The sequence below is a fragment of the Marmota monax genome, unplaced genomic scaffold, assembly GCF_021218885.2.
Source record: "Marmota monax isolate L192 unplaced genomic scaffold, Marmota_monax_Labrador192_F-V1.1 WCK01_AAM20220418_F8-fsc00045, whole genome shotgun sequence".
Lineage (NCBI taxonomy): Eukaryota > Metazoa > Chordata > Mammalia > Rodentia > Sciuridae > Marmota > Marmota monax.
Genome location: NW_026692132.1, coordinates 24,897 through 96,985, shown reverse-complemented (window position 1 = coordinate 96,985; position 72,089 = coordinate 24,897). Strand labels below are relative to the sequence as shown.

Here is a 72,089-nt window from a genome sequence, read left to right as displayed (position 1 = left end):
GAACAACCAACAATAAAAAATTAAAAAAAAAATAAATAAAATGGTAGTTCTCTAATTCTGTCATTTCTTCTGCATAAATTCCTATAATTTTTCTGCAAAGAGGAAGTTTCCTTCAGTTATGGCTACTGGCTGCCTTTTTAACAGGAAAGAGCATAGTGTTCATTTATTTCCCTTTCATTGCTAATTTTCAGAGTAAGCTGTTTGCTGTATTCACTAATGATTCATGAGCACTTTTTGCTTTTCTATAGCTCCCTTCTTCAGTATTCTTATGAACTCAAGAGATTTTGTTTATTGAGCATTTTATTCATTTTATTTTTTATTTTTATTTTTTAAATATTTATTTTTTAGGTGTAGTTGGATACTTTTATTTTATTTATTTATATGTGGTGCTGAGGATTGAACCTAGGTCCTTGCATGTGCAAGGCAAGTGCTCTACCACTGAGCCACAACCCAGCCCCTGTATTGTGCATTTTAAACAACTGCAGTTATTATTCTTTTTGTTGCTGAGATTGTCCCATCTTTGGCCAATGAAGAGAGTCCTTTGGGTTACTTCCTGTGTGCCATGATATGACTCCCTGTGTCTTGGATATTTTGCTATCTGGTGTAAATACATGTATGTCCTGCCTCTGTCATGGATCAGCCTTTCCTCCAATGATGCCCGATCTCTTAGTAAGGAAAAGGTCTTAGAAACCATCTTTGAAACCATAGTGTTATGATTGCTTCTAGGCCTTCTTAATAAACAGAGCTAGGAAATATCTACATTTGCACATAGAACATGGATCTGTTCAGATATTTAAAAAAACCTATATTTTAACATACTTTCCTTTTTTAAACTAAACATTTAATTTCAAATGTCATTAGTATAATATCAAATAAAACAATAATGCTTTCAAAATGTTAATGCCAATATTCTAATAAAAGTTGCATGAAATGTTTTTTTTTGTTTATTCTTAGTCTATATTTCACAAGGGAAGTATAGTCAAAATATTGTTCTTAAATTTGTTAAACCTAGAGAGGGAAATAATTTACTTTTATCACTATCTTGATTTACAGTTAGCTTTGCTTTCATGTGCAACACAATGACATTTCAGTCAATGACTAATGGCATATACATGGTGGTCCCATCCAAGGATGATGAAGCTGAACAATTCCTGTTGCCTAGTGATGTGTTATAACAGTGTAGTACAAGACATTACTTATGTTTGTGGTGATGCTATTGTAGGCAAACCTGCTATTGTGCTGCTCATATAAGAGTGTGCCACATACAATTATGTCTGTTAAACCTATTTAATAAAAAAACAACTATGTTACTGGTTTGTATTTACTAAACATTTATTATGTGATAGCATTCTCCTTGTGCTTATGAAAATATAAAGTTTACTGTAAAACAACATGTTGCATTATGCCAGCAGCAGCCTCATACATCTCATTTTGATCAGGTCTCTTGATTACACCATGAGGTCACGTGAGTGAGTGACTGTACCTGTTTTCTATCAGTGCACTCTGATGATGGCACATGATGAGACCATCTAATGGGACACTTCTTAGAACATATTCCTGTTGATAACCCACAAATGTATTTGTTTTGAATTTTCAAAAATTACTTTTTGTTTTCATTTTTTGAATACATAAGCTTCCTAAGTGGTGCCTAAATGAAAACTATGTAACAAAGCATATTAAAAGAAGTCTCATTTCTACCCATGAATTCTCTATGCTTTTATGAATAACTTTAATGCATTTTTGACTCATCTTCCATTTTTTTTATTGTTTCTAGTATAAGCACAATTTTCCCTATCTCTGTATGTAAAGTATGTTCACACCAATTCATGTCTTCATGCGTGTACTTTGGATGATGATGTCTATCACATTCCACCATCATTGCTAACCCCCTGCATCCTCCATTCCCCTCCAACCCCTCTGCCCTATCTAGAGTTTGTCTATTCCTCCCATGTTCCCCTTCCCTACCCCACTATGAATCAGCCTCATTATATCAGAGAAAACATTTGGCATTTGTTTTTTTGGGATTGGCTAACTTCATTAGCATTATCTTTTCCAACTGCATCCATTTACCTGCAAATGCCATGATTTTATTCTCTTTTATTGCTGAGTAATATTCCATTGTGTATATATGCCACATTTTTAAAATCCATTTATCTACTGAGGGGCCTCTAGTTTGGCTCCACAATTTAGCTACTGTGAATTGTGCTGCTATAAACATTGATATGGCTGTGTCCCTGTACTATACTCTGTTTTTAAGTCTTTTGGATGTAAACCAAGGTGAAGGCTAGCTGGGTCAAAGGTGGTTCCAGTTTTCCAAGGAATCTCCATACTGCTTTCCATATTGGCTGCACCAATTTGCACTCCCACCAGCAATGTATGAGTGTGCCTTTTCCCCCACATCCTTGCCAACAGTTATTGTTTTGTCTTCAGAATAGCTGCCATTCTGACAGGAGTGAGATGAAATCTGAGAGGAGATTTAATTTGCAGTTATCTAATTGCTAGAGATGATGAAAATTTTTTCATATATTTGTTAATTGATTGTATATCCTCTTCTGAGAAGTGACTGTTCATGTTCTTGGCCCATTTATTGATTGGTTTATTTGTATTTTTGGTCCTTAGCTTTTTGAGTTCTTTATATACCTCAAAGATTAGTGATATATCTGATGTGTGAGGGGTAAAAAATTGCTCCCAAGATGTAGGCTCTCTATCCACCTCACAGACTGTTTCTTTTGCTGAGAAGAAACTTTTTAGTTTGAGGCCATCTTATTTATTGATTCTTGGTTTTAATTCTTGTGCTATAGGAGTCGTATTAAAGAAGTTGAGGCCTAATCCCACATGATGAAGATTGGGGCCTACTATTTCCTCTATTAGACACAGAGTCTCTGGTTTAATTCCTAGGTCCTTGATCCATTTTGAGTTGAGTTTTGTGCATGGCGAGAGATAGGGGTTTAATTTCATTTTGTTGCATATGGATTTCCAGTTTTCACAGCACCATTTGTTGAAGAGGCTATCTTTTCTCCAATGCATGTTTTTGGCACCTTTGTCTAATATAATATAATTGTAATTTTGTGGGTTAGTTCCTGTGTCCTCTATTCTGTACCATTGGTCTACCAGTCTGTTTTGGAGCCAATACCATGCTGTTTTTGTTACTTTTGCTCTGTAGAATAGTTGAAGGTCTGGTATAGTGATGTCACCTGCTTCATTCTCCCTGCTAAGGAATGCTTTAGCTATTCTGGATCTCTTATTTTTCCAGATGAATTTCGTGATTGTTTTTCTATTTCTATGGGGAATATCATTGGAAGTTTGATTGGAATTGCATTAAATCTGTATAGTGCTTTTGGAAGTATGGTCATTTTGATAATATTAATTCTGCCTATCTAAGAGCAAGGTGGATCTTCCCATCTTCTAAGGTCTTCTTTGACTTCTTTCTTTATGGTTCTGTAGTTTTATTGTATAGATCTTTCACCTCTCTTGTTAAGTTGGCTCCAAGTATTTTATTTTACTTTTTTTTAGGCTATTGTAAATGAGGTAATTTTCCTCATATCCGTCTCAGAGGATTTGTCACTGATACACAGAAATGCCTTTGATTTATGGGTGTTGATTTTATATCCTGCTACTTTGCTGAATTTATTTACTAGTTCTAGGAGTTTTCTGGTGGAACTTTTAGATATAGAATTATATCATCAGCAAATAGTGCCAATTTGAGTTTTTCTTTTTCTATGTGTATCCCTTTCATTTCATTCATCTGTCTGATTGCTCTGGCTAGTGTTTCAAGAACTATGTTAAATAGAAGTAGTGAAAAAGGGCATCCCTGTCTTGTTCCAGTTTTCAGAGGGAATGCCTTCAATTTTTCTCCATTTAGAATGATGCTGGTCTGGGGATTAGCATAGATAGCCTTTATGATATTGAGATACGTTCCTGTTATCTCTAGTTTTTCTAGTGTTTAGAACATGAAGAGGTGCTGTATTTTGTCACATGCTTTTTCTGCATCTCTTGTGATTATCATATGATTCTTATCTTTGAGTCTATTGATGTGATGAATTACATTTATTGAATTCCATATGTTGGACCAAGATTGCATCCCTGGGATGAATCCCAATTGATCATGGTTCACAATCTTTTTGTTATGTTTTTGTATTCAATGTGCCAGAATCTTATTGAGAATATCTTCAATAAAATATTCTGTATGGATCCCTTGAGAAGTATGTAATATCCATCTTTATCCCCTTTGATTAATTTTATCTTGAAGTCTACTTTATATAATATGAGGATGGAAACCCCTGCTTGCTTCCACAGTCCATGTGAGTGTATAATTTTTTGCAACCTTTCACCTTGAGTCTGTGTATTTTTTTCCTATCAGATGAGTCTCCTGTAGGCAGCATATTGTTGAGTCTTTTTTTTTAAATCCAGTCTGCTAGCCTATGTCTTTTGATTGGTGAGTTTAAGCCAATAACATTCAGGGTTATTATTGAGACATGGTTTGTATTCCCAGCCATAATTGTTTATTTTTGTTATTTAACTTGACTTGGTTTTTTTTGTTCAATTAGTTTTTCTTTTGGGGTACTATCTTCCTCTGCTGGTTTTCATTATTGCTTTTTGTTTCCTCTTCATGAAATATTTTTCCAAGGATGTTTTGTAGTGCTGGTTTTCTAGCTATAAATTCTTGTAACTTTTGTTTTTCATGGAAGTTTTTATTTTCACCTTCAAATCTAAAGCTTAATTTTGCTGGATACAAGATTCTTGGTTGGCACTCATTTTCTTTCAGAGCTTGATGTATGTTGTTCCAGGATCTTCTAACTTTCAGGGTCTGTGTTGAAAAGTCTGCCATTATTTTAATTGGTTTTCCCCTATATGTAATCTGATTCCTTTCTCATGTGGCTTTTAAAATTCTCTCCTTATTCTGTATGTTGGACATTTTCATTATAATATGCCTTGGTATGGATCTGTTGTGATTTTGTACATTCGGCGTTGTGTAGGCTTTTTGAATTTGGATTTCCAATTCTTTCTTCATGTTTGGAAAGTTTTCTGATATTATTTCATTGAATAGATTGTTCATTCCTTTGGATTGGGCCTCTATGCCTTCTTCTTAACAAACTCTTAAATTTATTTTTTAATGCTATCCCATATTTCTTGAATATTCTGTGTGGTCTATGTTCTTTTCAAGATTATATATTTTGTCTTCATTGTCTGATGTCCTATCTTCCAAGTGGTCTACTCTGTTGGTGATGCTTTCATTTGAGCTTTTAATTTGGTTTATTAGTTCTTTATTTCAAGAATTTCTGTTTGGTTTTTTTTTAAGAACCTCTATTTCCCTGTTGAGGTGATTTTTCGCTTCCTGTATTTGTTTATGTAGCTCTTTGTCGAATCGATCTTTCACTGCCTGTATTTGCTCTCTTATATCTTCCTTGAGTTCACAGAACATTTTAACTATGTACATTCTGAACTCCTTCTCTGTCATTTTTTCTGCTCTGGCTGCCAATGATTCTAATGATGTGTTGTCTTCATTTGTTTGGGGCACTTTCTTCCCTTGTCTTTTCACGTTGCTCATGTGTCTTCTTTCCCAGCTCTGTGGGTCTGGAGTGTTATTGTTTTTTCCTTATAAGTTTGTAGTTCTCTTGTAGGGTTCCAAGACCTCTCCTTTGTGGGGAAGGACAATGTTAACAGATCCCAATATGAACAATATACCACCTATGAACAATCTGTTATTATTAAGATGTTTATAATTTAGTCTCAATGTACAGAAATGTTGGATTGAATTATTCTCTTAAATATAATCAGTAGTTTTGTAAAAAGGTTTACAGTTTCTGATGGTGGACAATGAACTGGGCGTGGGGCATAGGACGATAGGCTGAGGAGGAAGGATGTGAGAATATAGAGTTAATATATCTTAGGAAGTGTGAAAGAAAAATCTAATGAAGAGGATTAGTAGTAAGAGAATAGACAGAAAGTAATTTAGAGTAGGGAAGTACGTGGGACGACAGTAGATTACATAAAACAAACACCCATATGTATTTAGAAAAATACAGATGTTAAAATAGTAAAATTTGGAGGGGAAAGATGAGAGAAGAAAAAGGAAATGGAAAAAAAGGCATATACAACACCTCAATATTATATTATTCAGATGACTCATCCTCAAAATCCTATTTTATGTAAAGTTCTGGTTTCACATCTATTGGGTATGTGAGGGCTGGAGGAAGAGGAGTAGGAGAGAAAACAAAACAAAACAAAACAACGAAAGGAAGAAACTAGGGTTCTAGCTAGCTTTATAGATCTGTATCTTTCCTGCTTCTCTTTTTATCCTATAGGTGGGTTTATCTGTTGTAAGCTGGTATCTCTGCCCTCAGGATGGTGGAGGTAACCAGGGTGGGAAGTCTGGTCCTGGTGTCTTCACCTGGAAGCGAGGAGTGACACCCACCAGTCCCTGAAGGAAGACTGCTCCTCACGGGCCTCTTTTTGGGACCAATTGTATGATTTGAGCGCCTTGTACTTGTTGGGAAAAGTATAAACGGCAGCCACACCCCAGAGAAAAACCCCAATATGGTGCCTAAGGACCTCTTCTTCCTACCTTCCCCTTTTCTGCAGTGGCGCGAAAAGTTCCCACCCGTGTGAACTCTCCCGCCAGCGCCAATTTCAAATCTCGCTGGTGGGGAACCTTAGCCCCAATAAGAACTAATTCCTGGGCTCCGGAGCTGATATCTGGAAGAACTTGCCAATAAATGGGTGGCCTGCCATTTATCTAAGCCCTAGCATCTCCCCTTAGTTCTGTATAAGCACACAGCCTTTTGCAATAAAATTGGAATTCTCCTGGCGAAGTGTCTTTGCTTGGGGAATTCTTTCATTCTGGTGCCGTGGCTCGGATATGGGTGAGCTCTTTCTAACAAGAGCCCCGTCCCTGGCTCCGCCGAGACACTCCGCCCTGGTCCGCTCTTTTCAGATGCCGGCTCCCTGCACTCACCACTGATCTGACCTAGGTAAGTTTCCCCTTTCCCGGCTCACCAACTCCCTTCGGGCTTACACTGGTACTGTGACCGTGATCATCCAGCACACTCCTGACGCCCTGTAGGGAGGAAGGAACCCATCCCACTAAGACCTCTCCCAGTCGCAGTGGACCCTCTGGTGATCCGTTTCCCTTTGGGGCGTGAGACTTCTGAGTTTACACGAGCTAGAGCTGCTGTGTCCTGCAGGGCTGCTGTGTCCTGCCGAAGCTGCTTTTCTGCTCGGGGAGCTGAACTCCTGGCCTGGAGCTGCGTTCTGCCAGAGCTGGAGCTCTGTTTTCATTGCTGACTTTTTTCTTGCAGTCAAAAACTCTCCTGACTTCAGGTCCCCTGTGGCTCCGACCCTATTGGGTCTCACAGATCGTACTTCACTGGTGACGACCGGGTAGTGCCCTCTGTATTTCCTTGCTACGGCTGGTCATTTTGGGGACGCCCACTTGACCCCCGTTCGCCCTGAGCTTCCAAAAAGCTATTCCGGCCCGGGTTTTCTCTTTGTCTCTCTCGCTTACTCTCTCCCTCTCTCCCTCCCTCCCTCCCTCCCTCCCATCTCTCCCTGTGACTATGGGCACCTCACCTCTTCGTCTGTACCTGAAGCCTCACCTCTCAAATGTTTAATAAAAAATCTGGCCACACACTCCCTCACACCAGACATCAAGCCCAAACTTCTAATCAAATTCTGTACCCAAGATTGGCCTACATATCCACTGGATAATGGCAATCATTGGCCTCCAGAAGGCTCCTTAGATTCAAACCTCCTCTGGGACCTTTTTAACTATTGCCGGTGCCTGAAAAAGTGGAGGGAAATTCCCTGCGTTGAAGGTTTTAGCCTTCTCGCACAGCACCCTGCTCTCTGCTCCTCCTGTTCTCCCTCTCAAGTCCTCCTTGCTTGCAAACCCCTCTCTTCCCCTACTTCTACTCCTGACTTCGCAGATTCTTTCTCATTCGACCCGGCAGATGAACCCCCACCTTATCCCCCAGCCCCATCTGCCCCTTCTCTCCCACTATTCCCTCCTCTTCTTCTGCCTGATTCCACGGATCCTCAGCCTTCCGTTTCATCCCCCTCCCCTCCGCCCTCTTCCGCCCGCTCCACCTCCTCCTCCGCAGAGACATCCCCTTCCCTTCCCTCTTCTTTCTGTCTGCTGCCTGCCTCTTTCAGTCCTCCTGTTACCGGGTCTAAGGGGCTCCTTCCCACCCCCAAGACAATCGCACCCCTTCGTGAGGTAGCTGGTCCCGAGGGTGTCATCAGAGTACATGTGCCCTTCTCCATGTCAGACATTACTCAACTAGAGAGGAAGTTAGGCTCATTCACCACTGACCCCACCACTTACATTCGGGAGTTTCAATGGGTCCTGCAAGCATATAGCCTCACTCATCATGACATCTACATGCTCTTGGCCAATACACTTCTCCCCGAGGAAAGGCGATGGGTCTGGGAGCTAGCCCAAGCCCATGCTGATGAAAATCATAGGACCAATCCCAACCACCCCACGGGCCTTCATGCTGTCCCAGAGCAGGATCCCCTATGGGATTACAGCACCCCTGGAGACTTACAGTCTCGTGACCTTTTTACATCCTGCCTCTTGGCGGGCCTGAAGAAGGCCACCTGCAAGGCCGTTAATTTTCAAAAGGTGGATGTGGAAGATGGCCGCTGCGTACGGGGGTTGCTGAAGTGCTGAGCATGGTGCTCAAAGCAGCGGCTTTAATAGAGATTTCGCACAGTCTGTTAAAGCTCCTTTCACCGTTAATCTGTAGTGGACCACTTTGCCAAGGAGCAGGAAGAACAAAGAAATCGAAAAAGAGACGCTTGGCTGCTCAGAGCCGCGGGCGCTTTGCTCCCATCTGCTTCCTCTTTCGCTTCGCTCCGGGCGGAGAAGCTGAATGTGTAATCAGCAGTGGATTGTAAGTACCCGAGGCAAAGAAAGCTCAGTGCGCCCCGCCTTTTTTTTTCTTTTTTTTTTTGAATATTTTTTATACAGGGAGAGTTTGTGGATTGGGATTGTTGGCGGGGCTGTGGTTTCTGTGCCGAAAATCCACTCCGCGGGAGCCGCCATTTGCTTTCTGCTTGCTGTCTTGATGGCTCTGTATACACTGTCCGGCAGCCGCACCTAGAGGTTGGAGCTGGGCTGCGTGCCGAGCCCTGTTCTCCGAAGGCTGGACTGCAGCCTCGAGCGTCTCTGTGGCCTGTTCGCCGCTGCACCTTCGGGCAGAGCCTGCTCTGGGGTCGTTCTGCACCCCCTGCCAGGGGACCCGTGCTCCGGAGGAGGGGGACGGAGAGCCGCGGCAGCAGCCGCTTGGGTCCCTGGGGCCTGGCACCGGGCTGAAGAGCTGCGGAGGCCAGGGCGGCTCTGCTACGGTCGCAGACAAGCGCGACGCTCGTCAGCGCGGCCCAGAGACGGAGGCGACGGCGGCAGGGTTTCATTTCTAGAAATCTGGACTGGAAACAGAAGCAGCAGTTTGTATAATCCCAAGAACTTGCTTATACCAGGAAGCTGTAAGGGCAACATGAATATTACTGAGGAGATGTAACATGGTGGCAGGCGCAGAGAGATCAAGTCTCTGACATCTTCAACTGCGCGGGCATAGGGAGCCGTAAACTGTCTAAATGCTGTTTGCTCAGGATCACTAGGCAATGCTGAGCTGACGTGGATCTGGGGTGTACAGGCTGGGCCCCTCAGAACACACACACAGAGCCCGAATCGGAGGCAATTAAGCTCCGGTTCGCCTGCTTCGTGTGACTCAGCACTAACGATCCCGCTGAAATAATTGGCCGGCCCTTAGGAACTTACAGAGGTAAAAGCCAACCGAGCCTTCATAGGCAGTGGCCACAGGACTGAAACGGGGATTGGGAGAGACAGTCAGGACCCACCCGTTGCATTGGTCATCCGGCAAAGGGAACAAACGGTCACCATTTGCATGGGATATCACCATGGCAGAGAAATGGCGTCACGTGTGGAGGAGATAACTGCATTGAAACCAGCGCGACAGGTGTGTAATCCCCTAGCCATCTCTCTCCACACAGCGGGGAAACCTTAAGGGCCACTCCCAGCTCTCCTGTGAACGCAATAACCAGACCGAGGGAATCAGGAGTGGCGCGGGACTCGCGGCGCGGAACTCCCGGCTACCGCTCCCACCAGTGCTGACAACTGAGGTCTCTTGCACCAGCTACCGGGGGTGTGGCTACAGGAGGGCAAGCAAATTCACTGGGGGATCTCAGCCCCAAGATCTACAAACTTAGGGTCTGAGGGAGGCAAACAGGGAGAGTGAGCCCAGGTGTTCATGAAAACAGGGCTCCCAGGAGCAGCAGACCTGGAGTGTAGCCAGTATTGTGGTGAGCGCCACAGGTGAGCACGGCCTGGCTTGAGGAAACACAAGACAAGGCCCTAGACACTCGGGATTGGAGACCCGCCCAGTCTAGGAGAAAGAGCTGCTGCACAGTGAATGGTTCCCACCTATTGAGAGGAGAAGCTTGGCCCAGTGGGCACAGCTCCACCTACTGGAAGAGAAGTTAATAGAACTCTAGGACTGCATTTATTATTATTATTATTATCATTTTTTTTTCTTTTCTTTTTCTTTTTTATTCTTCTTTTTCTTTCATTTTCAATTTTTATTTGTTGTTGTTCTTTAATTTTTTTTTCAATGTTTCTATTTTTTTAATTTATTTTATTTTATTATTATTACTTTTTTTAATTTCAATTTTCATTTTTTATTATCACTATTATTTTTGTTAAAATTTTTTTTTCGTCTTTTCTTTCTTTCTTTATTATCTAATCTTTGTTATTCTTGTTTCTTTTGTCTTTTCATTTCTTTTCAATCTTCTTATTCCCCCTTCCTTGAATTCTACCTGCCTACTCTCATTCTCTTTAGTGACTTCTTCCCTTCCCTTCTAATATCTTTCCTCTCAAGCATCAAATAAATCTATAAGAGTAAACGGTAACTCAGCAGTCAAACAGAACAAGAAGTAACATGAGCAGCATAGAAAAGCAAGGAAGAAAAGGAGTACAAACAATGAAGGACAGCCTAAATATTCAGGAGGACCTAGAGTCAGCAGAAAAATGGTCATATAAAGAACTCAAGGAATACCTTAGACAGATGGAATGGAACCTTAAAGAAGATACGAGACAGCAAATCCAAACAGTGAAAGAACACTTTGAAAATGAATTACATAGACAGATAAAAGAAGAAGTTAAGCATCTTTATCAGGAGATTGAGATTATAAAAAAAAACCAAACAATAATTCTAGAAATGAAGGAAACGATAAACCAAATTAAAAACTCAATTGAGAGTATCACTAACAGAGTGGAGCAAGTAGAAGCCAGAACATCAGATAATGAAGACAAAATATATCATCTTGAAAAGAGCCTAGCCAACTCAGAAAGGCTGGTTAAAAACCACGAGAAAAACATCCAAGAGATATGGGATAACATAAAGAAACCAAACCTACGAGTCATCGGGATAGAAGAAGGTACAGAGATTCAAACCAAGGGAATGAGTAACCTGCTGAAAGAAATAATTACAGAAAACTTTCCAGAAATAAAAAAGGAAACGGATATACAAATTGTAGATGCATACAGGACACCGAGCACACAAAATCACAGTAGACCAACGCCAAGACACATTGTTATGAAGATATCCAATATACAGAACAAAGAGAAAATACTAAAAGCTACAAGAGAAAGGAGGCAAATTACATTCAGGGGTAAACCAATAAGGTTAACAACGGATTTTTCATCACAGACGCTGAAAGCGAGAAGATCCTGGAACAACGTATTTCAAACACTGAAAGACAATGGATGCCAACCAAGAATTCTGTATCCAGCAAAATTAAGCTTCAGGTACGATAACGAAATAAAAATCTTTCATGATAAACAAAAGCTAAAAGAATTTGCAGCCAGAAAACCAGCATTGCAAAGCATCTTGAGCAAAACACTACACGAGGAAGAAATGAAAAACAATAACCAAAACCATCAGTGGGAAGTGCCTCTATAAAGACAGAGGGCGGGGGGAAAGCTAACCATGGAGAAACAAACTAAATTAAAAAAAAAAAAGAAGAAGATAAATAATCAAACATGGCTGGAAGTACAAACCATATATCAATAGTAACTCTAAACATTAATGGCTTAAACTCTCCAATAAAGCGACATAGGCTGGTAACATGGATTAAAAAAACAAATCCAACAATATGCTGCCTCCAGGAGACACATCTGATTGGAAAAGACATACACAGGCTGAAGGTGAAAGGTTGGGAAAAAATATACTATGCACACGGTCCTCGTAAGCAAGCAGGGGTGGCCATCCTCATATGGAATAAAATTGACTTCAAGACTAAATTAATCAAAAGGGATAAGGAAGGACATTATATACTGTTAAAAGGAACCATTCACCAACAAGACATAACAATTATCAATATTTATGCACCAAATAATGGTGCTGCGACGTTCATAAAACAAATTCTCCTCAAGTTCAAGAATCAAATAGACCACAACACAATAATTATGGGTGACTTCAACACACCTCTCTCACAATTGGACAGATCCTCCAAACAAAAGCTGAATAAAGAAACTATAGAACTCAATATCACAATCAACAACCTAGACTTAACTGACATATATAGAATATATCAACCATCATCAAGTGGATATACTTTTTTCTCAGCAGCACATGGATCCTCCTCAAAAATAGACCATATATTATGCCATAGGGCAACCCTCAGTAAATATACAGGGGTGGAGATAATACCATGCATTTTATCTGATCATAATGGAATGAAACTGGAAATCAATGATAAAAGACGGAAGGAAAAATCCTACATCACATGGAAAATGAACAATATGTTACTGAATGATCAATGGGTTACAGAAGACATAAAGGAAGAAATCAAAAAATTCTTAGAGATAAATGAAAATACAGACACAACATATCGGAATCTATGGGACACAATGAAAGCAGTTTTAAGAGGGAAATTCATCGCTTGGAGGTCATTCCTCAAAAAAAGGAAAAACCAACAAATAAATGAGCTCACACTTCATCTCAAAGCCCTAGAAAAGGAAGAGCAAAACAACAGCAAATGTAGCAGAAGGCAAGAAATAATTAAAATCAGAGCGGAAATCAATGAAATTGAAACAAAAGAAACTATTGAAAAAATTAACAAAACTAAAAGTTGGTTCTTTGAAAAAATAAATAAGATCGACAGACCCTTAGCCATGCTAACGAAGAGAAGAAGAGAGAGAACTCAAATCACTAACATACGGGATGAAAAAGGCAATATCACAACAGACACTACAGAAATACAGAAGACAATTAGAAATTATTTTGAAAACCTATATTCCAATAAAATAGAAGATAGTGAAGACATTGATAAATTCCTTAAGTCATACGATTTGCCCAGACTGAGTCAGGAGGATACTCACAACTTAAACAGACCAATAACAATAGATGAAATAGAAGAAGCAATCAAAAGACTTCCAACCAAGAAAAGCCCAGGACCGGATGGGTATACAGCGGAGCTTTACAAAACCTTTAAGGAAGAATTAATACCAATACTTTTCAAGTTATTTCAGGAAATAGAAAAAGAAGGAGCTCTGCCAAATTCATTCTATGAGGCCAACATCACCCTGATTCCGAAACCAGACAAAGACACCTCAAAGAAAGAAAACTACAGACCAATATCTCTGATGAACATAGATGCAAAAATCCTCAATAAAATTCTGGCGAATCGGATACAAAGGCACATCAAAAAAATTGTGCACCATGATCAAGTAGGATTCATCCCTGGGATGAAAGGATGGTTCAATATACGGAAATCAATAAATGTTATTCACCACATCAATAGACTTAAAAATAAGAACCATATGATCATCTCAATAGACGCAGAAAAAGCATTCGACAAAGTACAGCATCCCTTTATGTTCAAAACATTAGAAAAACTAGGGATAACAGGAATTTACCTCGACATTGTAAAAGCTATCTATGCTAAGCCTCAGGCTAGCATCATTCTCAATGGAGAAAAATTGAAGGCATTCCCCCTAAAATCTGGAACAAGACAGGGATGCCCTCTATCACCACTTCTATTCAATATAGTTCTCGAAACACTGGCCAGAGCAATTAGACAGACGAAAGAAATTAAAGGCATAAAAATAGGAAAGGAAGAACTTAAATTATCACTATTTGCAGATGACATGATTCTATACCTAGAAGACCCAAAAGGGTCTACAAAAAAAACTACTAGAACTAATAAATGAATTCAGCAAAGTGGCAGGATATAAAATCAACACGCATAAATCAAAGGCATTTCTGTATATCAGCGACAAAACTTCTGAAACGGAAATGAGGAAAAACACTCCATTCACAATATCCTCAAAAAAAATAAAATACTTGGGAATCAACCTAACAAAAGAGGTGAAAGATTTATATAATGAAAACTACAAAACCCTAAAAAGAGAAGTAGAAGAAGATCTTAGAAGATGGAAAAATATACCCTGTTCATGGATAGGCAGAACTAACATCATCAAAATGGCGATATTACCAAAAGTTCTCTATAGGTTTAATGCAATGCCAATCAAAATCCCAATGGCATTTCTTGTAGAAATAGAGAAAGCAATCATGAAATTCATATGGAAAAATAAAAGACCCAGAATAGCAAAAGCAATTCTAAGCAGGAAGTGCGAATCAGGCGGTATAGCAATACCAGACTTAAAACTATATTACAGAGCAATAGTAACAAAAACAGCATGGTACTGGTACCAAAACAGGAGGGTGGACCAATGGTACAGAATAGAGGACACAGAGACTAATCCACAAAGCTACAACTATATTATATTTGATAAAGGAGCTAAAAGCATGCAATGGAGGGAGGATAGCATCTTCAACAAATGGTGCTGGGAAAACTGGAAATCCATATGCAACAAAATGAAACTGAATCCCCTCCTCTCGCCATGCACAAAAGTTAACTCAAAGTGGATCAAGGAGCTAGATATCAAATCAGAGACTCTGCATCTGATAGAAGAAAAAGTTGGCTCTGATCTACATATTGTAGGGTCGGGCTCCAAATTCCTTAATAGGACACCCATAGCACAAAAGTTGATAACAAAAATCAACAAATGGGACTTACTTAAACTGAAAAGTTTTCTCTCAGCAAGAGAAACAATAAAAGAGGTAAATAGGGAGTCTACATCATGGGAACAAATTTTTACTCCTCACACTTCAGATAGAGCCCTAATATCCAGAGTATACAAAGAACTCAAAAAATTAAACAATAAGAAAACAAATAACCCAATCAACAAATGGGCCAAAGACCTGAACAGACACTTCTCAGAGGAGGACATACAATCAATCAACAAGTACATGAAAAAATGCTCACCATCTCTAGCAGTCAGAGAAATGCAAATCAAAACCACCCTAAGATACCATCTCACTCCAGTAAGATTGGCAGCCATTATGAAGTCAAACAACAACAAGTGCTGGAGAGGATGTGGGGAAAAGGGTACACTTGTACATTGCTGGTGGGACTGCAAACTGGTGCGGCCAATCTGGAAAACAGTATGGAGACTCCTGGGAAAGCTGGGAATGGAACCACCATTTGACCCAGCTATTGCCCTTCTTGGACTTTTCCCTGAAGACCTTAAAAGAGCGTACTACAGGGATACTGCTACATCAATGTTCATAGCAGCACAATTCACAATTGCTAGACTGTGGAACCAACCCAGATGCCCTTCAATAGATGAATGGATAAAAAAAATGTGGCATTTATACACCATGGAGTATTACGCAGCACTAAAAAATGACAAAATCATAGAATTTGCAGGGAAATGGATGGCACTAGAGCAGATTATGCTTAGTGAAGCTAGCCAATCCCTAAAAAACAAATACCAAATGTCTTCTTTGATATAATGAGAGCAACTAAGAACAGAGCAGGGAGGAAGAGCAGGAAGAAAAGATTAACATTAAACAGATACATGAGGTGGGATGGAAAGGGAGAGAAAAGGGAAATTGCATGGTAATGGAGGGAGACCCTCATTGTTATACAAAATTACATATAAGAGGTTGTGAGGGGAATGGGAAAATAAACAAGGAGAGATATGAATTACAGTGGATGGGGTAGAGAGAGAAGATGGGAGGGGAGGGAGAGGGGATGGTAGAGGATAGGAAAGGTAGCAGAATACAACAGTTACTAATAGGGCATTATGTAAAAATGTGGATGTGTAACCGATGTGATTCTGCAATCTGTATTTGGGGTAAAATTGGGAGTTCATAACCAACTTGAATCTAATGTATGAAATATGATATGTCAAGAGCTTTATAATGTTTTGAACAACCAATTAAAAAAAATTTTTTTCAAAAGGTGCAGGAGGTCATTCAAAAGAAGGAAGAAACACCTTCAGAATTCCTGGATAGACTAACCAAGGCCCTTCAACAGTACACAAAACTCGACCCAGAAACCCCTGATGGCCGTCATGTCTTAATGACATATTTCCTGGCCCAAAGCTACCCTGACATTAAAGCAAGCTTAAGAAGCTTGAACAGGGCCCTGCTACTCCTCAGACTGAAATCCTCGCGGTCGCTTTCAAGGTTTTCCATGGTAGAGAGGACGAAAACGAACGCCGTAGGCAGAGGGCTGAAAATGCCAAATTCCAAATGTTGGCCCAGGTCATTCAGAGAAGGTCATCACCACACTGTCCCAATAACGCACCCCCTGGAGCTTGCTTCAAATGTGGCAAGGAGGGACATTGGGCCAGGGCTTGTTCTTCGCCGAGGACACCCTCCACCCCTGCCCAAAATGCCATCAAAGGGGGCACTGGGGGGCAGACTGCCCAACAACCCAGAGGGGAGGTTGGTCAGCTGCCCCGCAACCCCAGCCTCTCCTGGGCTTGGCAGAGGAGGATTGACGGAGCCCTGGGCCTTCCCTCCCGACTATTACCATCAAGAAGCAAGAGCCTAGGGTCACCTTCCTGGTGGATGGACGCTTTATTACCTTCCTCTTGGACACTGGTGCCACTTTTTCAGTCTTGAGGGAGTATTGGGGTCCTACCACACCCTCAAAAACTCCTATTGTCAGGGTAGGAGGTAAACAGATTTTCCCTTGAACCCCCCCCCCCTTATCATGTTATATGCAGGGATCCCTTTTGTCCTTAACACATTCCTTTCTCGTTATGAGCCATTGCCCCATTCCCCTTCTGGGAAGGGACATACTCTCACTATTGAAAGTCACCATTCACATATCACCCCACAACTCTCCTACCTCTCATTTCCTCATTATGTTCCTAGGGGAAGATACACCTCCTTCATGCACTCTTCCACAACTATCTAAACCAGTTAACCCTGGGGTTTGGGACACAACTACACCCTCTATGGCTAAATGCAGTCCTATTCATATTGTCTTATGGGACCCTTCAAGATATATTAGTCAACCACAATATCCACTCACAACCAAAGCCCTCCTCGGATTAGAACCCATCATCCAGGATTTATTATGAAAGGGGTATCTTAGGCCTACACACTCTCCTTTCAACACCCCCATTCTGGCAGTTAAGAAACCTAACGGGTCCTACAGGCTGGTTCAAGACCTTCGCCTTGTCAACTCCTCTGTGGTCCCCATCCACCCACTAGTGCCCAACCCTTACACCCTCCTCTCTCAGATCCCTGCCACTACTACCCACTTCTTAGTCCTAGATTTAAAAGATGCCTTCTTTTCTATTCCCTTGTCCTCAGAATCTCAGGATATCTTTGCTTTTACGTGGACTGATCCTCGCACTCGCCATTCTCGTCAGCTTACCTGGACTGTCCTCCCGCAGGGATTCAGGGATAGCCCCCATCTCTTTGGCCAAGTTCTTGCCCAGGACCTCACATCCTTTCACCCCACCTGTCCCGACTCTATTCTCCTTCAATATGTCGATGACCTTCTTCTATATAGCCCTTCTTGGGAACACTCTCAACCCCACACTGCCCAGCTTCTTAATTTCCTAGCGGACAAGGGATATAGGGTGTCTCAACACGAGGCCCAGGTTTCCCAGTCTTCTGTCACCTACCTTGGTTTTCACCTTGCACCCAGGAAAAAGGAAATAACACTGGATAGGAAGCAACTCCTCTCTAATCTTCTGGTGCCTCATACGAAAGCCAAAATACTATCATTCCTGGGACTAGCAGGTTATTTTAGGGCCTGGATCCCAAATTACTCTCTTCTAGCCAAACCCCTGTATGACCTAGCAAAGGGACCCCCTGATGAATCTCTTGCCTCCTCCCCCGCTACCACTTCCACAGGCTTCAGCAACTCCTCTTAAAGGCACCTGCCCTTCACCTTCCTGATCTTTCAAGACCATTTCATCTATATGTCCATGAAAAGGGGGGCAAGCACTTGGGGTCTTAGGTCAAAATTATGGGCCTACATTTGCACCTGTGGCATATTTGTCCAAGCAACTAGACCCTACCATCCGTGGGTGGGCCCCTTGCTTAAGAGCTCTGGCTGCTGGACAAATTTTACACAAAGAAGCCTCTAAGCTGACTTTTGGGGCCCCTTTAACTATCCACTCCCCACATCATTTGAAGGTTCTTTTAGCTTATAAGGGCCTTCAAACCCTCCCTCCATCCAGAGTTCTGTCACTCCTCACTTCCTTTCTGGAAAACCCTAATATTACGTTCCTCCCCTGCTCTGCACTGAACCCTGCCTCACTGCTCCCAACGACCCCCACGTCTGACACACCAGCTCATAATTGCTTGGAAACCTTGGATGATTTCCTCCCCTGTCATTCTTCCATTTCTGAGGGACCACTCACCAAGCCTGACCTTATCTGGTTCACTGACGGCAGTTCCTTTAGACAGAACAGCACTCATTACTCTGGATACACTGTGGTTTCGGCCACTGAGATTATAGAGGCCAAAGCTCTGCCTTCAGGAACTACCAACCAGCAGGCCAAACTTGTAGCGGCCACTTGTGCCTGCCTTCTAGCACAAGGCAAATCCCTCACCCTTTATACTGACTCAAAATATGTCTTCCATATTCTGTTATCCCATGCTGCAATATGGAAGGAGTGAGGCCTACTTACCACCAAAGGTAATGTGATCACTAATTTGGCTCTTATAACCAATCTGATAGAGGCCTCCCACTTACTCACCCAGTTGGGAGTTGTCCATTGTAGGTCCCATCAGAAGGATGACTCTCTTATCACTGAGGGCAACACCAAAACTGACCAGGTGGCACTGATGGCTGCTACCACTTCCAATTATGACCCCCATGGGGGACATATAATGACCACTTTAGACAGCTCATCTGAAGCCCCTACTTCTTCCAGTAAGAACAAGGATCTTTTCGAGTTCCTTCATACTCTATTCCATTCCAATTCTCAGTCTTTGACCCTCTTTTTACAGAGCTTCTTCTCCCTCACCCCCTCTGACAAAGCCATGCTACAGAATATAGCCTCTAATTGTCAGATCTGTCAGCGGACCAACCCTCATACTCCTTTAAGGCCCAAACCATTCCCCTCCCACCAAGCCCGGGGACATATTCCTGCTGCTGACTGGCAGGTAGATTTCGCCAACATGCCTGCAGTACGGCACATTAAATACCTCCTTGTCTTTGTGGACACTTTCTCAGGTTGGGTTGAGGCATTTCCCACTTCCAATAAAAAGGCTTCCACTGTAGCTTCAATCTTACTGACAGACATCATCCCCAGGTTTGGTATGCCCACTTCCCTACAATCCGACAATGGCCCTGAGTTTATTTCGAGGATCACACAAAAGGTCTCTCAAGCCCTCTCCTTCAAGTGGTATTTCCACTGTCCATATCGCCCCCAGGCTTCAGGGAAAGTGGAAAGGGTTAATTGGACTCTAAAGGAAGTCCTTACCAAATTGACATAGGAATTAAACTTAGACTGGGTCAAACTCCTTCCCTTGGCTTTGCTTCGAATCAGAGCTCTCCCTAAAAAACCATCTTTACTGTCTCCCTTTGAGATAATGTATGGAAGACCTCTTATACCACCTGGGTTGGTCGTTTCACAAGGACCTCTCACACGAGATTTGTCTTTGCCTCTCTTGTTTCATCTCCACTTGGAACTCTGGAAATATCAGGACTGGCTTCTTCTGGACCCAGTCTCCTCTCCAAACACTCCTCCCTTAACACCTGGGAGTTTAGTCTATTATAATACCCCAGAGGAGAAAGGGCCTCTTGCCCCAAAATGGGAAGGCCCCTATCCTGTCATTCTCTGTACCCCCACCACCTTCAAACTCTCCTTACCAGACAACCGTCTCACTCCCTGGATTCACATTTCTAGGTTGAAGCCATATCATCAGGAGGCCCCACCTGCTGACGACAGGACCACCCCAGAGGAACTCCAAGAGTCACCTCCTGAACCTCCCCTTTACTCCTGCTCTCCACACCCATCTCACCCCTTTAAGTTGCGGCTCACACGGTGTTCCCCGCAGCCCAATTCCTTTTAAAGAAGGCACAATGAGCTTTCCCAACACCCTAGTCTTCTCTCTCTCTGCCTGTTTTTTGTGCTCTGCTTGTTTTCTGTGCTCTGTTGGAACTGGTCTTTACCCTCCTCTCCTACCATGTACCAATTCACTCTTCGGGAACAATACTCAGAATATGGCATGCAGAACGTCCGCATAGTGGATGTAACTACTTGCTTCATCCACAACTGCACCTCTGTCTCCCTAAAATTGTCACCTTCCAGGACCTTCATTCCTGGTAGCTGGAACTGGCCTTTCATTTGCTTCCTTTTTGATCAAACCAAAGACTATTGCCATTGGTGGCCTGAGATATATAATGGGTGCCCCTATTGGTCATGCAGGCTCCATGATGAATGCGGTAGCTATTTTTACCATTCATTTGGCTACCCTGAAGGGTGGACTTCTAGTTGCCTAAAATGGCATAAAGGCTCTTCATCCGATAACAATGGATGGTATACTTTAGATATACCTGACCCCAAGGCCAAACATTGGGACTATGTTGAGTTTGCTGTCTATGCTCGGACAACCTCAGCCAGACTCACAGGGTGGATGACTGTTGGCCGCTCCCTGATAACGCCACCTAAGGCAACCATCCAGGTAAATGAACACATCAAGGAGTCAGAATCAAAACTTCGAGATCTTATCCATAGCCCATCTAAAGAGGATTCAGAGCCTTCAACCCCCTCAGGCCCCCCTCCCACATGGCTCAATTTGCTACACCAAACTCTTCAATTATTAAACTCCACCCCTCTTTCTGTGCCTACTTCTCAGTGCTTCCTCTGTGCTTCACTTAGTCGTCCACTTCTAGCAGCAGTCCCATTAGTGGCAGGAAATATTTCAGCAAAAACCTACAATTTCTCTAACAAAGGACAACCCCTACATGTGACACATATCCCACTATGGGAAAGTTATTCCACCAATACTTCATTTCCTTTCATCTGTTTCCACCTGCCAATAATGAATCCTCTACCCATTTGTTCCTTGAGCTATAGCACCCCATCGAGCCCTGCGTTTATGCAACCTGGACATTTCCTCTGGTGTAACAGGTCTTTAAGTACCTCAATGATCAATGTCTCTAGCACCTGTTTCTTGGTTACTGTAGTTCCTCAGCTGTCTTTGTATACTTCCACTGAATTCCGACAGTTGGCCCTACCTTCCCGCACCCATAGGGCAGTCTTTCTGCCAGTTCTGGTAGGCCTCACTTTAACAACCTCAGTGGCGAGTGTCGGACTCTCTGGTGGAGCTATAGGTCATGCTCGATGGGCATTCAATGACCTTCAACAAAAACTGCAGGAAGCACTCGATACCACTGCTGAGTCTCTGGGGTCCTTGCAGTGGCAGGTTACTTCATTGGCACAAGTGGCTTTACAGAACCGAATGGCGATTGATCTTCTCACTGCAGAAAAAGAGGGTACATGCGTGTTCCTCAGAGAGGAATGTTGTTACTATGTTAATGAGTCTGGGCTAATAGAAAAGAATGTTGTTAAATTGCAGGAATTATCGACCCAATTGCTCAAACCCACCTCCTCTAATCCCATAACGGGGTTCTTCCAATCCTCTCTCGCCACGTACTTGCTACCTCTCTTGGGGCCCCTTATTGGGATGCTCCTTTTTTGCGCTCTCTTACCCTGCATAATGAAGTTCCTTCAAACCCAATTGCAGAAAATGTCTAATCAAACTTTCAACTAGCTTCTGCTTAGGCACTACCAGCCTCTGATGACTGATGAACCCCCAACATCTTCAAGAGAATAGCTCACTCAGTGCTGAAGCTCACTACCAGGCACGATGGAATGTAACGGACATCAGACAGCGGGAGACAACGAGTTTGGAGAACCTCTTAATCTGCCACCCTGGATTCATGAGTTTTTATGTCCTTTTAAGCCTCCTCATGGCCCTTGGCCTCTTCTCTGTCAGTCCCCCAACATGGAACTTCTGCCAAAAATTGACCTTTGCTTTAATTTTTATCTTCATCCTGTTTTTATTCGCTCTGATCTTCTTCAGGTTCTGGTGACGCCATGTCAAGGCAACGCTTCCAGTATTTCCTAGAGTCTCTGTTACAGGACCAGTTGCTGATACCAACAATCTCCTCCATCCAGGACTGGTTTGATGCCATCGACGACTTGTGGCTTCAAGGAACTTTCATAGACTTCACCCCTACAGAGGTAGCTGTCTATAGCCACTGGGTTTTATTTCTGGCTGCCATGATATCCCCAGACCTGCCCCCCAAACATTCCTCCACTTCCCTTTCTAGGCCCCACGCCACCCCCACACAGCAGGAAGCAGCCAGATCTGACCAACGATGCCCCAATTCCTAAGAAAACAAAAAGGGAAGAATGTTGGGAAAAGTATAAATGGCAGCCGCACCCCAGAGAAAAACCCCAACATGGTGCCTGAGGACCTCTTCTTCCTACCTTCCCCTTTTCTGCAGTGGCGTGAAAAATTCCCACCCATGTGAACTCTCCCACCAGCGCCAATTTCAAATCTCGCTGGCGGGGAACCTTAGCCCCAATAAGAACTAATTCCTGGGCTCCGGAGCTGATATCTGGAAGAACTTGCCAATAAACGGGTGGCCTGCCATTTATCTAAGCCCTAGCATCTCCCCTTAGTTCTATATAAGCACACAGCCTTTTGCAATAAAATTGGAATTCTCCTGGCGAAGTGTCTTTGTGTGGGGAATTCTTTCAGTATTATCTCCCTGTCTTGCCTGGAGATTTCCCAGTTTTTGGTTTCTCTTTTAGGCTCCAAACTTTAGCCCCATCTCCCTCTCCCTTAGCAATTCCCAATTGAGAAACTTCTTACACCAGGGCTCCCATGGGTGACTCCCTGGTTGCATTGCACACCTGTGTTGTGCAGCTACTGTGTTGGATTACCACCACTGCGGAGAGGGGGAGGTTGGAAAGCTGTTACCTGGCTGCTGGAAATTCGATCTTAGATCTGGCTCACCTAATATGGTGAGAATGTTGAGGTAAAATGGAGGCGGTCTACTTTCAGCACTGGGGTGTCTTGTGAGGCGGGGGTAGCTGGGCAATGGTGTTGTGCTGTGGGTAGGTAGCATCTGAGTGACCTGCGTGGGAGCAGAACGAAATCTTGGTGATCAGCAGATGTGTTGATAGGTGATTCTGCCAATGGGCCTGCAAGCCTTGTGTGGGCTAGAGCTTCGAGCTTTGGGTCCTGCTCGAAAGCCAGGTGTCCTGCTCGAATGCTGAGGCCCAGAGCCCTGCGTGCAGTCACAGTTCTCATGATTTCTGCAGAGAGCAGCTGTATAGGGGTCCTCTAACACTCTCAGAAATGCAGTGGTCTGACTAGGTGAGATCTGGATTATGGAGCGACACAGAATGCTGCCTCCCTCTGGCCCGCCATCTTGAAACTCCAGCACCAGAGTTTATAGAGACACTCCTATTCTTTTATAGCAGCATTGTAATTTTTTGAAAAAATGTATTATAATTTGTTTCATCAGTCTTCTGTTGATCTTATTTGGTTTATGTCCAGGATTTTGTGATTACAAAACATGCTTCAATCAATAATCTTTTCATGGTCATTTCATGTTTTTCATGTTTTTCTTTGGGAGTACTGGTTCAAAAGGTAAATAAAAATATAGGTCATTTTCTGAGATTGCTTCTATAGGCACTGCAGCCTGTTGAATTCCTACAGAGTCCTTGATTGAGAATGTGTTTTTCCACAGCCCCATTGACAAGTTTTTGATATCTTGGATTTTTACCAATATAACAGATGATAAATGATTTCTCAGTGCTATTTTAATATGTATATCTTTTACTATGCTTAATGGCCATTTTAATTTCTTTTACTGAAATTACTAAGATTTTTGTATTTGGATCTTTTTCTTTTTTAATTCTTAAGAACTTTCTATATAATAAGCATATTAGTTTATTGTAGAATATAAGTTCGAAGTAATTTCCCCTATTTGTTACTTATCTTTGACTTTGTTTATGCTTTTTGGGGGTGATACAAAAATTTTTTTTGTATGTATAGTCTATTAATCTGGATTTCATATTATCAGTCTGTTAACAGAGAAAATAGAGTCCTTTATTCTATGTATTACAAATATCTTTTCATTATTGAGGGTTTTTTTCCTTACACTTATAATGGTATGTTTTGATAAGCAATTCCTAATGTTAATGTACTAAGACTAACCAGTATTTTCCTTTTTGAGTAATGCCTTTAGAACTTGGCCTACGAAAGCATAGTCTACCTTGAAGTCATGAAGATATTTTCCTATATTGTCTTCAGAAGCCAAAGAATTACTTCTTTTTTTTTTTTTGAGAGAGAGAGAGAGAGAGAGAGAGAGAGAATTTTTTAAATATTTATTTACTTTTTAGTTCTCGGCGGACACAACATCTTTGTTTGTATGTGGTGCTGAGGATTGAACCCGGGCCGCACACATGCCAGGTGAGTGCGCTATCGCTTGAGCCACATCCCCAGCCCCAAGAATTACTTCTTATTGTGTTACTTAAAATGTGGTTCTTCCGAGGACCTGAAAGAGCTCATAAATTTCTTTTTACTGGTTCATAAAGATATAAGTATAAAAATTTTTCTTAAAGATATAAGTATAGAAATTTAGAATTAATGTTTAGAAACATTTATAGGAGTGTGGCCTTACCATAGCATGCAAGAGAATAAGTGGTGAATTAGGCTCACTGGTAGATGAGGTGCTATCAAACTCAAGTGGAGAGTTGAAGGTACTAGTCATATGCAATAGGACCAGGCATGGATCCTAGAAAGTTTAGGTATTTTAAAGAAAGTGACTTTACTACAGATAGTGTGAGATGCACACTTTAAAAAGCTTTTAATATTTTGCTTTTCACATTAGATCTGTGATCTCCCTGGTCTTTATTTTTCATGAATAGTGTAATGTAGGGGTCCAATTTTATTTTATTTTCACATGATTGTACTGTTTCCCCATAACATTTATTCAAAATGTTGTGTTTTCCTCATTGCTCCATGTATTATGAAGCAGATGTTGGTATTTGCAGGGCCTTTTTTGTTCCAATTCTGTTTTACTGGTCTTTGGCTTTTCTCTGCATCAATGTCACACTGTCATAATCCTGTAGTTTTAAGATAACTCTTGATGTTTGGGAAAGTAATTCTTTAATCTTTTTTTTAGCAGTATGTTGATTATTTTTAGCAGTCTACATTTTCTTACAAATTTTAGAGTCATGTTAGCAAATTATATAAAATCTTATATATATGTATACACAGTTTGTTAAAAACTTTAATTGGAATTGTATTTAATCTGTAGAAGTATTTAATCCTTAAACTTGGTGTGTATAGTATAGAGATCTTATACATCTTCTGTTGCATTTAATTCTAACCACTGGGTTACTCAGGTATCTCTTTTTGATAATTCACTGAGCTGCACTTTCAAGTTTTGTGCACTTTGTACAAATAACATGTTTTATAATAGTAGCGATATAAAAGATACATATGCAATAGGTTAAAAAATACCAATATCTAGTATTATATATAATGAAATGTGCAACATTTCTATGCAGAGATATCAATTTTAATTATGTCATCTAATATCTATTTCTACAGTTAGAGAAGCTATTAGGTTTTATATGTTAGGCTTGTATTAGGCCACTTTTAATTTTTTTAGTATTTATTTTCATAGTTAAAAGTACATATATTTATAAATTTATATATTTAATTTTAACTCAGCATTCAGATTTATATACATATATATTGATATCTATATATCTATATCTATATATACATTTATTTATGTATATATAAATTTATATACATAAATTCTGAAGTTAACCCTCTCCATAAACCTAGTCCATAACTCAGAACTCAACCTAATACTACCCATATGCAGGTTCTTTTATACAGAAAATATAATAATCACATTGAATAACCATGTATGTTTTTACATATCTATTCCTATATATGTTTATACATATCCATATATATGTGTGTGTGTGTATCTATCCTATTAGTAACCAAAGTACTACACATAAATTTTCATACATATTCAGTTACATATTTATAACCTATATCTAAATCAAATTGTAAACATCCATCTCAATACAAAACTAACTATATTGAAATCCAGATACATATAAATATTTTATTGTATATTTTACATATAGATCCATATTTCTATTTATATATATGGATATAAATGTTCAAATCCTAGCACTAATTTTAGCCCTTTTTAACAAAATAGTCTTGTCTCTACAACTACAGCTCCACAGAAACCTTTATACATATGGACCAGATCACTTTAATTGAATGTACCTATATACTAGGGGATATAAATTTTTAAGTTCCCATAAAAATCTATAGGTATTTTATATATATTGCCATAGGCAAACCCCAGATTTAATACATGACATAAAAATACTGTGTAACTTTAAAGTAACCATAGATAAAACTATATATATTTATAAACTTTCATATATAATTTTAATTCTATATTCATATATATTTCCAATGGAAACCCTCACCCTCAACCTAGTCCTTAACTCAGAGCTTAACCTAACTCTACCCATAACCATCTTATATGCAAAAATTATAATTATTACTTTGAATACCCATATATGTTTTTACATTTATATTTCTTTATATGTTTATAAACATATATATGTATATATCCTAATGTTAAACAAAATCCTACCCATAAGTTTTTATATATATTCAGTTACATATTCATAAAATATATATGAACAACAATGTAAATATCCATTTCAAAAAAGTTAACTATAGAGAAATTCTTATACATTTAAATATTTTCATATATATTTATATTCATATATTTGGATAATAATGTTCAAAACCTAAAGTAATGCTAACTATTTTTTACACTTATTTCTGTACCTACCAATATGTCTCATAGAAACCTCCATTCATATAAACCATAAAAATTTACATGAATATACATATGTATTATGTAATATAGATTCATAAGTATTGTTACATGTAAACAAAAACACTTTTTATGAACATTTATATTGTGAGATATATATTTATAAATTTACATACAAATCCATATGTACATTCATATATGTTCATTTCTGCAGGCTTACCCTATATTTAACATAAAACCTAAGAATTCTCCTTACTATAAACCTAACTAGAGATAAAAGCACATATAATTATATATTTTATATATAATTTTACTTATATATTTATATTTATATTCATAGGTATTTTTAATTTATAACCCTAACCACAATGCTAGTTTGCAACTCTGAATTAACCCTAAACAAAAGCTTTCATATATAAACTATAAATATTACTTTGAATATCCATATGTTTTTATATATATATTTATATATATAATTATATACATTTGTATGTATATGTATGTGTCTATAATGTTAACCATAATTGTATTGCTACAAGAAACCCAAATCTTACTTCTAAACCAAACTGTAACACAAATGAAAACACTAAATATTTTCCTCTATATTTATAAATTTTTTATTTTTTCTATAAATATTTATATACAAATATATACCTATATTTATAAATATTCATATTTATTTGTATAATAATTACTACCATAACTCTAACTGTATTCCTAATATTAATCAACAATTCTTAATCCCTGTGACTGCAGCCCAAATTCACAATTATAATTCTAGGTGCTTAAGTTAAAAGATCATACAGACTTAAAAGCTTGTTTTAATTCTACCCAATCCCTAAATCTAATTGTACATTTATATATATGTATATATAAAATACTTATGCCTATATGTTCTTTACATATTTATAACCTTTATCTAAATCAAATTGTAAACATCCATCTCAATACAAAACTAACTATATTCAAATCCAGATACATATAAATGTATGTATAAATCATATATATATATATATATATATATATATATATATATTCAAACATATCTATCTATTGTTGAAATATGGTTTGTATTCCCTGTTATTTTAGTTCATTTTTGGTTTTTAACTTGAGTTGGTTTCTCCTTTTCCTTTAGTGTAGTTCCTCTCTTTGCTGATTTTCATTGTTGTTTTTCATTTCTTCCTCACAGAATATTTTGCCAAGAATGTTCAGTAGTGGAGGCTTTCTCATTGTACATTCTTTTAACTTTTGTTCATCATGGAAGGTTTTTATTTTGTCATCAAATCTGAAGCTTAATTTGCTGGTATATGAGTTTTGGTTGGCATTCATTTTCTTTTGGAGCTTGGTATATGTTGTTCCAGGATTTCCTGACTTTAATGGTCTGGGTTGAAAAATCTGCTGAGATCTGGACTGGTTTCCACCTATATATAATCTGAAACCTGTTTCTTGTGGCTTTTAAAATTCTATCCTTATTCTGTATGCTAGGCATTGTCCTTATAATGTACCTTGGTGTGGATCTGTTATAATTTTGTACATTTGGGGTCCTGTAAGCCTCTTGTATTTGATTTTCCAATTCATTCTTTATGTTTGGGAAATTTTCTGATATGATTTCATTGAAGAAATATTGAATTCCTTTGATTTGTATCTTGGTGTCTTCCTTTATTCCAATAATTCTTATATTTGGTCTTTTCACATTATCCCATATTTCTTGGAGATTCTGTTTGTGGTTTCTTACCATCGTCACTGTGTGGTCAACTTTGTTTTCAAGATTATATATTTTGTTTTCATTGTCTGAGGTTCCCTCTTCCAAGTGATCTATTCTATTGGTGATGCTTTCTATTGAATTTTTATATGATTTATTGTTTCCTTCATTTCAAGGATTTCTGTTTGGTTCTTTTTCAGAATCTGCCTCTCTTTCTTGATGTTATCTTTTTCTATGTTTTTGCTCTCTTATCTCTTTGTTGGAGTGATCAATTTTTGTCTATATTTGCTCTCTGAATCATTCTTTTCTCCACATATCATTTTAATTTCTTACATTCTGATCTCATACTCTGACATTTCATGTACTGTGCTGTCAATGGATTCTATTATTATAGCATTTTGGGTTTTTTTGGGACACTTTATTCCCTAGTTTTTTCATGTTGCCTATGTGTCTTTTTCTCTAGCAGTGCAGATCTGAGGTATTGCAGTTTCTACCCTGTAATCTTGTAATGTCCCTGCAGATTACCAATACCTTGCCTTTAGGGGGGAGATCAATATTTACAGCACCCAATGCAAATAATATGCAGCCTTAAACCATATAGCTCCTATTTAGACAATTACAGTTTTGTTAAAATAAACAGAAATGTTGCATTTGATTAATATCTACAGTATAAATAGTAAGTTTGCATAAGGGTCTACAGTTTCTAATGATGGACAAAGACCCTGGGGTTGGGGTGGGGTAAAGGATGTGGGGTTTATGAAGTGGGAGGTGAGAATATAGAGGTATTAGTTAGATTAGGAATCAAGAGAAGTAGACTAGCATGGATACCTCTGCTGTAACCAAGCCTGAAGGGACCTTCATAATGGTCTTCCAGGTCCTGGATATTGTCTTTACATGGAAATAGGCATGTCCCTATTTGGTAGCAGTGGCTGCGCCAAACCTGTAGGTACCTTGATGTTAGGCTTCCAAGCCCTAGCCTGCATCCTAAGATGGAAGCTGCCCCATATAAAGATGGTGCAGTGGCAGTGGAGATAAACCAAAATGGTGGTAGAGGTCTCCCAAGATGGAGGTAACCACTTTCAGAGATGGGGTTGAGAGGGTAGGCCATGCAGTGGTGTTGGGCAACTTGTTTAGATATGCAGAGCTGTGGCGTGCAGTGCTGAGGCAGGCTGCTGCCTCTAGGCCCTTTCCGTTGTCCCAAAGTAGAGACTAACACGTGAGGGGATCGGCTATGGAGGTGGCTGGAGTATCTCAAGATCAGGCCACCTTTTAAATTCTTCTATTTATGCTCTTTGTTTTATCCTAAGGAATTTGTCAAATAACTAGGAGTAGTTACTCTGTTTCTTTATGACATGTACTACAATTGATGGGTAGATAGAGCCAGTGAGAGACACTCATGTCTGTATCTGCCTTAGTAAGAAATGTTTCTTGTGTTTCACTAAGGAAGTGATGTTGCTGGTGATTTCTGGTAGATTAATTTTCTTAAGTTATGGGAATTATTTTCTCTTTCTGGTTATTAGTTTTCCCTCAATATCTGAGGAATTTTTGTTCAGTTCTTCCAAAATTTTTGTTTTAAATTCAACAAAGTATGGTGTAGAGGCCAAATATATCCATTACATTTTTTTTGGAGCCTGTGATATAAGAATGATTTTTCTGTTTTTTTTAAATTGGGGAAAAACCAAAAGAAAAATAATATTTCTTGATGTGTATAAATTACATAAAATCCAATATTCACTGTTCACTAATAAAGTTTTATTGAAACATAACACACTCATTTATTTACATGTTGTCTGTGGCTGCTTTTGCATTGTAGTGCATAGTAGAGCAGTTGTGACAGAGGCAGGATAGCCTGCAGATTCCAAAATATTTACAATCTATATAGAAAAATTTAGGTGACTATTTTAGAATGTATGACAAGCATATGTTTACTTTTTAAAAATCCTTTCTGTTAATTCAGCCAGGAGTAAAAAAAATCATGACCCAAACTTGCCTAAAGTGTAAAAATATTTATTATTACATGCAGAAAATCTCAAGGCCTGTCATAATCATTATTTATGTCTGATTTTCTTGGCTTAGCATCCTATCTCCCTTGTCATTGTCCTTAAGTATCTTTCTTGCCCAAATGATTTTTTAAAATTTGAGTTTCTTAGTCCCTAAAATGAATAAAACTTAGTTGACAATACACATGGCATTATTTGTGGAAGTTGGTTCCTAGTGAATTTGTATATTTATGCTTTAGCAAATGTAGCTTAAGAACATGTTAATCTGACTTCCAATCACAACATCAGGTGGGTGGAGATTATTGGAGGCGTATGCAATGGTCATGTCCCAGGCATCAATGACACCTACATTGAGATCTTTGAAAATGTCATTCAGGGTAAGATATTGAATGTAACCATGGAAGTCTCCAAACCTTTCTGTTTCTAAGTGCATCTCCCTGATATTTTCTGTCTTAACGATCACTTTAGTGTCTGGGCTTCTTAGGAATAGTCGTTCAATAGCTTTTCGAATACTAATGGCCCTGCGAATGAAAAGGTCAATAGGGAAAGGTCTGAAGTGTTGGCCAAGTGTAATGACAATGGCTGTGTTTTTGTCACCTGAAATCTGGTCAATTTCCTGAGGGATATAACCTGCATCTCTCACAGAGTGGAGCTGAGAAGTGATAAAAGGATAGATATGTTTTTTTCCATTGTATCTGAGTATGTCTTTCAGCATCCAGAAGCAAATATTTCTTAAAAAGTCCAGTTCCATGAAGATCAAAAAGTTTCAGGGCTGATAAAAAATAAACAGATCTTTAACTTGAAGGAAATTATTAATATATTTTTAAAAGAACATTCTATCACGTATAGTACCTATCTAGAATATTTTTGTTGGGAGCAAAATATTTTGTTTATTCCCTCCTTGGCAGAAGACTACCAGTTCACATATGTGAAAATTCAATCAAATTGTAAAGTTTTTATTGGAATTTAAAAGGGAAACAACCTGTCTTATGAGAGTATGAAAAAATATACTCCAAATTAAATGTCTGAAATACAGAATGCCTCATGAAGTCAAAAACCAAATAGCCCAAGTGAGAGAAAAGATAGAAAACCCGAACTTCCAAAAGAATATAAAATAATTACATACTTTTTGCAACTCTGGGTAAGTAGGAGATCCACTGACGCAACATTGAGTCTCCCAGGAGGTAAATGAGTTTTCCTTTCAAGCAGCCATTGATGTTATTTTTATCTAGTTGAATCTGGTCACAAAATGTTGTTATCCACCTTCCTTGTAAAGTGTATCCACCAGGGACAGGAATCGTCATTCCAATTTGGCATTTCTCTGAGCTCTTTTCTTGCTCTAGTAAAAGAGATCCTGTGGTGAGTGGTGTTATTAGCATATGTCATACACCCAGCCTCCTCTCTTGGTCCTTCCCTTTCCTGATCTCTTTCCCTCTCCCTATACTCTTGTCTTATGTGTCTTACTAGAGGTATTTTTTGATCACCAGCTTTGTTTTAGGCACAATTACTCATTTTGAGATTTTGAATTATTCTGACTCCTCCCTATTCATTTTCACCCACCTGTGGTCATGAGCTAAGTCTTGATGTGGTTTCCTGTCTTTACTATCCCTCGATTCTGTAGTAACTTAAGCCTGTTCTCTAACTGAATGATGTTACTGAACTGCCAGTTGGTATCCTTGTTATCCAACCAATTACCTTTGTTCCATGAATGAATGAATAATCTTAATTTTTCTATGTTTAAAAATAGCTTTAAAATATGTGCACATTATAAAAACTTCAAATTTAAAACACCTAGTTTGACTTAATGTTTTTTTAAATATACTTTACTAAAAGTAACATGCAGCATCCAACACAAACCAATATTGTAGCCTGTTACATTGGAACCACAAGATCTACCATGGTCTGCCTCCCAGGTATCCCATGTGGCAGAGCAACAACTCTTTGCTATGGCATAACAAAGGTCATCAGGTGTCTGACATGTTTTCTTGCCATTCTCTATGCTGTTTCCCCACTGCCCAGCCAGTGTCTCATATTTTAAGTTTCATTTTTTCTCCCTCCCTCCCTCCCTCCCTCCCTCCTTCCCTCCTTCCTTCTTTCCTTTCTTTCTTTTCCAGAGCCTCATGCATGCCAAGTAAGCACTCTACCACGGACCTATACGTCCAGTAGTTATATTGTAGGTTTTGTTAAATTAGCATTTCTGTACTAATACCACTTACTAGATTAGATAGGAAATAAGATTGAATGCTGTAAGAATGGCCAAAAAAAAAAAAAGAATGACCAAAATAATGTCTTAAAATTGGAAATGTATTTGTTCCTCATAAACAGTTCCAGAGTGACTGGGTCAAGGTTAATGTGATGTTATATGATGTGAGGAACACTAGTCTCTTTTGTCTCGTTGTTCTACCCATTGCTAACTAATGGCTTCAATTTATCAGTCTAACATGGCTTGCTCTTTCTCAGATTTTGTCTGCAGTTCAGCTACTAGCAAGGAGACAAATGGAAGAGGTGGTAACATTGTGCTTTTAAAGGTACTCTCTAGAAGTGTACCAGATCACTTCTATCCATACTCCTTGAAAATGTGAGTCATGTCTGTAAGTAGCCACATGGAAAGTTACCACAGGTCTAGCTAAAATAATGGTTTCTTTTACTAATGAGTGATAGGGAATGAATATCAGGGGATTACCAGCAGCCTATTCTTTTCCTTCCTTATTTAGTCCCTCAGGCCTTGAAGTCTCTGGTTGCCTATGTCCACAGAATAGTACTTCATTACATGTACATGTACAGTACAGTTGGCCCTCTTTATTTATGGGTCATGTATCTATATATTCAACCAACCATGAATGGAAAATATTCAGAAAATATTTTTTTTCTGTATTGAATATGTAAAGACTTTTTTGGTCATTCTTCCCTAAACAATACAACATAATAACTATTTCCATAGCATTTACATTTTATGAAGTATTGTAAATTATCTAGAGAAAATGTAAAGTATATGGGAGTATATGGGTAGGTTATATGCAAATACCATGCCATTTTATATAAAAGACTCGAAATCCTTCACTTCCCAACCTCAAGAACTGTGGAAAATAAATTTCTGTCCACTTAAAAAATAAAAGAATAAATAATAATGAATTTGAGCATCTGCGGACTGTAGATTTGTCGAAGTTGGATTCTGAAGCCAATCCCCCAGAGAAACCAGGGAAAATAAGCATTTGTAACCTGTGGACTTAATGGCAAAGTGGAGCTGTTGACTCAATTGGAAAATGTACCTGGATAACCACTTAAATCTTGGCTATTCAGCTTGTTTACAGGAGTTTTTATAATCCTGTGATTTGGTTGGAATGTCAGTGTGACATGATTGGGCTTCTAGGAGGCTTGCTAGCATTGTAGCCTAGATGGTCAAATACTATAACTCTAAAAACTTGAAATCAGCAGTTACTAAATATTCCCCATTCCAGTAGTTACTGGCATATGTGAGAAGATGGTATTTAAGCATATTATTGAAAAGCATACCTTATATAATATTTATGCATCAGTGTATTGATTTTCTTATGATTGCTATTACGTTTTAATTGAGTTATAGAATAGGCTTGATAGTTTAAACATGTGGTTAATAATTTAGAATTGCATCATCTTTTTCATTGGCTTAGAGATTGTGGTAGGGTGACAATGGCACCCAAAAGAGATTTTCCGGATGTGACTGGAAAAATAATCCTGGATTACCTGGGGGAGGGATTCCAGTCTAACATCATTAGTCTTCCATAGTGGAAGAGGGAGGCAGAAGGCGAACCAGAAAGATGGTGGTATGGCTCTGGAGGTAGAGGATTGGCTACAAGGAAGGAGGGCAGCCTTTAGAAGATGAAAAGGTACAACAGATTCTTTCCTAGAATTTTCAAAATGGAACACAGGTCTACTCTATGAGACTGATGTTGGGCTTTGGAAGAATAACGCTAAGATAATATGTTGTTCTTATTGAAAGACACTTTGTTATAGCAACAATAAGAAACTAATGCAGAGGAAACTGACATCTTTCCAATATGAAGTCATCCCATCCAGAGAGAGTATGTTTTCTTCTACATATAAATTTTATTTAAATTCCTTCGTAACATTTTAAATTACTTTTCTATAGGTAATAATTGTTTTTTCAGATGTAAATTTGCTTTTTAAAACACAAGAAGGATCATATCACTGCCCTCCATAGTTGGTCTCTGTGGATTTCTTTAGCCTTTTAAATAAACACTAAAATGCTCAGCAGCAGAGCACTTGAGAACCTCCATGATTTAATATATTTCTCTTTTTCTAGCTCCATCCTTTGCTACATTCCATTATATGCTTATCCTACTGGACTGTTCAATAAGGTCCACGATAATTTGGCTCATCAATAGAGTTATCAGATTAAAAGATTTTTCAGATTTAAAAAATGTCAGGAAGAATGCTAAATTAGAACTGTTTCTGGTAAGGAATACTGTTAGAGTGTATGCCATGCAATAGTTTTCCTTTATCTCAATGTATGTATGCATAGGCAATTAGAAATTACTTAAATTTAACTGATTCCCTGCATTATTTTTACTTAAATCTGGCAACTCTACCCATGACATTTATGTGGTTTCTCTGACTACATATTTCTCTGATAACCCTTCAGGGCTCAGTCAAATGTTAACTTAAATTTAAGTCCTTTGGCATTTTGCTGTCATCATGCAGTTGGTAGATTAAATGTTTTTTTAGATCACAAGCTTACTGAGCATTTAATTTATACAGTTTCCATAATTCCTCATATCTGTTAGACCCTCAATAAACATTTGCTGAATAGAAGAATAAATATTACAAGAAAACATGAATAACCAAGGTTACCAGTGTTATTGGTAAACTCAGGTATTATACAGTTATTTTAAAGCTAAGGTAGTATAAATATTTTTCTTTCATATGTATCATTGATTTGTATTTTTCATTAAAACATTTAAAAAGTTGGAAAGTCCATATAAAATTGTTAAATGCATCAAGTAAAGATTGGAGGTTATGCTAGCATAGTTTAGGAAATCAAAAGCACAATATTCCTACTCTGAAGCCATGGGTATCCATCAAAGACATTTGCATAGCACCTCAGACTCTGGGGGATGAATGTAGGATACTTTATTTTCTTCTTTAGGAAAAACCAAGTTGAAATCTGTTATAAACAGAATTTGAAATAATTTTCTTAAATTGATTTCTCCCTATAAAGTCTGGTATGATTGAGATCACCCAGACATGCTAGGGATATTGCTCCAGAAAACTATAATTAATAGAGTTAATACTGATTAATTTTCCCCTGCATAAGAGACATACCAGACAGCACCCACCACAGAATAGACTTACTGTTACAATGGGAGACATCAATATATTTAAGGTCTTTCATCATTTCAACTCCCACTTTGGATCTTAAAAAACAAAACAAAACAAAACAAAACCCCAATAAATTAGCCTGTTGTATGTCCACTTGCCATAGACAATATGAATCACCTGCTTATAAGTGAAGGATAATTTTTAATTTTATATAACTGAAAACTATTATTTTTGTTTTAAAGTTTAGACATATTGAGTATTGCAAATGAATTAGGATTTTGGAAGACTTTCTTTTTTTATGCTGGGGATTTAACCTAGGGCCTCATGTAAACTGGGCAATCCCCTTTCTAAGGAGCCACATTCCCAACCCATAGAAGCCTTTCAACCCTACTAAGAGTATCTGAAGTCCAGGACAACTCTACTCATCTGCTGCATGCAAACATTGTATCCTAGAATATTATATTCAAGTCTGTGAGGTTTCTATCTGTTTCTCCTTTACATATTCTAGTTAATATACTATTTTTCTGTGAGCTTCTAATTGTCCAGCTTGTGTCAGTTTTATCCCCCTAAGTTCTTCAACACAACTGCCAAAACACTCTTTCCAATTGCAAATGTAACTGCATTATTGTTTAAAGCCCTTGATTATCTCCTGGAATCCTTATCATTGCACATAGACCTCTTGTCACAGATCCCCTGCTTCCCTCCTTAGCCATGTTTCCTGTTATGTTCATCTTCAATCTTTTCTACATACTTTATTTCTGAATATTTTAAGATTCATGCATTTGTCTGTATCCACTGCTGAGTCCTTAATGTCTGTCAGAATGGCTGACAAATGTCAGAATGGCAAAAAGCAGTGTTCAGTCTGAAACATAAATGGGTGTATACAGCATGTCTTTTCTCCAGTTATTGAAAGACTGTATAACTCTTCCTGCTTTGATACCCCTTATTACCTCTACCTTCTCTTGGATTCATTTTGTTTCAAGTGTGTGTGTGTAAATGGAGGCAGGTAAGAAGGTTAAGAAGGTTTAAGAGGATAATTGGGGCTCAGGTGCCAGATTCGACAGAATTAAGAGGTATACTATTCTCTGTTATGAATGTCTTTCAGGTCCAATCCCATAAAGGGAAAGGTGTCTTCATCTTAACTGAGATTTAGGCATAAGAATAGTTAGTGGAGAGGAAGATATTTGATGAGTTACACCATTGAGAAAATGGAAGGAAGAGACATTCAACTATATTTTTACTTTTGCAGAAGTGAGTCATGGACAAATGATCAGTAGCCCAAACTCAAATAACTGACTGGGATTCTGAAATGTGTTATTTTTTCCATGTTTGTTGCTTACTCTTACATTTTCTAAGCATATTTTTTGAAAGCTTGACTTTGAAAACTGTTAAGAAAGAGATTGCTCTACTCTAGTATTTCAGTGTCATACAGGTAAAATAAGTTTCCATAGGTAAAGGGATACATTTTGGCATAATGGAAAGTGAAAAGAAGTAGACAGAGTCTTACAGAAAGTTAGCAAATGAACTCTGTGAGTGATATGTGTCTGAGGTTTGGCTTACAGTTCTGAGATTTGTGATAACAGTTTCATTTTGCAAAGATATCCTCAAAGTGGTGCATGAAGAAACTCTGATGGTTCATTCTAAGGAATGAAGTATTTTTCATCTCAGTGGAGAACAAGGAGACGAGGAAGTGAGCATCTGTTTGTGAGAGGGGGAGAAAGGCATGGTGTGGCTACAGCCAAGATTGATAGGGGAGAGTTGTGCAACAAGGTTAGAGGGGGATATTCAACCAGGGCTTCCAGGAACAGATAGGTCACAACATAGAGAGGTAGAAGGACTCCTCTCTCCTAAGCAATGTACACTGAAATGTCTCTGATCGTGAGATCAACTGGAGATGACTTATAAGAGTTGGCTTTTTAGAAAGATTGCTCAGGGTGCAGTGTTGAGTGGGTGCAAGGAGGGTATGATTGATGATGTGAGGGAGACCAAGCTGGAAGCCATTATGGTCAAGTAGCTGAGATAATGATGGTGGTCTCAACTTGAAAAGCTGCACTGGACATAAGGAGAAATGGATGAATGCAAAAGACACTTAAATGGCAGAATCTGTGGAATATGATATGGGAGGTGAAGGAGCATGATGTTATCATATATTCATGAAGGAATCTTTTTCAATCGAACATCTATCTATTCTGCAGAAAGGTTTTCTACTGAAGGTGGAAATTTATTCATTAAATTTATTAAAATATATTGCTGAATATAATAATCCTGGTTCTTACAAGAAGGCATATATGTTATGGAGTTCTATATAATGCTGCTCCCTTTTATTGAACAAGTTAAGGAAAATGATAGGTATTATGTGCACTTGTGAACTTTGAGCCCTCTGAAGATACCAAACGTCTGATCAGAACCTCCAACAGAGGAGGTCTCTGAGAGGATAAGTGGGCGATGTAGCTCTGCCTGGGGGAACCTCTCATTGTATTTAAAAGTGTACTTACTTATGGAAAAGGCTTTTTTCCTTGACTGAAAGGTAAGAAATTCTTCGGTTCATTGTGCACACATGGGTCAGGGCCTCACAGGGCATGTGTTGAGGCTTCGTGCAGTAGAAGGCTTCCTGGTCTCTCCCATACAGGTAGGTGCATAGTTCAGAGCTAGAGTTTAGGGTCAGGCCACATTCAGTAATGACCTGGGAGGTGCCATTAACAAATTTACCTTTGAAAATAATTTTATCATAGCCTTGGTTCCTTGCCCTCCAGAGAGCCGGCACCCCTTCACTGGGGTGGATGAGCAGGAGAGACAGAGAGACCTGGCCCTCCCAGAACAGAGTGAATCTGACAAGGTAGGTGCCATTGTTGAAGTCTGTCACCTTTCCTGAGGCGCCTGCCTTCAAGGCTGGGGAGGACATCCTGGCCCTGAGGAAGTCCCCTCCATATTCCTTCCTGCGTCCCAGGTGGTCCCTGGCCTCTAGCAGAATATCCAGCTGGTCCCCCCTGCAGTATGTGTCCCTAGGGTTAAGGATGGTGACTGTGCTCTGGGTGGCACTGGTGGTGGTGTTCACATGGATGAAGGGTCTGGGTGGGATCAGCTGGTGTATTTTCTGTAGGATTTCCTTTATTCTGAGTTCAGTTTCTGTTGGTGATTTTACCAGGCTCATTGGTATTTCAGGACATGATTCCTTGGAGATGTTGCAGTGATATAAACTGATGGGCACATTTATAGCAGACCAAAGCTGAAATGACAACAAACAGCATACTATTCAATGAATCTGTTCCCAGTAATGTTTATTTTTAACAAATTTGAGTTCACCTATTATCATCCATATTATTTAAATGTTCTGATAATTTTTCATAAAATTAAACCATTTACATTTTTACCTAAATATTTTAAAGAATGCCTGAGTAATTATAAATAAACATATTCAGTCTTAGATATGTAGCTAAAACAATACATACAAGTAAAAATTCTTGCTGGGAGAAAATCTTTACCACATACACCTCAGAGCATTAATCTCCAAGATATATGAAGAACTCAAAAAATAACACCAAAAACAAAGTACACAATTATAAATGGGCTAAGGATCTGAACAGACACTTCATAGAAGAACAGTCGATTAGCAAATATATGAAAAAAATGTTCAGCATCTCTAGAAATTAAGGAAATGCAAATTAAAACTACATTGAGATTCCATCTCACTCCAGTCACAATGGCAATTATCAAGAATACAAGCAACAACAAATATTTGCGAGGATGTGGTGAAAAAGCTATACTCATATATTGTTGGTAGGACTGCAAATTGGTGCAACCACTTTGGAAAGCAGTATGGAAATTCATAGAAAACATGGAATGGATTACCATTTACCCCAGTTTTCCCACTCCTCAGTTTATATCCAAAGCACTTAAAATCAGCATACGACAGTGATGCAGCCACATCAATATTTATAGCAATTCAATTCCCAGTAGCTAAACTATGGAACCAGCCTAGGTGCCCTTCAACAGATGAATAGATAAAGAAAATTCAGTACATATACCCAATGGAATATTACTTAGCCTTAAAAAGGAATAAAATCATGACATTTGCCAGTAAATGGATGGAGCTGGAGAATATTGTATTAAGCGAAATAAGCCAATCCCAAAGACCCAAGGCCAAATGTTCTGTCTGATATGCAGGTCCTAATTCACAATAAGTGGAGCAGGTAAGGAAGAATATAAGTACTTTGGATTAAATAGAGGGAGGTAAATGGAGAGGAGGGGGATGGGTGGAGGAAGGATAGTAGAATGAATCAGACATTTCGCTATGTGCATATATGATAACACGACTGATGTAATTCTACATCATGTACAACCAGAAGAAAGAGAAGTCATACTCCATTTATGTATGATGTGTCAAAATGCATTCTGTAATGTATAACTAATTGGAAAAAATAAAAAAATTAATGCTGATTCTTCTTTTCACATATACTGTACCTTTAATAGCTCATTTCTGTTAGTTCTATTCAATCCATTCATTCATTCACTCACTCCTTTTAGTTATACATGACAGTGGAATATATTTTGACATATTATACATACATGGAGTATAACTTCCCATTCTTGTGTTTGTATATGATGTGGAGTTACACTGGTGGTGTATTCATATATGAACACACAGAAGTAATGTCCGATTCATTCTACTGTCTCTCCAATAGTTCTATCTTAATATATTTTTACCCATGTATAACAAACTTTCCCACTACAGTTTATCATGACTAATTTATCTCCAGGATAATTTATCTCCCTGACTATAGTTTCCTCAAGGGTGAAGATGTTCTTCGGGCTTTATGAGGACAGTCCTTCTATCTCTGCTTTTTTAAAGTTGTAGCTACGTCAATTGTTCTAAAGCAAAACTCCACTCACGTCTGCCTCTGCCTTAATCCCCTTTAATGTCTTCTCATGACTCTTGGAATAAAGTCCAATCTTAACATGGCTTTATGCTCTGGCCTGTCTTTTGCAGCCTGGTTCTTCCACTTCCTCCTATGTTCTCTGTTTTAACAAGATGAACTGCTTTTCTGTTTTAGGAGATGACCTTCCTTTCTTATACTTCTTGCTTTTTACTAATACTGTCTCCTCTTCCTGCATTGGTGGCTACCTTCTTCTTTTCCCAAACCTCCTAAACATCTTTAACTTTTCATTTAGGAATCACCTAGAGGTGCTCAAATTTAGTGGTTTCTGAATATTGTTGATAATCTGAAGCAAATGTCACACTTTTTTTTCTTTCAAAACATGGATTCTCAGGCTGCAGTGCAGGTCAACTGAACCATTGTCAATAAATTGCAATCCTGGAGGATGTGTTTTTCAAACATTTCACAGACATCCTGTGTTCAGATAAGATTGAGAACACTGGTTATAGATCAGTGATTGTCAACTGCCTCACATGTAAGAACATGTAGATTTCAAATCTAAGCAGTACAAAAAATCCTTGCCTGACTCCTCTGTGGCCCACCCTCAATCAGTAAAAACCCTGGTGGTTGGTAACACAGTGCCATAGTAAACCAAAAGAGACTGGAAACCAAGAAATGAGATGTAACTAAAATATCGATGAAGGGAACCTAAGTTCAATCTTTGAGAAAATTTAGCAAATTGAGAAACCTTTGGCTAAGCCAAGCAAGAAATAGAGACACAAATATATAAAATGTAAAAAAAGCATACTTTCATATGTATTTGTATTTTATGAAAGCATAAAATAAAACCTTAGTACACACACTATGAGATAGAGAAGTAGGATAGAAAATAACTATACAGGGCTGGGGATGTGGCTCAAGTGGTAGCTCGCTTGCCTGGCATGCGTGCGGCCCGGGTTCGATCCTCAGCACCACGTACAAACAAAGATGTTGTGTCCGCCGAGAACTAAAAAATAAATATTAAAAAATTCTCTCTCTCTCTTTAAAAAAAGAAAATAACTATACAGCATATAAAATGCTAATAACAATATAATCATGATTAAAATATTTTTCTATTTAGCACACCTCCTAAAGTCACAGGCTGAGGAATTTTTATTTGAGAGTACAAATATTTTTAACTTGTATAATGAGAAACACTTTATACTAAAATTGATAAATGCAGTAAAGGGAGTAAAAGTTTTCACTCATGCACATGGTCTTCAAATTCTCTCTCCATGAGTATGTATGTGTGTGATATATATATATATATATATATATATATATATATATATATATATATATATATATATCGTTAGTTAGTTTAGAGGTGTGTGTGTGTGTGTGTGTATGTATGTGTATTTGTGAATTTGTCATGATTGCTTATGAACTGATTCAGGATTATAAAGATGGGCTCAGGAGAAAAATTGTTCTGTATAAAAATTGTTCTGTATAGTTTATACATATACTTGTTATAATCCAATAAAACTTAATGGATTAAGACAACTCTTGTGATTTTTCATTGTTTTCAACTTATTTGATGGGAATTGCACTGTCCATCAGCATCAGACTCACAAAGGTAGAAGATAACTTCTCAGTGAGGTGACAATAATGTTAGAGAGGTCAAAGTAGATTCCAGACTTATCACTTTATACTTCAGTTACTGACATTAGGGCTACTCCTACTCTCCCTTGCTCTAACAGGAGCTGGAAAGTGATCATGACACTTCAAGATTCCACAGTAGAGGTCCTGTTGCTGAGTGATTATTATAAACTAGCCAAACAACAGAGAATCTCACCCCACACGATCTAACCCCACTTGAGCCTAAATATAGCTACAATTCATAGAAGTGGGAAAAGAAAATCACCAACACAAAAACCATGCTTCAAGGAGGAATGACCAGAGGGGAATTTCATATCCTCCCTTGACATCTAAACATATTTCGAAAACAGAGATAAATCCTAGAATTTGAGAAAACCCTACACATGTAAGAAGCTGTATAAAACAGAAAGTGGAATCCATCTTCAATGATGTGTAAGTCCAGGGCCTCTGAAAAGATGAGGAAACAGGCAAACAAGTCTCCCCTCAAAATCTGGAACCCTCCAACATAGGGTCCCACAGATACAGAAGTAGATGACATTCCAGAGAAGATCATAAAAAACTGATTAGTAAAATGTTAGATGAACTTGAAGAAAGTCTAAGGAATGAATTAGGAGAGCAAGTTCAAGGAGATGAAAGACTACTCAAAGAAATAGAAATATTGAAACTAAACTAGTCAGAACTCCTGGCAATGAAAGACACAATCATATTAAAAATTCACTTTAAAGCATCACCTACAGATTAGATTGCATAGAAAATAGAACTTCAGCCCTTGAAGTCAGAACTCTAGGCCATGAAGGCAGGAAACATGAATTTGAATACATGGAATACAATAAAGAGAAAAATATTAGAGCATGAATGGAATATATAGGAACTCTGGAACAACATTAAGAAACCCAATCTGACAATCATTTGGATAGAAGAGACCGTGGAGATATAAGGTAAAGAACATTTCAATGAGATAGTTACAGAAAAGTATTTCCATATCAGAAATGAGATAGACATCCACACACCAGAGCCAAAGAGGGCACCTATAAGACCTAACCAGAAGAGATATTCTCTAAGACATAATCAAAATGCATAACATAAAATAAGGAAAGAAGAATAAAAACTTCAAGAGAGAGACATCAGGTCACATTTAAAGGCAAACCAATAAGGCTCACTTCTGATTTCTCAATCCAGACACTAATAACAAGGAGGAGCTAGAATGAGATATTCCAAGCTCCAAAAGAAAACCACTGCCTTCCAAGTTTATTATACTCAGCAAAGCTCAGTTTCAATTTTGAGTGGGAAATAAAAAACCTCCCAAGACAAAAATAGAGAAAAGAAATTCATGACCACCAAGCCAGTACTCTAAATGATACTCAAAGATAAATTTCACACAGAGGAACTAAAAAACAAATCCCAAAGCTCCAAATAGAGGCAGATCAATAAAAGAGTAATCTGTGGGGACAAGTGCATGAAGTACTGCATACATGGCATACATTAAGGGCGTCTGAGTGGCAGGCCACTCCCTTTGTGCAGGTGGCTTACCCCTTAGGCACAGCCCTGGGCCGTTAGGCCATGTGTTGCAAGTCCCTGTGTTTGCTCCAGGGCCCACTCCAACTGGTTGCTGCAAGGGCAGTTAGCAGACATTGTATTGGTGGCTGCCTGTAATCTGCTTAGCTACTGCCTGATTATATACACATGGGAACTGTGCAATAAAATCAGACTTGATTAGCGACTCCCCAGCCACGCTTTCCTCTACCCTATTCCATGGACCTCCTCACTAGAGGAGAGAGAGCCCTCGCAGTAATCTATACAAGAATGAAGACAATATCAAATATAACAAAAAGTAAAATTGGCAGGAAGCCACAAATACATTCATACTAACACTGAATGTTAATGGTCTTGATTTACCAATGAAAGACCCAGGTTAGAAGAGAAAGGCAGAAGGAATCGGGTTACGAGATGGCAGATCTGTAGTAGTTACCACAGCAGCTGGAGAGCAGCGAGCTCTGGGGGGCAATGGGACGGTGTGTGTGTGTGTGTATGTGTGTGTGTGTGTGTCTGTGTGTATAGGTGTGCAGGGCTGAAGTAAGAGATAACAGGACTCCGAGTGGAAGGGTCTCAGTGGCTCTTGTCAACCCTTTTCGTGGCTGAACCTCTGGAGCCATGGCCTCTCCAGAGGTACAGCCACCACCACCGCCACTACTGTCTCTGAAGAGTGAGGGTCTCAGAAGAGGTGAGCGAGGAGGCGGTGGGCGGAGCAGTGGGGACAGCAGCCACCATGTTGGATTCACAGAGTGAAGGTTTATACCCTGAAGGAAGACCAGCAAAAGGACAACCGAGGCACCCGCCACATCTCTTCCACTTACATGGAGGAGCTCAAAAGGATGTCGCTGCTGGTTCGTGCAGAGTCCACTGGATCACTACTCTTAGAATCAAAGATAAATCCGAACACTGTATATCAGAAACAACAGGATAAGTTAATTGTTTGGTCAGAAGCTGACAACTATGATCTGGCTCTAAGTTTTCAGGAAAAACCTGGCTGTGATGAGATCTGGGAAGAAATTTGTCAGGTTCAAGGTAAGGACCCATCAGTAGAAGTCACGCAGGACCTCATTGATGAATCAGAAGAAGAACAATTTGAAGAAATGCCTGAAACCAGTCATCTGATTGACCTGCCCACGTGTGAACTCAACAAACTTGAAGAGTGCTGACTTGGTTACCTCAGTTCTCTCCTCACCTATCTGTAGGGAAGAGCTGGTTCTGGCCTCGGAAAATGAAGGCTGTATTAAAAAAAACTACTGCAGCTATTTCAAGCTTGTGAGAACCTAGAAAACACTGAAGGCTTATATCATTTATATGAAATTATTAGAGGAATCTTATTCCTAAATAAGGCAACTCTTTTTGGCGTGATGTTTTCTGATGAGTGTGTCGTGGATGTTGTGGCATGCCTTGAATATGATCCTGCTTTGGCTCAGCCAAAAAGACATAGAGAATTCTTGACCAAAACTGCAACGTTTAAAGAAGTTATACCAATTACAGACTCTGAAGTAAGGCAAAAAATACATCAGATTTACAGGATACAGTATATTCAGGACATCATTTTGCATACACCATCTGTTTTTGAAGAGAATTTTCTTTCTACTTTCATATCTTTTATTTTCTTCAACAAAGTTGAGATAGTCAGCATGTTGCAGGAAGGTGAGAAGTTTTTGCACAATTAACAGATGAGGCTACAGATGATAATAAAAGGTGAGAATTGGTTAATTTTTTCAAGGAATTTTGTGCATTTTCTCAAACATTACAACCTCAAAACAGGGCTGCATTTTTCAAAACTTTGGCAAAATTGGGAATTCTTCCTGCTCTTGACATTGTAATGGGCATGGATGATTTGCATGTTAGATCAGCTGCTGCAGAAATATTTTCTTATCTAGTAGAGTTTAGTCCATCTATAGTCTGAGAATTTGTAATGCAAGAAGCCCAGCAAAGTGATGATGATATTCTTCTTATTAATGTAGTAATTGAACAGATGATCTGTGATACTGATCCTGAGTTAAGAGGTGCAGTTCAGATAATGGGACTTCTTTGTACTCTAATTGATCCAGAGAACAAGCTAGCTCCACCACTTTTAACTAATCCTTCAGAAGACAAATGTGAAAAAGATAGAATAGTTGGATCTAACAAAGACAACACAGTTTGCCCTGATAATTAACAAACAGCACAGCAACTTGCCTTAATTTCAGAGTTACTTACATTTTGTGTGGAACATCATGCAAACCATATTAAAAACTACATCATGAACAAGGACTTGCTAAGAAGAGTCTTCATCTTGATGAATTCAAAGCACACTTTCCTGGCCTTGTGTGCTCTTCGCTTTACGAGATGGATAATTGGCCTTAAAGATGAATGTTACAATTGTACATCACCAAGGGAAATCTTTTTGAGCCAGTTATAAAGGCTCTTCTAGATAATGGACCTCTGTACAATCTGTTGAATTCAGCTGTTATTGAGTTGTTTGAATTTATAAGAGTAGAAGATATCACATATAGTTGAAAACTTTTATAAAGCACTTGAATCGATTGAATATGTTCACACATTCAAAAACTTGCAGACTAAATGTGAACAAGACAAAGACAGACAAAATCAGAAACTGAACAGTGTGCCATCTATATTGTGTAGTAACAGATTTTGCAGAGATTCGAAAGCCTTGGAAGAGGATGAAGATATGTGACTTAATGAAGATGAGGAGGATGAAGGAAAAGCAGTTGTGGCACCAGTTGAAAAATCTAAGCCAGAGATGATTTTCCAGATAGTTATGAAAAATTTATGGAGACAAAAAAGCAAAAGAAAGTGAAGATAAGGGAAACTGTCCCAAAAGCGCATCTTCTGGTGGCTTCAAATTTACTTTCTCCCACTCTGCCGGTGCTGCTAATGGAACAAACAGTACAAACAGTAAATCTGTAGTGGCTCAGACAAGACCAGCAAGTTCTAATGGGTCTTCTTCCAAAACTACAAACTTGACTATGTCAGTAACAGCCACCTAGGGAAGTTTGGTTGGATTAGTGGATTATCCAGATGATAAAGAGGAAGATGAAGAAGAAAAATCATCCCCCAGGAAAAGACCTCGTCTTGGCTCATAAAATATTTACTGGGGGACTCCCAACGTGTGGTCTTCTTACTAAAATGCTGCAACTGTTCAATGATTGGAAAAATCTGAATTAGAAAGCTTTCTCATTTGAACTTATAAATATACAAGGAGTAGCAGAAGATCCTCAGTATATCATCTAGGAGAGTTTAACTCTGTAAAAAACAAAAAACAAAAACAAACAAAAAACCCAGGATTCCCAGGAACTTGAATGCTTGCTAGTAATTAAGGGGTTTCCCTTTTCAGGCTGTAAAAAAGGAAAAAAAAATTTAAGTAAAAAAAAAAAGGCTAGTTACCAGAATCTGGATTATAGTTTCTCAGCAAGGAAAGTCTCAGGTTTGAGGGAAGGAAAAGGTTGGTAAAATAATGCAGGGTTGCTCTGGGGGGTATCCAGTCTAGAAAAACATTACAACGCTTCAGTTGCAAACCCAATAACATTACTTGTATAATGGTCCTGGCCATTTTGTTGTTTTAATCAGTTGCCTCTTAAAAAAATTATGGAAAACAAATAGAACTATAAAAAAAAAAGAAGAAGTAGTCAAGATTTTGGGACAATTTCTTTGAAGACTTCACAGAAATTCAACCTTTTGAGTAGTTGGAGGGAAATACACCCTGTATTACAGCACCCATTATATTTTCTACACCAAGAATTTTCAGTATGTATTTTGACAAAAATAAGCTGCATTCAAAATGGATAGTTTTGTTAATATAATTTTAAAATCAGCACTTTTGAGATGATAGCAGCCAAGAAAACAGTTTGTTAGTGTTCCATAATGATCCTCTTCAGAATCTTGGGAATGGACAGAACAGAATGTTTTTCATCGACCTACCAGTATAATCCTTTGTAGAAGATAAATTCTGAAGTCCCTTTTTGCTTTGTTAGTAAAAAGTGTTTATCGTCAGAGCTGCAGGCAAGTATTAAAGCATAATTTATAAAACTAATTTAAAAAAACAGTGCTGAATTATAGTATTTAATATCTAGAAGCCATTTTGATCCAAGGAGTTAAATGTCAAGTCACATGCAGTACAGGAGACTTTTCCACAAGCAGGCAAGGGTGTATGTAATACAAACACTGCTTTTTTAAAAGACTAAAAGCACATTCAATGTATGTAAAGGAATTTAAAATAACAAATTGAGGCAAACAATTACAATGTTTTATTTTTAGAATAGCAGTTAACTGTAAGTATTTTAATGTTAGTTTGCTCATCTATGTTCTGAGATCATGCTGAGATGAGAAAAATGTCCCCAAACTGCAATTTAATGCATTGGGAAAACATAATCTAAAAATAGTAATTCCAGCTACAGTCTTTAGATCACCTTTGTAATGTATTAATGGGTCTATTTTTTCCTTGAATAGCTTAAACTGAAGCAGTTTCCTCTGTTTTGAAGGTTTTGTAGTTAATTTTAATTTTGGCTATTGTTTGGAAAAGATGGGCTGTCTGTAGATATGAAGTATAGTTTTTCCATAAAACAGATGTTTATTTTGTATTAAAAATACCACTGTACTTGTTTTACATCATTTATATACATGTGGTGATATTAATGCTGAACTGTAAAATTCAGGAATTAAAATGTAACCTTGTTTTAAAAAAAAGAAAGAATGACACAGGTTAGAAGAATGGATCAAAACACAAGATCCAACTGTATGCTGCTTATAAGATTCGTCTTATAGGCAAAGACACTCACAGGCTGAAGGCAAAAGGATGGAAAAAATATTCCATGCAGACAGACCCTAAAAACAAGCAGGAGTAGATGTTCTTAAAGGATATTTCAGCAAAAACTGATAAGAGAAGACAAGGAAGTTTGTTACATCGTCTTAAAGGGAACAATCTAATAAGAAGATATAATGATAGTAAATATTTATGCCCTAAATGTTAACACACCTAATTTCATAAAAAATACTTCATGACATTAAATCTCAGATACCAACACAATAATATTAGGTGATTTTAACACATCATTATCACCAATAGGTCATCACAACATAAAATCAATAAAGATGTTTCCAACCTAAATGATACTATAAATCAAGTGGATCTAAAAGACATCTACAGAATACTTTACCCCAAAACAGCTAAATTTAACTTTTCAGAAATTCATAGAACTATTTCCAAAATAGACTGTATTCTAGGTCACAAAGTAAATCTTAGCAAATATAAAAAAAATCGATATTACCCCTCTGCATCCTATCAGATCATAATGGAATGAAACTAGATAGAAATCAAAAGGAAGAAAAGTAACAAACAATATAAGCACATGGATATTGAACAATACTCTTTTTTCCTGATTTTTTATTGGTACATAATTTTTACATAAAAGGATTCATTTTGACATTAATGCATGGGATATAATTTGCTCCAAATTAGTAACCAGTACTTACCCTTGCCCTCCCCACTCCTCCCTCCCCACTCCTCCTCCTTGTTAATATTAGTGTCTTGTGGATATACATAATGATGAGTTTCACTGTAGTATATTCATATATGTACATTGGAAAGTTAGTTTAGTTTTATTCCTCTGTTTTTTACTTATCCCATTTCTTTACCCACTCTCCCAATCCCCTACTTCTCCCCTGACCTTATTTTGACAGAATCCTCCCCATGATTTATTTTCTGTCTCTCTCTTATGCACCCCTGCCGCCTTTTAGAGTAGCTTCTGCGTATCAGAGGAAACATTCCACCTTTGACTTTCTGGGTCTGAGTTGTTTCACTTAGTATTATAGTCTCCAGTTTATTCATTTACCAGCATAACAGAATTTCATTCTTTTTTATGGTTGAATATTACTCTATTGTGTATATATACCACAGTTGCTTTAACCATTCATCCATAGAAGGACACCTGAGTTGGTTCCATAGTCTGGCTATTGTGAATGGTACTAAAATACTAATGTGGCTTCCTTCTTATAGTATGCTGACTTTAGATCTTTAATATAGTGAGAAGTGGGATAGCCTGGTTATATGCTTTTAAATGAAGAATGGATCAAAGAAGAGACAAGAGAAGAAGTCAATAAATTTTTAGAAATGAATGAGACAAGAGATAAAACATATCAAAATGTCTGAGACAGTACAAAAGCATTTCTAAGATGAAATTTTTTACTGTAGTGCCTACATTGAAAAATAAAATAAATAAGCTGAAGCACCACCTCAAGGCCTTAGAAGAAGAATTAACTCCAAACTCAGTAGAAGACAGAAAATAATTAAGATGAAAGCTGAAATTAATGAAATTGAAAATTAAAAAAAATACCCAGGATCAATGCAACTAAGAGCTAATTCTTTGAAGAGATAAATAAGGTTGATAAACCCTTAGCCTAAGTAGGGAAAAGAATGGCAGAAAAGACCCAAATCAATAAAATTAGAGGTGAAAAGGAGATATCACCATAGACCGCTCTGGAATCCAGAGGATATCAGAATTAACACCCACCATTCATAGCCTGTGGTAGTGGAAACTGGAGACCAGGGGAACCACTAGAGACCCTTCACTAGAACACCTCAGAGAGTGGTGTCAGCCAGAATAATTCTACACCACAGATTACCTGTGGAAAATCCACAACCAGAGTTCCTGCACTCACAGTGAACTATCAGGATCTTCACTACTGTGAAAAGATCCAGGAAAGGGGATCAGGTACAAGGTGATCCCCACAGCAAACACAGGGGCTCTTTAGAGCCTGCATTCTGAACTACTGCACACAATAGACACAGACAACTTATAATACTGTAAGTATCCTGAGCTGACAAACCAGAAGCTGCTGGTGGGAGTTTCATAGCAACTAAGGAGTTGGCTCCTGTGCCCCTGCAACTCAGGAGAGATCCACAGCCAAAGACTAATGGACATATGCTAAATGTCCAAACTCCAGTGAAATTTAAACCAAGATTCCACAAAAATTTTCTTCATCTTTACATGGTATACCATAAAAACTCTAATGTCAACTTGGATCATATAAATAACTCATTAACTCAGTGAAGATTTTAATTACTTTTAATCACAGATGAGATAGTTTGCAGTTGAAGTTGAATCAAGTTAATCATTGGCCACTTAAAAAATGCCAGTACAATCCTGAGGAGTAAAACAGGATCCAGAGTCCCTACAACATAACAGTTACAATTCTAGTATACAATTAAAAATTACTCAGCATAGAAGAAAACTGGAAACATATAATATTTCTCAAAGGATGAGACGATTGATGGAAACAAACACTGAAAAAAGATGTTAGAATGATCAGACAAGGGGGTTGGAACAGGTATTATAACCATGCTAAATGAGGTAATGAAGGGAAAGATAAGAAATATCAGCAAGATGGAAGAACCATTTTAAAAGAAATGAATTTTACAACAGAACAAAACAATATCTAAATCAAAAATATATCTTTTAGTTTACTATTTATACTACTTCCTTTCTAATGTTTTTTGCTAGATAAAGTTTGTTTCTTTATTTTGTTCTGATGTTCTAGATATTTACTAATTTTAGAGTGTTTGATTTATAAGTTTCTGAAATAGGCATAATAAATTATTTACTATGGCCGTGACATATCAAATTTAGCATGTAACTCTAATGTTTTCATTTTTGAATGTGGGTATTTAGCTAGGTTCATCCTAATGTATGGTGATTTTTTTTGGTAAATTTTTCCTTGTATAGCATAACATTTTATTATTATTTGTGTTTTTTCTTAAATCTATTTTTTACATATTAACATTAATATTTTTAGCTAAAATTCACTGAAGTAAAATATTTAAGGAATGCAAAGAAAGGAATATGAGGCAGGAATTTTAAAAGGAGACAAATGACCTCTGATAAAAATCACTAATTTTTTTGAACATGGTAGTAATAGGAGATTATTTATTCTGAATCCTTCTAAAGAACCTTTTAAATAAGACTGAACTTTAATCAACTATACATGACAGCAAAATGCTTTTTGACTCACTGTACACAAATGGGGCACAATTTTTCACCTCTCTGGTTGTATATGAAGTAAGGTCACACCATTTGTGCAATCATACATGCACCTAGGGTAATGATGTCTGTCTCATTCCACTATATTTCCCACCCCCATGCCCCCTCTATTCTCCCCTTTGCCCTTAGAACAAATTAAAAAAGAAAAGAAAAGAAGGATGTTTTCATATAAACACAGAAAAACCTGTCTCCAGTAAGAACTGCACTAAAAACATATGCTAAAGAGAATTCTTCTGGGGGAAGGCAAAATATCCCAGATGAAAAACATGGAAATTGAGGAAGAAAAGAATAACAGTAAATAGTATAAATATATGGGTAAAAAATTAAAAGTACATTCTGGTGACTAGTATAGCCCCACCATATTTTCCACCCTTCAGGTTTTTATGATATATATTTTAATTCCTCTTATTATGAACCTATCTTGTCTTTATATATAACAATTTTCTTGCTAAGAATCTGTAACTGTGTCTTATTTGTGTCCATTCTTAAAATTTAGACCTTTTAATTGGAGTGTTTTAAACTCTTTAAATACAAATGTCAATGAGTTTGGGTCTAATTCTGTTGTAATTGTCACTTGTCCCTGTTTATCCCATTCCCATTTTGCTTCTCTGCTTCTCCATTCCTTCCCTGTTTTTGAATTGTTGGTTAATACTCCATTTTACCTCTTTGACTTACTAGTTGTATATCTTAATTTTTTAAATAGTTGCTCTAGGTGTTACAACATGCATCTTTCTTTAAATAAAATTAATCTCATGGAAAATGCAAAAAAAAATCAGACTGAACTTTAAACAATGAGAATGACTGGAAAGTTTAATATAAATATTTGTGGTAAGAACTAAATATCTATTAGCTTACAGGAATAATTCTAATTGATGCTTACAAGGAATAAAATACATACACAATGGTTGTGTACTCTGAGAAAATAGATGCAATACTACCATAAAGATGGTTGGATAGTAGAGAGCGAGGTGAAAAGTAGTATTAATTTATTAATTGCTTTATAATAGTAACGGGAGTAAATCACTTAGCACAAATTTGTTATAAAACACTCAACAAAAAGAAATTTACATATTCCACCCATAAGCTATTCTCTAGTGCAAAAACTAATAATTTACTTAAAGTGTAACAGTAGAGGCTTTGCCACCAAATCAGACATGAGACAAATAAACTTCCCATGTTCTATTACAGTTTAATGTTGGACTGGAGGTATTTGCTAATGTGACTGGACAAGGGAAAGCAAATAAGTTGTTGGAATTGGAAAGGACGAGGTAAAATAGTCTTTCTTTTCAGATGCATGGGATATTTTTATGGAAAACCCCAAAGTAGAAATGGAAGAATGGCTATAGACAATAGAAGGACTGAGCAAAAAGGCAGGTAATACATTTAATGTATAAAAATTGTAGCTTTCACATGTGCAGACAAAACCAGAGAGAGGGTCAAATGGAACAGACGATCTGGTATATGGTTGCCAAATGACAGCAAGATATTCAGTTATACATTTTTACATGTGTCCAATATTTACATGAAGAAAACTCAAGAAACCAAATTGAACAACTGGAAGGGGAACTACTTTGTTAGACTGAAGCTATTGTTTCTTGTAAAGTTAATTTATATATTCAATGAAATAGAAATACCCTGAATATTTTCTGGACCAGGCAGGTCAATTAGAATATTTACTTGAAAGGATAAATAAGAAAGAATAACCAGAAAAATATGGGAAAAAAGATATCAAGGGTGGTGTGTTAGCCCTATTAGATATTAAAGTTTTCTTCTAAAATTTCTCTTAAGTATATAGAGTAGAATTGAGATATGGATAAAAAGGCAGTGGAAGAGAATAGAGAATGAAAATAGATCTTATCATAGAAATTTAGTATGATATAAAGGCTGCACTCAAAATCAGTGGGATGTAGATGGAATTTTACTAAGAGGAATAGAATAACTTGATAGCCATAAGGAAAAGCAAAACTAGGCAAATATCACATACAGTTTCACAGCAAATATCAAGTGAATCAGATGTATAAAAACAAACAATAAAATTATACAAAACAAAAATATAAGAAAGCATGGGTAGACTCCCTATATAAGCTTGTAGTGGAAAATCTTCTGAATAAATTTACCAGAAACAACAAGGGAAACTGTATTACTAAAATATAACTTTTGCACGAAAAGTAAATCATAGACAAAATTAAAAAAATAGCAAACTGGAACTATATATTCAAGAAACTTATGCACTCAATTGGTACAAGTACTCAGTGACATGGAAGGTTGTGACCTTCTCAAGGGACATTTATGGCATGTAGAAGGTAGAATCCGATTAGATTGGATTGAGGATGAGTGAGAAATAAGAAAATGGTGACAATGTCCCTCTGAAATGGGGCAGAGAAGGAGAGAAGAGAGCAGAGTTGGAGTGGGAGGGAAGGGGAAGGACTGATTTACAGGTTCTGAGTTGATGGAGGTCACAGGTGGAGGTTTCAAACCAAAGAGAAAATTGTTCATACCTTTGTGGAGTTTTGAGAAATTATAGAAGTTATCCAGGCGATGACTAAAAGAGATATCAACACCAGCAGCATTTTCTGAAGCACTGCATTTGAGGACATGATGAGAGTCCTAGGAAAGACAACACAAGACAGAATCATACAAAAAGCGAGTTCCTCTGTACACATTGTTTTATTTTTCACCTGCAATTAGCCCCTGAGACTTTGTTCCTCTTTGCTGAACCACTTTCTCTCTCTTACCAACCAACCCACAGCACTAACCCCTTTGCCCACCTGTTGGTTGTTCCTTATTCAAGTTTTACTTAGTTTTTTTGCTTCCTCCTTCTAAGACCCTGAAATGGGAGGCAGATGTCCATTTTATAATGTCTCATTGTTCTACAGTTTCTCAGTTGTAGCATTTACCACAGTTTCACAGACCTCCATTAAAAGAAGAAGCAAAAAGTTTAATTCATCAGCCTGTTGTTGGGGGGAGACTTGGGATAGCTGATAAGACCACAAGAAAATGTTTATGTTACAAAACATAATCTATAAATACCTTTAAAGAAAGTTGGTTCTGTTAATTTGTCAGGTAAGCTGGACAGGTGACTTTTGTTACCACTGGGGATTTAGTAAGAAACAAAGAGGGAAACCTTTACATCTTAGACCCAAAAATATCTTAAAGCATAAAATCTAACTTCCGTTTCTGTGACCACTTTACCATGGATTTGGTGGGGAAGAGTGTGAGACTTGTGGAGGGTTGGTCATCCTGACCTGGGAGTAGAATTCTGTGGAGATGCCTGAGATCAGCATCTCTCTGTCTCTAGCATTGTATTGATCTAATCTCTCCAGTGCAGATACCATCTGACAAAATTCCCACAGTTCTAATCAGAGATAAACCTGAGCTGCTGGAACTTCCCACTTAGAACAGTTTATCAGCCCCACCCTGGGAGTGCATGAATATAGTTTATCTAGACAAAACTTCAATTGATAGTATTTCCCTTTTACTGGTGAAAAGGGAAGCTGAGAATTATTTGAAACAGTTTTTGCTCCAGGCCACTCCAGCTGATAGCTGATCTAGGAAGTCAGGATAGACATAAATGAGAAATTCAATACTGTGATAAAGATACTGAAAAAGAACTAAACAGAAATCTTGGAAATGAAAGATACATAAATCAAATAAAAAATTCAATTGAAAATCTTTTCAATAGAGAGAAAGCACTCAAATATGCAGATAGATCCCAATGGAATAATAACACCTCTTTCTCCAATAGATATAAACTCAGTAAAGACTCTTCAGACCTAAAATATATTATAAATCAAATGGACCAAATGGACAGCTATAGGATATTTCATCCAATGACACCTAAACTCACTTTTTTCTCAGCTGCTCATGAAAACTTCTCCAAAATAGATCATAATTTAGGCCACAAAAAAAGTCTTTGCATATATAAGAAACTGATATGATTCATTGCATTTTATGGATCATAATTGAATGAACTAAAAATTAGTACTAAGAGAAGCTACAGAAACTATATAAACACATGCAGATTGGACAATACACTTTAACAATTTTTTTAAAAAAATTCTTCTTATTTATACTTGGTGTATAAAATGTAGTATATATACACAACATCATAAGATCATTCTTTTTTAATGGCTGAGTAATATTCCATTGTGTATATACACTACATTTCCTTTATCCATTCATCTGTTGAAGGGCAGGTTGTTTTCATAGCTTAGCTATTGTGAAGTGAGCTGCTATAATCATAGATGTGGCTGTGTCACTGAACTATGCTGATTTTAAGTCCTTTGAATATACTAAAGAAGGGATTACTGGGTCAAATGGTGATTCCATTCCAGGTGTTTAGAGCAATCTTCACACTGCTTTCTAGAGTAGTTGCAACAATTTGCAGTTCATCCACCAAATACAGGAGCATGCTTTTTTCCCCACATCCTGACCAACATTTATTGTTACTTGTATTCTTGATTGTTGCCATTTTGACTGGAGTGGGAAGAAATCTCAGTTTAGTTTTAATTTGTATTTCTCTAATTTGCTGGAGATGTTGAACATTTTTTTCATATATTTTGAACAATATACTTTTGAATGATGAATTAGTGAAAAAAGAAATAAGGGAAAAATGTAAAAATACTTAAAATTAAATGAGAAGAAAGATACAATGGATCAGAATCCCTTGATAACTGTGAAGGTGGTTCTAAGAGAAAGTTTTTTCTACTATTTTCCTTTTTACATATTCATAACAGTAGAGTGTTTTTGACATATTATACATACATGGAGTATGATTTTACATTCTTATGGTTATACACAATGTGGAATTACACTGTTCATGTATTCATATATGAATATAAGAAAATAATGTTGATTTATACTACTGTCTTTCCTGTTTACATCCCCCCTCCCTTCTCTCATTTCCCTTTGTCTAATCCAGTGAAGTTGTATGACCCCCCCTTCTTATTGTGGGTTAACTTCTACATATCAGAGAGAACATTTCGCCTTTGGAATGGGATGAAATCTTAGTGTAGTTTTAATTTGCATTTCTCTAATTGCTAGAGATGTTGAATAGTTTTTCATTTATTTTGTTGACTGATCATATTTCTTTTGTGAAGTGTCTGTTCAGTTTTTTGCACATTTATTGATTGGGTTATTTATTTATTTTTTGGTGTTACGTTTTGTGAGTTCTTTATGTATCATGGAGATTAATTCTCTGAGGTGCAGGTGGCAAAGATTTTCTCCCATTCTGTAGGCTCTCTGTTCACATTCTTGATTTTTTACTTTGCTGTGAAGAAGCTTCTTAGTTTGATTCCATTCCGTTTATTGATTCTTGATTTTACTTCTTATACTTTAGTACTCTTGTTGAGGAATTCAGTTCCTAAGCTGAAATGATGGAGAGTTAGGCCTATATTTTCTTTTTGTATGTGCAGGTTCTGTGGGCTAATTCCTAGGTACTTGATCCACTTTGAGTTGAGTTTTGTGCAGGGTGAGAGATAGGGATTTAATTTCATATTGCTACATATGGATTTTCCCAGTACCATTTGTTGAAGAAGCTATCTTTTCTCCAATGTATGTTATTGACACTTTTGTCTAATATAACTCTATTAATGTGTGTTTATCTAAGAGAAAAATTTATAGTTATGTGCAGCTACAAGAAAATCATAAAGATACCAAGTAAACATCCCATTGATGCATTTTCATGCCCTAAGAAATCAAGAAGGCATCATTTACAAAAATAGAAGAAGATAAATAATTAATTTCAGAGCTGAAATTAATGAAATGGAGAATTAAAAAAAAAAGAAATCATGGAAATGAATAGTTGATTCTTCGAAAAGATAAACAAGATTGATAAGCCCCTAGCCAAAACAAACAAACAAACAAAAACAAAACAAAAACCAAAAAAAAAAAACAAAATGAAGAGAGTAACCCAAATTAATAAAATTAGAGACAAAAGAGGAAATAAGGAGTGTGGGTGACAGTCTGAGACCTTGCCACCAAGCGGCGAACCGGAGAGATGGACAAGACTGACCCCAAGACCGTACAGGACCTCAACCTCACCTCGGTGGTGCAGACACTCCTGCAGCAGATGCAAAATAAATTTCAGACCATGTCTGACCAGATCATTGGAAGAATTGATGATATGAGTAGTCACATTGATGATCTGGAGAAAAACATCGCAGACCTCATGACACAGGCTCGGGTGGAAGAACTGGAAGGAGAAAACAAGATACCTGCCACACAAAAGAGTTGAAGGTTGCTAATTACCCTGAAATCTGGAACACCATTTTTCCAAGCCAAAAGAAGACTGAATGGCTTTTTGCAAATAACTACTAAGTGTAGACAGGTTTTATATTATAGTGCATTATTATCACACATTATGTAATAAGTTTTTAGAGTGATTTTTCTCCCCAGTTTCTGGAACATGGTATCTTCACATCTTGAAACTTGATCAGTTGTGCTCTTAATTATTAAACACTAAAATTTTGGTGGTTCCTGCATAAAATTGTCAAACTTTTTAGTGTATTTTTGTGAAGTCCTTTTTTTCCTGCCATTCTTTTGTAGTAATTGCTGTTTGATAAAAGTGGCTGTATAATTTTTTATTAGATAAGTAGTAAATCCTTCAATTATTGTTGGACTTGGTGAAGTAAAACATTTGTAGAGTTTGGATTCTTTCATTTTCAGCACAAAGTGACTGTTGAGCTAACACTAAATAATGTGTTGGCAATACTTTCCAAATGGCTAGAAGTTGTTTATTCAGAAGTGTCTGTCACTACTTTGTTGCCAAAACTCCATTTTACCACAACTTATGACTAGTCTATGAGATTAGATGCTAAAGTCAGTGAAAAGTAACCACTGCCACTGTACTGCGTTAGCATTTTTAAATACGGAAATACCCGAATAGCCTGATGTAATGAGGCATTCGTTTGTTAGAATTTTGCATGAGATTCTAATACTTCAGTAGGCCTCTAGTTGTTCATCTACAATGTTTACCACATACACACACAAAGTGGGGGCAGGATTTTAAACTCAATTATTCTATCCTTTCTTTGAGCTACTGATTGAAAAAGAAGAGAGAATATTGAGTCTGTGCCAATCACTAGGCTAGAAAATGATGAATGACTGGTAGTAGGCTCAGGTTTTTGAACTATTTCTTACCTAAATTCTTTCAGAGTAATAATTTTTGTTACTGATTATAAAAGACAGAGTTAATAACATTTGCCATTCAAAAATGCAGTGACCATGGTCTTCATAAAGGCAAACCCAGAAAAGAGTAGGGTTTAAGTCTCCCATATCACCAGTCTTGTTTGTATTGCAAATATATAATATTAAGAAACATTTTGTCTTATTTATAGATTATATGGGGAAAACAGATTCTGTAATAAAGCCACCAGGATTGTCATCCAGCTGCAGCAGCTCTTGGGAGGGGCCAGCAGCAGGTTCTGCAAGGTAACCTGAGTGTGTGCTGCCTGAACTGGGCCCTGGGCCCACTGCAGCCTGCATGCAGGGTGTGTTCAGGGCTCTTCAGAGCAGTAGAAATGACAAGCTGCTGGCTATTGGAGGATGGTGCAGATATGGGGAGGAGCTGACTTCTTTGAAGTAACATATTTCAGAGGCCAAAATAAAGGTGCCTGAAATCCTGTTATTGAAAAAAAAAGGAGGAGATAAGATTTCAGACACCATAGAAATCCAGAGGATTGCTAGGGACTATTTTTGAAAACTTATACTCCAACAAATGGTAAAATCTAGAAGTGGATACATTTCTAGCCACATATGACCTGTCAAATCAAAAAGAGAAGATGTAGAAAATCTAAAAAGACCAATATCAGGTAATGAGACAGAAGCAGTAATAAAAGGCCTGCAACAAAGCAAAGCCCAGGACCAGATAGATTCTCAGCTGAATTCTACCAGACCTTTAAAGAAGAGCTAGTGCCAGTGCTCCTCAAATTATTCCATGAAATAGAAAGGGGTGGAATGTTTCCAAATTCATTCTAGAAAGCCAGTATCACCCTGATACCAAAACCAGAAAGGACACATGAAGGAAAAAAACAACAACAATAAACTATGGACCATATCCCTGAAGAACATAGATGCAGAAATTCGTAATAAAATTTTAGAAAATCATATTAACATATTAAGAAGATTGTATAACATGATCAAGTGTGTTTCATTCTAGGTATGCCAGGATGCTTCAACATACACAAATCAATTAACTATAGTTAACCACACAAATAGAATTGAGGACAACAATTAGCCATCTCAATAAATTTAGGGAATACCTGTGATAAAATTTAGTAGTGATTTATCATAGAAACACTAAAAAACACAGGGATAGAAAGAAGTGACCTCTATATCATAAACACTATATAAAATAAACACAAAGCTAACATCATATTAAATTTGGGGAAACAAAGTGTTTCCTCTAAAATCAGGAACAACAACAAAAGGCTGTCCACTTTCACTACTCCTATTCAATATGATACTTGGAATTTTTTGTTGGATGCAGTGGCACATGCTTGTAATACCAGTGGCTCAGGAAGCTGAGGAAGGAGGATAACAAGTTCAAGGCAGCCTCAGCAACTTAGCAACATCCTGTCTCTAAATTAAATATACTACCTCCCACCCAAAATGGCTGAGGATGTGGCTAAGGGGTTAAGCATCTCTGGGATCAATCCCCAGTGGTGGTGGTGGGGCAGGATCAGGCAGAAGAATGAAATAGGAGAGATACAAATAAGACAGGAAAAAATCAAATTCCTTTTGCAGATAATGTGATCTTAGAAGCTCCAAAGAGCTCTATCAAAAGACTTTTAATACATTCAGCAAGTATCAGAATAAAAAACATTAACAGACAAAAATTAATAGCTTTTCTACATACCAATAATGAATTTGGTGAAAAAGAAATCAAGAAAACAATTCCATTCACAATAGCCTCCAAACAAACCAACCAACCCTAGGAATAAATCTAACCAATCAGGTGAAAGACCTCTACAAGCAAAATTATAGAACACTGAAGAAAGAAATTGAAGAAGATTCTAGAAGATGGAAAGACCTCCCATATTCCCAGATAAGAATTATTAATATTGTTAAAATGTCCATATTACCAAAAGCAACATACAGATATAGTAGAACCATAGTAACAACAACTGCATGGTACTGGTATAAAAGCAGACAGATAGATCAATGGAACAGGACAGAAAATAGAGATAAAAGACACACAGATACAGTCAGCTTATCCTTTCCAAAGGTGCCCAAAATATATGTTTGTAACATACAGCACTGGGAAAACTGGTTATCTATATGTGGAATAACAAGTCTAGGTACATATCTCTTCACCCAGCAAAAAAGACAAGTGAATGGATCTGAGACTTATAATTTATACCAGAAACTTTACAACAGCTAGAAGAAATTTTATGGTAAACACCTCAACATGTAGGTACAGGCAAGAACCTCAATAGGGTTCCTAAAGCTCAAAAAATAATACTAAGAATTAATAGATGGGATGGAATTGAATTAAGGTTTCTGCACAACAAAGGAAGAATATAAGATGATGAAGAAAGAACTTATACAGTGGTAGAGAATCTTTGTGAGCTACTTTTGTGATAGAGGATTAATATTTAGAGGGGCTGGGTTGTGGCCCACTGCTGGAGTGCTCATCTAAGCATTCGTGAAGCACTGGGTTCAATTCTCAGCACCACATATAAATAAATTAACTAAATAAAGGTCCATTGACAACTAAAAAAAATTTTTAAAAATATTTAAAATATATGAAGGATTCAAAAAATCACCAAAAATCAAATAACCATTTAATAAATGAGCAATAAACTAAAATGCTTCTCCAAAGAAGGAATAAAAATGGCAACAAACCTATGAAAAAATATTCTACATCTTTAACAATTAGGGAAATGCAAATCAAAACTACACTGAAATTTTCTCTCACTCCAGTTTAAATGACAGCCATCAGAAATACAAATAATAATATATGCTGGAGAGGATGTTTGGAAAGAGCAATACTTTTACACTGTTGGTGAGATTGTATATTTGTACAACCACTATGGAAATCAGTATGGAGGTCCTCCAGACACTAGGAAGTAAACCACCATGACCCAGCTATACCACCATCCATATTAATCCTAAAGAATTAAATTCAGCATACTCTAAATATACATGCACACCCATGTTTATAGCAGCACAATTCACAATAGCCAAATTATGGACCCAGTCTTCATATTCATGATTGTATGAAGAATAAAGAATGTGTTGTATACACAATGGAGTTTTATTTAGCTAAAAAAATCAATTTTATCATTTTCAGGAAAATGGATGGAACTTGAGAAGAAAAATACGTCCAACTTAGAAACTCAGTGGTCACAGGTATGGAAATAGGGAGGACAGTAGAATGAATTGGATATAACTTTCCTGTATTCATATATGAATACACGACCAGTGTAACTCCAGTCATGTACAACCACAAGAATGGGAAGTTATACTCCAAGTATGTATGATATGTCAAAATACACTTCACTGTCATGTATATCTAAAAGAACAAATAAAAAAAAGTAATGTAATAAAAAAAGTCAGTGGTCATGTTTTCTCTCATATGTGGAAGCTAGAGACAAAAAGGGGGAAATCTCATGAAAATAGAAGGGAGATCAATATGGTATAGGAAGGGAAAAGGGAGGTTCTGGGGAATGCAAATGACCAAATCATATTTTTCTATTTTGTGCATGTTCAAATATGTAACTATTCTTACTACTATGTATATAATGCACAAATAAAATGTTTAAAAGAAGAAAAAAAGAATATTTTCCCTTCCTCAAATCGTTTTCTATCTCTACTATGTATGCAAGTGGCGTCTCCATTTAGAATCCTTGACACTCTCTGCCTCATTTGCCTCCTTTGCTCATCTGCTGTCATCCTCAGACACTATCAAGTAAACGTGCCGATATGGAAAGTGTTGACCCTTCCATTGCTGGTAATAGAAACTTGTAGCTGGACATGTGGCAACACAGTTACACAATATTTCCCAGGTGCCATGGCATTCAGGTATGGCCCTGGGATTGTTGTCTCTGCAGAGGCAACACATGACTTATTTTCTCCAGGCTCTTCCTCTTCCTTCCTGCTGCAAACTAGGCATGCCACCAGCCTCACATTGACAATGAGCTAATGACAACATCCTGGAGCAGGGGGTTCCTAAAATTTCTTTGTAACATGGCACCCTTGGTCACCTTGTGAAGCCTTTGACCTTCTCCTAATAACATTTTATAATATGTAACATGCAACATATGGAGTCATAACAAACCCAATTACATTGAGATATAATAATCATCTTAAATAACTCCATTTGTTATATGTTCATATAACAATTTTTTATTAACACATAAAAGTATGAAACTTAGCAATAGGCCTATATGTACAAAAATTCCAAAGATGTGATATGTATGGATGATATTTCAAGATTTTTTAAATAATTGTGTTATATGCTACATGTATTGCTAAAATTCCTGTGATTTGGTGTTACCATTCACAACTGAGAATGATAGACTTCGTGTAGAGGCTAGTGACAATAAAGATTTAATTTTTTTCCCATTCGAGATCATAAACCTCTTAAATTCTATCCATGGACCCATCTGAGAGTACCCCAACCTCAGATTGAAACCAAGCAGAGGATGGCAGAGCTTTCAGAATACCTGGCTTCCTGGATGACCTCTATGGGCTGAACCTGCCTGCATAGTCCTAGGAGAGAGAAATAAACACCTATCTTGTTTGTCACTGCCATTTCTTTTTCTTTTTCTTTTCCCTCCATACAGTGGTACAGACTATTTACACTCTGCCTAGTTAGTATGTCTTCAATTGGTGGACCTCCTATCATTACTATCTGGCTATGAGTGCTTTCAACTTATGCTTACAAATGGCTTTGGTTGAAACAAAACAAATGTCACTGAGGCAGAGTTTACATGCATACAAATGTACGCATTTTGAGTGCATAATTTAGTGAGTGTTGAAAAAAGTACATACTGTGTTACCATTGCCCCCACAAAGTTCCATTTAACCATCAATTTACCAGGCTGATGTCCTCTTGCGTCCGCCTGCTCTGCTTCTTGGTCCCTGGCAATCACAGACCTGGTTTCCAGTGCTACAGATGAGACTTGTTTTCCTCGAGTTTCATGTAAATGGAATTATGTAGAATGTACTTTTTTATCTGGCTCCTTGGATTCAGTATTTATTTTTGAGGTTTCATATGTGTTGGTGCATTTATCGCCTTTCTGATTCTTTTCATTATTGAATAGTATTTGTATCTTTTCAGCATTTTATGAATATTTGAGTTACTTCCAGTTGGGCTTTTGTAAACAGAACTGCTATGACTGTTCACATACATTTCTCTATACTGTGGACTGATTTTTTTTTTTTTTTTTGTAAATACCCAAGAGTTGAGTGACCAATTCAATGGGTAAGTAGATGTTTAACTACCAAAAGCCAGCTGAACTTTATTGCTCTTAATCTGGATATACATTTGTGAAGAACTGCTCTGCCAGCAATATTGAGTATTCCTAATTGTAAACATGGTTTAAGGCTCTCTGTTTGAACTTGTGAATTCTTGGGTTGATGATCTTCAAGGTGGGTCTTGAGAAGCCTGTTATTTCTATCAAGTAATCGATTGGATCTCCAAGTACAGACTGTTTCCCTGCTTGGCAACAGATGAGAGCCCTACTAAGTCATTTCAGGCTTCCTAACTACTGATTTCTGCTAGGGTCTGTGGAGTCTCCCTAGTGCATATGAAGCTCAGGGTTCAGTCAAGAATTTGAGGATGGATTATACCTGGGTCTGGGGGATCTTTCTCTCTGTGGCTTTCTCCTTCCTGCTGAATCCACAACCACTCTATGCTCTGAACTCTTGTTATTTGTCTTAGTTTAATGCTGTCATGTGGGAAATGTTCGTCCCAAATATACTTACTATATTTTCTCTAATACTTATTTATTTAGATTTATACACTTAATGGCCCTTTGTTTCATTCTACTTGCATACCTCTCATTTGGAGGCATTTTTCTTCAGCTTGAAGAATGGAATTTAATATTCTATGTCTAACTCTTCTATTGACAAATTTTGAAAGTTAAAAATTTTCCTTTTATTGCTATATTTGAGGGATACTTTTGCGGAGTATAAATCTATATTGTGATGTGTTTTTGTTTGTGTCTTTGTTGGTAGGGGAGAGGAGCATCAACAGTTTGAATATGTTACTCCATTTTTCTCTCATGTCTCTAAATTATTCTTTGCCTTTTACTTTCTCAAGCCTGCACTGTCTTGGCAGCTCACTGATCCTTTATCAGGAGTAAAGATAATTTTCTCATTTTTCTAATTATTCTTAAAGGGAAGTCTCAAACTAGTCTGTTATTTTTGGAAACATAAACTATATATATATATATATATACACACACACACACACAAATATAAACATATACTGTGAACATATATGTGTGTGGGTATACATTTATTATCTTTAGACTTTTTATTTCATTTTCTATAAAGAATTTATGTGGCTGATATATAGAAACACAAGTGCTATTTTTTATAGTTCCTTTATATCAACACAGAAAACAAACAAACATGATGAGAAGTGACCATGTTAGGCACCTTTGTTTTGTTTCCATTGAGCAATCACAGAATATTTCTCAGGTCAATAAAAATCACATGCAAAATTTTATTTCCTTTGATTGAATATTTGTGTGCATAGTTGTTTGGCATTAAACAGATTTTAATATGCGCTACTATAAGATGATTAAGAAAAATGTGCTGGATTTGTATTGAGAGAAAGTCCCCAGAATTTAGAAGCAATTCATTGTGTTTATATACAACAAGGAGTACTAGTGTGAAGTGCTATGTGAAGAAAGTAACAAGCATGATAAATGTTTATCAAAAATTATTTATGTGAATTAAAAATATACATATAAGGCATTGTACATACACATCCACATATTAAAAACACAAATTAAGAAAGATTTCTTACTTTTCTGAGATCCTGCTGCCCACCCGCGCTGGGTTGCCTCTGCACCAATCCAAACTCAATGGTTTGTCCCCAGTTTAGAACCTCTCTCCAGAAAGCTTTCGAAAACAATTCTAGATAACTCTGATGTCTGCCATATTCTGAAATCCTGTGGCACATTTGTACATTTTCTGCCTGAACAGCGTCACACATGACACAAGGCAAATAAATATTATCAGGTGTAAACAGGATTTCTTGGCATATTTTCTCTTTCTCCAACTAGATGTTAGCTGAGTGACTCTACACACTCGCTCCCCCTGGAAGTCTAGTACTATTGCTGGTTGGGTCTTAGGAAAATACTTTATCTTCAAGCCATGTCATACTCAAAACCAGCCTGTCCTTGTTAGAAGACAGACTATCACCTCATGTATTGTTTTCCACACTTTTCTTCTAAACTTTACCCCTTTCTTCTCTTTCTCTTACTTGGGAGAAGACCTTGGCAGAGACATGGTCTTTCTAATTTCCTTTCTCTCCTCTGTGTTCGGACGTTTGGCAGGACTAGAGATAAAGAATGTCAGAGTCTTCATAGTTTTCCTACTCACCTGTTATGGTGATCTCCCCACCTGGGTAGTTGAAAAAGTCCTGTGAGTTCTTGACTAGCTCTTGTAGCCGTGTAAAACTCCTTTTCTTCCTTGTTCTGAACACTTTTGTTTCCTTCAGCCTGTATACAATGTCAGCTGGCTTAGTACTGTCTTAGGTCATGGATTTGAATAAGCAATAAAAACCATACAATCATAGGTACAAAGTTTCAGTTTGATGATTGGATTAGAATAAAAATTCTGGTGTTGTGTAGCACAGCCTAGTGACTGTAGTCCATCATAATGTAAATTTAAAATCGCTAAAAGAGATCAAATGTCGTCATCACTAGGAAATGATAGTTAGAGATATACTAATTAACTAGATTTGATCATCCCACCATGGATACAGCCATCAAAACATCACATGATCTACAAATATATACAATTATTTCAGAATTAAAAAGAACACTTTCAACAAGAGTAGTACAATTAAATGGTGATATAATTTCACAGGCTTTTCATAGTATACCTTTTTCTGAATGTACCATAACATTTGTATCTTTTTATCATTTTATAAACATTTATTTCCAGTTTGGGCCTTTGTGAAGAGAACTGCTTCTATCAATGTTCACATTTCTCTATACTGCAGATATATTTTCATTTACTTTTGGTAAATACTCAAGAGTGGAATGACTGATTTTATCTACCCAAAGCCAGCTTGACTATATTGATCCTTATCTATAGATACATCTGGGAAGAACTGCTCTACTAACAATATTGAGTATTCCTGATTGTGAACATGGTTTAAAGCTCTCTGTGTGAACTTATGAATTCTTGGGTTGATGATTTTCAAGGTGGGTCTTGAGAAGCCTGGGCTTTCTACCAAGTACTCTATGGACCTTCAAGTACAGACTGTTTCCCTGCTTGGCAACAGATGAGAGCCCTACTCAGTCATTTCAGGCTTCCTAGCTGCTGATTTCTGCTAGGTCTGTGGAGTCTCCCTTGTGCATATGCAGCTCAGGGCTCAGTCAGGGATTTGAGTGGATCATACCTGGATCTGGGGGCTCTTTCTCTCTGTGGCTTTCTCCTTCCTGCTGAATCCACAGCCACTCTCTGCTCTAACTCTGTCATGATGCCTGGGTCAAAAGTCTGCAGTCTTCTGCTTAAATTCAAATTGCTCTAGATAATGACACTGAGGCTCCTTGGCTGGCAAAATTCCTTAAAACTTACCTCCCACCAGGCATGATTTTCTTTTTTCAAACACCAGATGTCCTCTGTTGTTTGCAGTTTTTGACCTTTCTTTAGTGCTTTCAAGTAATTATTTTAAACACATTTTTTCCCCAGAGTTTAATGTTGTCACATGGGAAATGTTTGTCTCAGATGAGCAACTTGCCATTTTTTTTTTTTTTTTTTGCTGCTGGAATTTCCTAGCCTGTTTGCATTTCACACTATCATTGTAATTTTATCTCACTGTTTGATTTCTATTTGTAAGTTCCACCTGTTCTGTTTTCCATTTTTCCTCTTTTTTTGGTCTCATTTTGCATTAATAAAAAAGTTATAACTACTTAATATCTTCCCTTCAGTTGGTTGTCAGGTTTATGAGTGCTTTATTAATTTGTTTTATATTAGAAATTTTAGCATCTGATTTGACTTAATGATGTCTAATATAAATATGACTTTTAATTTTTCCTAGAAATAAAGAAACTTACAAAATTATGCTCCATTGGCATTTATTTCCATCATCATTTTGTCATTTGAATTTTCAGGTATTTAAATCTAGAAACATGGGAATTGTAGCAAATATACTATATTTTCTTTAATATTTATTCATTTAGATTTGTACACTTAGTGGCCCTTCCTTTCATTCTACCAGTCATACCTGTCATTTGGAGACATTTTTCTTCTGCTTGAGGAATTGCATTTGTTATTCTGTAAGTCTAGATCTTCTAGTGACAAATTTTGAAAATTGAAAATTAAAAATTTTTCTTTTATTTTATTGCCATATTTGGGGGATACTTTTGCTGAGTATAAATCTATATTGTGAAGTGTTTCGTTTTTCTCTTTGTTGGTAGGGGAGAGGAGCATCAGCAGTTTGAATATTTTACTCCATTTTTCTTTTATTTCCCTCAATTACTCTTTGCCTGTCTCTCGGTTTCTCAAGCCTGCACTGTTTTTGCAGTTCACTGAAGCTCCATAAAGTGTAAAAATAAAATTTTCAGTTTTTCCTAATTGTTCTTAGAAGGAGGCTATAAACTAGTCTGTTATTTTTGGAAACTTATGTATAAATAAACAAACAAACAAATAAATAAATAAATACACACACACATATACACACATATATATGTGTTTTTGTACACATATGTACAAAAATACATTATCTGTATTTTAATTTTGTTTCCTAAAAAACTTTGTGTGGCTGATATATAGAAATACAATTATTATTTATCTATTTCTTTTATATCAACACACATCCAAAACAAACATGATTAGAAGTGGCCATGTTAGGCACCTTTGTCTTGTTTCCTTTGAGAAATCATAGTATATTCCACCATGCGACCAGCGCACTGGTTTCATTGAAGAGGTTCTTGGCATAAAAGTTAGCTAGTGAGATTGAAATAAACACACAGACTCAGTTACCTTTTTCTATGACCAGGTCCCAGACAGCTCTCCTTTACACCTCGAACCACCCGGTAGGGCAGCAGGGATTACTCAGGGCTAGCAGGAGAGAGAGAGAGAGCACGCCAGGGAGTGGCCTTTTATTGGGGAACAAGAAATTCAGGGGAGAATTCCTTCCAATGAAGGTTGAGGGGGGCAGCACTCCAAGGTCAGGGTCAGTGATTGGCCCCAGGGTCAGTGGTCAAGTCACACCCCCACACGGACAGGCTCTCGCACCAGGAGAGGGTCGGGAAATCTCCGACACAGTTTAGCCAGAGCGCCTCACACCCAAACCGGGAGTTGCCCAATCACGTGTGAGAATGGCTCCCCACAGTATATTTCTCAGGTCCATAAAAACATGCACAAAATTTTATTTCCTTTGATTGAATATTTTTGTGTGAAGTTGTTGGGAATTAGACTTTAATATGTGATACTAATTGTATAGAACCCCTCTCTCCAGAAAGAAAGAAATTAAAGGGATTTAATAAGAAAAAAACTTAAAATACACATCTAGCACATTTTTCTTAAAATGTGCTAGATGTGTAGTGAGAGAGAGTCCCCAGAATTTAGAAGCAATTCTCTATGTTTACATACAACATGGTGTGCAGTTGTGAAGTGCTTTGTGAAGAAAGTATCAAGCATGATAAATGTTTATCAAAAATTATTTATGTGAATTAAAAATGTACATATAAGGCATTGTGTATACATATACATATTAAAAACACAAACATTAAAAAAGTTCTTGCTTTTCTGACTTTATGAACTCCTGCTGCCTACCAGGGCTGGGTTGCCCCTGAACCAATCCAAACTCAACTTTCTGTCCTTGAGTTAGAACCCCTCTCTCCAGAAAGCTTTCCAGAACAATTCTAAACAACTCTGATCTCTGCCATATTCTGAAATCCTATGGACAATGTCACACATGATACAAGGCAAAGAAACATTATCAGCTGTAAACAGGATTTCTTGGCATATTTTCTCTCACCCCAACTAGATGTTACCTGAGTGACTCTCCATGCTTGCTCCCTACAGAGCTCTGGGTACTACTACTGGTTGGTTCTTAGGAAAATACTTTATCTTCAAGCCATGTCATACTCAAAACCAGCCTGTCCTTGTTAGAAGATAGTATGTCTCTTTGTGTTTTATTTTCCACACTTTTCTTCTAAACATTCCCCTTTTCTTTCTTTCTGTTACTTGAGAGAAGACCTTGGCAGAGACATGTTCTTTCTAATTTCTTTTCATTCTCATATGCTCTGATGGCTAGCAGGACTAGAGACAGAGAATGACAGACTCTCCATAGTTTTTCTACTCACCTGTAATGGTGATCTCCCCATCTGGGTAGTTGAAAAATCGTGTGAGTTCTTAACTGACCCTTGCAGCTGTGTAAAACTCGTTAACTTTCCTGTTTGTGAACACTTTTATTTTCATCAAACTGTATCAATGTCAGATGACTTACTATTATCTTAGGGTGTGGATATTAGTAAGCAATAAAAATCATAGTATTATAGGTACAAAGTTTCGGTTTAAAGATTAGATCAGAATCTAAATTTCTGGTGTTGTATGGCATAACATAGAGACTGTAGTCAACAATAATGTGTATTTTTAAAAAGCTAAATGGGTGTAAAATATTCTTACCACAAGGAAATGATAATGATAGATATGCTAATTAACTTGATTTGATCATCTTACCATGCGTATATCTATCAACAATACCCAAATTAAACCAGGAAGACATAGAAAACTTAATCAGTTTAATTTCGAGCAATATAATTGAAGATGTAATAAAAGCTTACCAACAAAAGAATCTCAGGATCAAATGGAATCTTTGCCAAGTTCTGACAGACCCTCAAAAAAGAACTCATGATATGAAGCTCATCAAGGAAAGAAACTTTCAGACCAGTATCTCTCATAAACGCAGATGCAAAAATTCCCAATTAAATTCTGGCAAATTGTATACAAACACATATTGAAAAGATAGTGCTCATGATCAAGTGAGGTTCATTTCAGAGATGCAAGATTGGTTGAACATGTGGAAATCAATAAATGTAATTCATCATATCAAGAGAAATGAACATAAAAACCACATGATTATCTCAATAGATGCAGCAAAAAGCATTTGACAAGATTCAGGTCCATTCATGCTCAAACGCTAGAAAAACTAGGGATAGTAGAAACATTAATCAATGTTATAAAAGGGTTATGTGCTAACAAGGCTAACATCATTCTAAATTAAAAAAAAATGGAAGAATTTGCTATAAAAACTGGAATAAGACAGGGATGTCCTCTTTCATCATTTCTATTCAAAATAGTCTTTGAAACCCTAGCCAGAAAAATTAGACAAAAGAAAGAAATTAAAGGGATTTAATAAGAAAAGAACTTAAATTGTTCCTATTTGCTGACAAAATGATTCTATATTTAGAAAACTCAACTCCTCCAGAATGCTTCTTGAACTCATAAACGAATCTGGCAAAGTAGCAGGATATAAAATTAACACAAATAAATCAATTGCATTCCTATACAGAAAAATTAG

At 37.4% G+C, this 72,089-nt stretch overlaps 1 protein-coding gene and 2 pseudogenes across 1 annotated transcript; 2 read left to right on the top strand and 1 right to left on the bottom strand.

Annotated features, from left to right (window-relative positions):
- Nucleotides 1-31,162: 31,162 nt before the first annotated feature.
- LOC124108550 (NXPE family member 1-like) lies at nt 31,163-54,966 on the bottom strand (annotated as a pseudogene).
- On the top strand, nt 44,946-47,564 carry LOC124107289 (serine/threonine-protein phosphatase 4 regulatory subunit 3B-like; annotated as a pseudogene).
- A 3,401-nt stretch (nt 54,967-58,367) lies between the features above and the next one.
- Nucleotides 58,368-58,670, top strand: LOC124107308 (heat shock factor-binding protein 1-like). The gene has a single exon (XM_046465234.2). The coding sequence runs from the start codon at nt 58,368-58,370 to the stop codon at nt 58,602-58,604; it is 237 nt and encodes a 78-aa protein (XP_046321190.1). The 3' UTR covers nt 58,605-58,670.
- Nucleotides 58,671-72,089: the final 13,419 nt, after the last annotated feature.

What these genes read in the sequence shown, in the direction of transcription:
- LOC124107308 (XM_046465234.2), top strand. Translation starts at nt 58,368, where the DNA reads ATGGACAAGACTGACCCCAAGACCGTACAGGACCTCAACCTCACCTCG.